Source organism: Salvelinus sp. IW2-2015, linkage group LG20, assembly GCF_002910315.2.
Source record: "Salvelinus sp. IW2-2015 linkage group LG20, ASM291031v2, whole genome shotgun sequence".
In the NCBI taxonomy this organism is placed as follows: domain Eukaryota; kingdom Metazoa; phylum Chordata; class Actinopteri; order Salmoniformes; family Salmonidae; genus Salvelinus; species Salvelinus sp. IW2-2015.
The window spans coordinates 48387737-48458687 of record NC_036860.1 but is presented as its reverse complement, the minus strand read 5'-3'; the positions used below and the strand labels follow the sequence as shown (position 1 = coordinate 48458687).

The window sequence follows — 70951 nt, the reverse complement described above, 5'->3', positions numbered from 1 at the left end:
TGCAACTTATCCAGAACGCTGCAGCCCACCTGGTGTTCAACCTTCCCATGTTCTCACGTCACCCCACTCCTCCACACACTCCACTGGCTTCCAGTTGAAGCTCGCATTGACTACAAGACCATGGTACTTGCCTACAGAGCAGCAAGATGAACTACCCCTCCCTACCTTAAGGCTATACTCAAACCTTACACCCCAACCTGAGCACTCCGTTCTGCCACCTCTGGTCTCTTGGCCCTCCCACCCCTACGGAGGGCAGCTCCTGCTCAGCCCAGTCCAAGCTCTTCTGTCCTGGCACCCCAATGGTGGAACCAGATTCCCCCTGAAGCTAGGACAGCAGACTCCCTGCCCATCTTCGAAAACATCTGAAACCCTACCTCTTCAAAGAGTATCTTAAATAATCCCACAGTGCCCCCACCTCCTCAAAAGAATAATACCTTTTGTGAACTAACACTCGCACTTGACTTTTTTCCCACCTTTACTAGCTCTAACTTTGCTAATAGCTACTTTGAGGAAAAATGTACTCACTATGACTGTATGTGGTTGTCCCACCTAGCTATCCTGAGATGAATGTTCTAACTAAATTGCTCTGGATAAGATCGTCTGGTAAATGACTCAAATGTAAAACACACACACTTCTTCTTTCTTAATGAGTCTGGTTTAATTAAGTGGACATAATCTTCTAGTTTATGCCCAATACAGCTATTACAGCAAACAAATAAATGGCCAGTGTATGTAATACTGACTGGCTATGTGCAGCATACACAGAACAGTCTCCCCTCATTACTTTGTGGTTAGAGATTGACGGACTATTTGCATGATGAGGATGATCAGAGCAGTCATGACTAATTTCTGCTGATTCTTTGTTTTTTTAAACTGAGTGGGTGTGCATTCTATTATCAAATGCTACCCTCATACCATTATATATATTAAAGATGTGAAAAGGATTTTAGCATATGCCAACAGCTATACAAAGCTTGAATTAACCGTTGAATTCCTGGACTGCCTCCGATTATGACATGTAGGAGACATCTATCATGGTGCCTTAATCCAGGTCAACTCTCTGCTCCGTTTGGTGTTCTTTGTTTGTCTAGCGGATGCAGAGAGCTACACAGTGCACACCCACCTCAGGCAGTCCATCTCCCAGGGCTGTGATTCACAGCCAGAAGAAAGAGTCATAGGCTGGTTTAAAACACTCTGTTAACAGACCAGCTTCCCAATGCCACATATAACACAGCCTAGCAGTTATTCAATAAGACTCCTAACACACTACTGCCGTGACTCTCATAGATATTCTAAAGACTCCTACTGCTGTGACTTTCAGGAAATATTCAAAAATATCATTACTGCAGTGATGCTCAGATATTCAATAACAGCTATTTCCCCAGACTCCTGGTACATTATCTCTCAGAGGTGACATACAATAACATTGACTATCATAACTATTCTAAATACTCCTACTTCTATTACTTTCAGAAATATTCAATAATATCATTACCGCAGTGACGCTCAGATATTCAACAACATCAATTTCCTATACTCCTGCTAGAGATACAATAACAGTTTCCAGTGGTGTAAAGTACTTAAGTAAAAATACTTTAAAGCACTACTTAAGTAGTTTTTGGGGGTATATGTACTTTACTGTACAATTTATATTTTTGCCTACTTTTACTTCACTACATTCTTAAAGACAATAATGTACTTTTTACTCCATACATTTTCCCTGACACCCAAAAGTACTCGTTACATTTTGACAGGAAAATTGTCCAATTCACACACATTCATCAAAAGAACATCCCTGGTCATCCCTACTGCCTCTGATCTGGCGGACTCACTAAACACACATGCTTCGTTTGTAAATAGTGTTGGAGTGTGCGCCTGGATAACCGTCAATAAAAAAAAATTATTWAAAAAATCAAATTGTGCCTTCTTGTTTGCTTAATATACGGAATTTGAAATGGTTTATGCTTTTACTTTTGATACTTAAGTACATTTTAGCAGTTCCATTTACTTTTGATACTTAAGTACATTTAAATCCAAATACTTAGACTTTTACTCAAATAGTATTTTACTGGGTGACATTTACTTGCGCCATTTTCTATTAAGGTATATTTACCTTTACTCAAGTATGACAATTGAGTATTTTTTTCACCACTGATCGTTTCTACTGTGACTCTTACAGATAATACACTCTACAGTAGTGTCATTCATACACACATGTATACTTGGTGATATTCAATAAGGGAGCACTTCGGGCCAACACAAATGGTCTCAAAGTTCTCATCTTGATTTTTTTTCTTCCCGCAAGTAGTCTTGATTCCCAAAATACCCTTCTGTCTCCTGTCCTCCATGCTTGATTTAAGGCACATCTGGAGAGTTCTTTTCAAGTCTGCTAGTGCCTAAATGAATCAAAACACAGAAGGCCTGAGCAGTGTAGAGTCAGTTACAGTAGGAGCACATATATCCTTCATCACATTCAGTTTCAGAGGAGAGGTCAAACAGAACCTCACAAGCACGCACACACACATCATATTGGGTTAGAGCAGATGAGCACCCCTGTAGAACTCAGTAGTCTGTTACTACTGCTGTTAAAATAGTCCTTGCTTACTTAAAGGAGAAGTTAACTTTATTTGAACGAAATGTCTATTATCAATATAAATGGCATGTTTATAGAAGTGCCCAGACAGTTGTTTTTGAGAAACGTACCCCATCAGCAATATACTTCATGCTTGTTCAGCGGTTGAAGGGGCACAGAAAAACACGAAAAAAGGCTCTAAAAACACCCACATACATCATTTTAAGAAATGACAACGCTCTCAGTATAGTGATGCAGGTCTTTATTAAATGTTGTACACATGAACTTGTGTAATGCTAACTTTATCAGCAACGTTATATTCCATTTTGTGCGGGAAAAGTATTGTGGGCTACACAGAGAAGTATCGATCGAGTTGCACAAAATGGAATATAACTTACATTTACATCGCAAATAGATTTGGTTAAAATAAAGTCAACTTCTCCTTTAACCTCACTATCTCTCTCCTGTAAGATCTTCCACTGACTGTAAATGAGATCACCACAGTGATCTGGGGAAAGGGTGGTCGAGGTAGGATGGAGAAGGGGTGGGTGGGGAGGGGATTCTTGTGCTGCTGCCAGCATTGAAGAATGTCCACAGAAGAGCACAGGCCAGCACTTTTCAGAGAGCTGCTGTAGTGTAGATTGGTGATCTCTCCCTCCCCCATCAGCACCAAATCATGGGCTTCCCATGGGAAGCGCCTCCTCTCCGCTCACATACAGAGCAGGACGACCAGGCTGAGCTCAGCTCCCATGCTAATTATCCATATGTTCATCTGCAGCAGCAGTTCATCTTTGGCACGGCCACATGCTGCTGTGCTGTGCTGAACTTAACCCTGCTACCTCCAACATCTCTACACWGTACACATGCCTTTCCATGGGCCACTAGCTGGTTGAAATTAATTTACTTTGCCATTTTTTCTAAACCCTTTCTCTCCAATCACTAAAACCATCCCCCCCACACCAGAGGAGGCTGGTGGGAGGAGCTATAGGAGGACATACTCATTGTAATGGCTGAACAGAAGGACCTGCATGCCAGGTTATGGCAGTGGTTGGTCCTCTTTCTTTTTCAGACTGACATAATGTCCGTCAGACCATGTCATTTTTCTCTCTATCACTTCTTTCACCTCTGTTGGATGGTGATACTGGAGGTGAGAATTCATTAAGGTGTTATGATTTGAGTGTCTCTCTCATTCATTCATATACACACACACACACACGCACGCCGCATCGACGCACGCACGCAACGCACAGCACGCACGCACGCACACGCACACACACACACACACACACACACACACACACACAACACACACACACACACACACACACACACACACACACACACAACAACACACACACACACACACACACACACCTTACTCACCTTCAAACAACCCTCTGCATTCTCTGACACTCAGGTATTCCTTTTCACACAAAATTAACCATGAAATACCATAATCATGTCTTGTAGCATCTTTCTTTGCTGAATTTTCTTATTTTCCTTTTGGCCTTTTTCTGAAATTGAATATTTCATACCGTTATTGCATTCAACAAATTAGTTGCAATTAGTAATGAATCCTGAGAAATGATCTGCTTACAGATAAAACAGAGGAATTAAAACGGTGTTTTCGTGTACACCTCTGGCGCCATCCTGTGGATGTGGATACGATACCCTCCTAAAATCCATCTGACTTTTAGTGTTTTTTAAATTTTTTCCTCCAGATCTTTGTTCATTCAGTGATTATAACAGTTAATACAATCACATGAATTGATGGTGGTATCAAGGATCAAGATCATTTGGACTATTATGCGCTTAAGAAGACACACACATATGCAATATAAAGCAGGCTTTCAGGGCAAACCCAGCAATTGTCTGTAAAGTAATATATTTATTGAGATGAATGAAGCGAAAAATGAAATGAATAATTTATTATCTGACTATCTCACTGTACATATGAAAAGGCCATGTACAGTATTTAGAGCTCTGCTGGTAACTAACCAGGTTTCCCTTTTTGTCTGTGGCAGTACAGTAATAAAGGACCAATCGGATATGCAATTACACGCATGCGCGCAGAACCTACTTTCACTGTATTTTGATCCTTCTAACATTAGCCTGGAGAGGCTTGGGAATTCCCCAGGACAACTATTTTAGCAAGACGCCTTGACTTGAAAACAGCTTAAGACGGTAACATTTATTTTACTCCTTAAATAACCTTTTAAAAGATTAACTTTATCAGTTAGAGCTTAGGTGCAGCGCCCTGCGCTGTTTTCTTAGCCTGGTCCTAGCACTTTAGCTTGCAAGCTAGCCAACTGCTACTGTCAAGCTGCCAGCTTGACAGCACAGCTAACGTTAGGTTGTTACTTTTCTTTAGACAGTTTGCTATCAGGCTAGCTACTAAAAGTAAATATAGACCAATTTTAACCAGCTGTTATTGCCATTATTGCAGAGGAATCTATATAAAAAAAAAAAAAAGTGCATAGCTAGCTAGCAACGGTATTCGTAATGGCTGGTATTCAGCCCAGGTGCGATTCTGGAAAGCTGCCTACACGGCCTGAACTTCACTTCGGGCTTGAAAAACACGACGCTCTGTGTACTTCTACACCGGAGGATTGGTGCGACAGTGGGCTAGATTGTCTGAGTGGAGCAGCGCTGAGTCTGGATGACCCCTTCAGCAACGAGACATCCCAAACATGGGTGCCCGGGTCCCCTCCGTACACGACCTCCTACCCATCACTGGATGACACTGACAAGCGCCCCATGGACTGTAGTTCACCGGGGGGTGAAGAGAGGTTGGACTCGGCTATAGGGGACTCAATTACAGATGAGACTATGGGGAGTATATCACAGGGGCTGGGGACCATGCACCTGAATGAACCAGTTATCAGTGACACAGTGGATGACAGTGGGAGGCAAGCGGCACTGATCCCAGAGGAGGAAAAACGGAGAAGAGAGATGTTCAACACACTGAACTTTGTGTCTGAGGATGGAGACACGTGAGAAGCCTCTCCTTACTATTCACATGGTGAACAGCAATTTGTTGGCTATTTGTACTTATCTCAAACACCTCCTTTGCTCATAGGGCTCTTCACCTGGCTCTTATTCACGAGCACTGGGCCTTTGTACAGTACCTTCTGGGGGTGATAGCGCTGGACAGGAGCTGGGTGCCTTACCTGGACATCCAGAACCACTTGGGACAGGTAAGCACAAGGACACATAGCTGCATTAGCAACACTGGAGTATTTACGGGGAAATTTGAGACAAAATATCTAAAGAAATGTATTATTAAAGACTTTCCAAATGTAGGTCTGTTGTAGACCCACTTCTTCTCTGCTAACCTCATGTCAAAATAAAAGTCCTGCAAGTGTGCCATATGTGGAAAAAAATCGAATACAATTGTATTGGTCACATACACATGGTAAGCAGATGTTAATGCAAGTGTAGCGAAATGCTTGTGCTTCTAGTTCCGACAGTGCAGCAATATCAACAAGTAATCAAACAATTCCACAACAACTACCTTATACACACTTCTAAGTAAAGTGATGGATTAAGAATATATAAATATATGGATGAGCAATGACTTAGCAGGCATAGGCAAGATGGTATAAAATACAGTATATACATATGGGATGAGTAATGCAAGATATGTAAACATCATTATTAAAGTGACTAGTGATCCATTTATTAAAGTGGCCAATGATTTCAAGTCTGCATGTAGGCAGCAGCCTCTGTGTTAGTGATGGCTGTTTAAGTCTGATGGCCTTGAGAGAGAAGCTATTTTTCAGTCTCTCAGTCCCAGCTTTGATGCACCTATACTGACCTCACCTTCTGGATGGTAGCGGGGTGAACAGGCAGTGGCTCGGGTGGTTGTTGTCCTTGATTATCTTTTTTTTTGCCTTCCTGTGACATCGGGTGCTGTGTGTGTGTCCTGGAGGGCAGGTAGTTTGCCCGTGGTGATGCGTTGTGCAGACCGCACCACCCTCTGGAGAGCCCTACGGTTGTAGGCAGTGCAGTTGCCGTACCAGGCGGTGATACAGCCGACAGGATGCTCTCAATTGTGCATCTGTAAAAGTTTGATAGGGTCTTAGGTGACAAGCCAAATTTCTTCAGTCTCCTGAGGTTGAAGAGGCCTTCTTCACCACACTGTCTGTGTGCATGGACCATTTCCGTTTGTCTGTGACGTGTACGCCAAGGAACTTAACTTTCCACCTTCTCCACTGCTGTCCCGTCGACGTGGATAGGGGGGTGCTCCCTCTGCTGTTTCCTGAAGTCCACGATCAATGAATATCTTGTGGGGGACTTATTTTGACATGATGTAAGCAGAGAGGACGTGGGTCTAGAACAGACACACATTTGGAAAGTCTGTTAAGTAATATGTTCCTTTCAGATATTTTAACAAATTCCCCGGGCTTTTAATGACCAACCGTCCTGCCCACTGGCACAGTAAGTTGAAATGGAATTTTATTTAACTTCTGGCTTCCCGAAGACTGTTATTGTGCAACTCAATACAATAGGGAGCAACGCTGTAGGTTAAATCTATTTTAATTCAATCACTTGACAGCACCCCTTTTGATTTGAACAAAACCTTCTATACATATTTGCCCATTGTAGAAGTGCTCAGAACACTGACTTTTTGGACCTGAATGTCAAAACAGTCAAGAGACAAAGGTGGTTGAAGTTGACCCATTTTGCATACCATGAAACATCCAGGTCTTCACCACTGTAATGGATAAACGGTTGAGATTCATATCATTTGAAAGCTTACAAACAGGGTTGTCAAATAGTTTTTATAATTTCTTACAAAAAAAAAATATACACACACTACCGGTCAAAAGTTTTAGAACACCTACTCAAGGGTTTTTATTTTTACTATTTAATACATTGTAGAACAATAGTGAAGACATCAAAACTATGAAATAACACACATGGAATCATGTAGTAACCAAAGAAGTATTAAACAAATCAAAATATATTTGAGATTCTTCAAATAGCCACCCTTTGCCTTGATGATAGCTTTGCACACTGTTGGCATTCTCTTGACCAGCTTCATGAGGTAGTCACCTGGAATGCATTTCAATTAACAGGTGTGCCTTGTTAATTTGTGGAATTTCTTTGCTTAATGCGTTTGATCCAATCAGTTGTTGTGACAAGGTGGTGGTGGGGGGGTATACAGAAGATAGCCCTATTTGGTAAAAAAKCAAGTCCGTATTATAGCAAGAACAACTCAAATAAGCAAAGAGGAATGACAGTGCATTACTTTAAGACATGAAGGTCAGTCAATACAGAACATTTTTACAACTTTTAAAGTTGCAGTCGCAAAAACCATCAAGAAACTGGCTCTCATGAGGACCGCCACAGGAATGGAAGACCCAGAGTTACCTCTGCTGCAGAGGATAAGTTCATTAGCCCTAATAAATGCTTAATAGAATTCAAGTAACAGACACATCTCAACATCAACTGTTCAGAGGAGGCTGTGTGAATCAGGCCTTCATGGTCYAATTGCTGTGACGAAACCACAACTAAAAGGACACCAATGAGAAGAAGAGACTTGCTTGGGCCAAGAAACACGAGCAATGGACATTAGACCGGTGGAAATTTGTCTGGTCTGGAGTCCAAATGGGAGATTTTTGCTTCCAACAGCTGTGTCTTTGTGAGATGCTGTGTGGGTGAACGGATGATCTCTGCATGTGTATTTCCCACCATGAAGCATGGAGGAGGTGGTGTTGGGGTGCTTTGCTGGTGACACTCAGTGATTTATTTAGAATTCAAGGCACACTTAACCAGCATGGCTACCACAGCATTCTGCAGCGATACGCCATCCCATCTGGTTTGCGCTTAGTCCCACTATCATTTGTTTTTCAACAGGACAATGACTCAACACACCTCCAGGCTGTGTAAGGGCTATTTTACCAAGAAGGAGAGGGATGGAGTGCTGCATCAGATGACTTGGCCTCCACAATCCCCCAACCTCAACCAAATTGAGATGGTTTGGGATGAGTCGGAGCGCAGAGTGAAGGAAATGCATCCAACAAGTGCTCAGCATATGTGGGAACTCCTTCAAGACTGTTGGAAAAGCATTCCAGGTGAAGCTGGTTGAGAGAATGCCAAGAGTGTGCAAAGCTGCCATCAAGGCAAAAGGTGGCTACTTTGAAGAATCTCCAATATATATTTTGATTTGTTTAACACTTTGTTACTTCATGATTCCATATGTTATTTTATAGTTTTGTCTTCACTATTATTCTAAAATGTAAAAATAAAGAAAAACCTTTGAATGAGTAGGTGTTCTAAAACTTTTGACAGGTAGTGTGTCTGTATACACGCACACACACAGTACATTCAGAAAGGATTCAGACCCCTTGACTTTTTCCACATTTTGTTACATTACAGCCTTGTTCGAAAATTGATTAAATCGTTTTTTTCCCAACCTCAATCTACATTGAGCAAATGTATAAAAAATAAAACTCACATTTACATAAGTGTTCAGACACTTTACTCAGTACTTTGTTGAAGCACCTTCGGCAGCAATTACAGCCTAGAGTTTTCTTGGGTATGACACTACCAAATTGGCACATCTGTATTTGGGGAGTTTCTCCCATTCTTCTCTGCAGATCCTCTCAAGCTCTGTCAGGTTGGATGGGGAGCGTTGCTGCACGTCTATTTTTCAGGTCTCTCCAGAGTTGTTCGATCGGGCTCAAGGACATTGAGACTTGTCCCGAAGCCACTCCTGCGTTGTCTTGGCTGTGTGCTTAGGGTTGTTGTCCTGTTGGAAGGTGAACCTTCACCCCAGTCTGGGATCTTGAGCACTTTGGAGCAGGTTTTTATCAAGGATCTCTCTGTACTTCTTTGCCTCGACCCTGACTAGTCTCCCAGTCCCTGACGCTGAAAAACATCCAACAGCAGGATGCTGCCACCACCATGCTTCACCGTAGGGATAGTGCAAGGTTTACTCCAGGTGTGACGCTTGGCATTCAGGCCAAAGAGTTCAATTTTGCTTTCATCAGTCCTTTAGGTGCTTTTCGGCCACTCCAAGCGAGCTGTCATGTGCCTTTTTTACTGAGGAGTGGCTTCCGTCTGGCCACTACCTTAAAGGCCTGACTGGTGGAGTGCTGCAGAGATGGTTGTCCTTCTGGAAGGTTCTCCCATCTCCACAGAGGAACACTAGAGCTCTGTCAGAGTGACCATTGGCTTCTTGGTCACCTCCCTGACCAAGGCCCTTCTCCCCCGATTGCTCAGTTTGGCTGGGCGGCCAGCTCTAGGAAGAGTTTTGGTGGTTCCAAACTTCTTCCATTTTAAGAATGATGGAGGCCACTGTGTTCTTGGAGACCTTCAATGCTGCAGAAATGTTTTGGTACCCTTCCCCAGATCTGTGACTCGACACAATCCTGTCTCGGATCTCTACGGACAATTCCTTCGARCTCATGGCTTGGTCTGACATGCACTGTCAACTGTGGGACTGTCCAATCAAGTGAATTTACCACAGGTGGACTCCCAAGTTGTAGAAAAATCTCATGGAAAATCAATGGAAACGGGATGCATCTGAGCTCAATATCGAGTCTCATAGCAAAGGGCCTGAATGCATATGTAAATAAGATATTTKTGTTTTATTTTTMATAAATTTGCTAAAATTTCAAAACAGTTTTTGCTTTGTCATTATGGAGTATTGTCAAGGGGTCTGAATACTTTTCGAAAGCACTGTATATTTTTGTAAAGTACATTATTTCACCCACCCTGTATTCAAGAGTATGTTCTGTCACAACTGATGGCGGTTACAACACAACCTCAGATGATGTAACACAACCAACCTCAGGGTCTAAGTAAGCTAAAACATATGGGTGAAAATCGGAGTTTACAAATTTTGGGACAATTGATGTTAAAGGTTACATTTTTATTACAAAACATTTTCCAACCCTGTTTGATATCTAAATGCTTACAATCTCAACTGTTTATCTTTTCCAGTGATGAAGAGATGGATGTTTCATGGTATGGTGGGGTATGCAATTGGGTCAACTTTGAGCACCTCTATCTCCTGAATACTTTGGCAATCAGGTCCAAAAAGTCKATTTCTGAACATTTCTTCCATGGGCAAACGCATATGGAAAGTTTTGTTTAAATCAAAAAGGATGCTGTGAAAAAGTGATTGAATAAATACACCAGCATTGCTAATAGCTAAGGGTTACACTGCTCTACTGAACCTAGATCTGCCACGCCAGCATATGGGGATTTCACAATGGGGGATTTATTACTGCTAAATAGCTAACAAAATGGCTACACGGACTATCTGCATTGATCCTGACACTCCAACACACACACACTCGCGTGCACACACTTCATTTGTTCACACACAACACTCCACACATTCATACCTACTCTACACACACACACTCGCATACAATCATCATACTCTGCTGCTACTCTGTTGATCTTATATCCTGACGCCAAGTCACCTTACCCCTATACCAGCGGAGGCTTCTGAGGGGAGGATGGTTCATAATAAATGCTGAAACAATGTGTTTGATGTATTTGATACCATTCKACTAATTCCTCTCCAGCCATTACCATGAGCCCGTCCTCCCCAATTAAGGTGCCACCAACCTCTTGTGCCCTCTCCATATCTAGCCCTACCACGCCAGTATTCCTGCACATTGTAAATATGGTATTGGTACTGACCCTGTATATACAAAAGTATGTGGACACCCCTTCAAATTTGTGGATTTGGCTATTTCAACCACACCCATTGTTGACAGGTGTATAAAATAGAGAACACAGCCGTGCAATCTCCATAGACAAACATTGGCCTTACTGAAGAGTTCAGTTACTTTCAATGTGGCACCGTCATAGGATGCCACCTTTCCAACAAGTCAATTCGTCAAGTTTCTGCCCTGCTAGAACTGCCCTGATCAACTGTAAGTGTTGTTGTTGTGAAGTGGAAACGTCTAGGAGCAACCGGCTCAGCCACGAAGTGGTAGGCCACACAAGCTCACAAAACGGGACCGCCGAGTGCTATAGTGCGTAAACATTCTGTCCTCGGTTGCAAAACTCACTACCGTGTTCCAAACTGCCTCTGGAAGCAACGTCAGCATAAGAATTGTTTGTTGGGATCTTCATGAAATGGGTTTCCATGGCCGAGCAGCTGCACACAAGCCTAAGATCAACATGCGCAATGCCAAGCGTCGGCTGGAGTGGTGTAAAGCTCGCCGCTATTGGACTCTGGCGCAGTGGAAACGCGTTCTCTGCACTGATGAATCACACTTCACCATCTGGCAGTCTGACGGATGACTCTGGGTTTGGCGGATGCCAGGAAAACGTTACCTGCCCCAATACATAGTGCCAACTGTAAAGTTTGGAGGAGGAATCATGGTCTGGGGCTGTTTTTTCATGGTTCCGGCTAGGCCACTTTGTTCTGGTGAAGGGAAATCTTAACGCTACAGCAAACATTGACATTCTAGACGATTCTGTGAATCCAACTTTGGCAACAGTTTGGGGAAGGCCCTTTCCTGTTTTCAGCATGACAATGCCCCCGTGCAGAAAGCGAGGTCCATACAGAAATGGTTTGTTGAGATTGGTGTGGAAGAACTTTGACTGGCCTGCACAGAGCCCTGACCTCAACCCCATCGAACACCTTTGGGATGAATTGGAACGCTGACTGCGAGTCAGGCCTAATCGCCCAACATCCGTGCCCACAGCAATGTTCCAACATCTAGTGGAAAGCCTTCCCAGAAGAGTGGAGGTTGTTTTTAGCAGAAAAGGGGCGACCAACTTCATATTAATGTTCTTATTTCTCATGTTCTTATTTATGTTTCTCGTGTGTTCTTGTTCTACTTTGTTTTATAGTATTTTTTTTCTTTTACTACTGATATTGATTACTGCATTGTTGGGAAAGAGCTTGCGCACCAGACAATAAAACTTGAAACTAACATGTAATTAACACGTCACCTTCCATTTTCTTGTCCCTCTCAAATCTCCTCCTTTGGTTACTATTTGTCCACTTTTCTTCCTCTGTCAGACTGCCCTTCACCTGGCTGTCATAGTGGACCAGTCCCAGTTTGTGCGAGGGCTGCTGTGGGGTGCTGCGAGCGCTGAGCTCCAGGAGAGGGGAGGGAACACACCGCTGCACCTGGCTGTCAGGGAGCTGAGGCAGGACTGTGTACGAGAGATCACCTCCAACTGCCAGAGCACTGACTACCTGCATGTCACCAACTACTCAGGTACACGGATCACCCCGAGGACATGGAGCCAGTTATTTTAACGTTAGAAACTCTGCATCCCTGCTTACCTTTGTTTCTCTATTTGTAATGTCACCCTCCCTTCCGCTCTCTCTTCTCTTTCAGGGGTGAGTGCACTGCATTTGGCAGTACAGAGGGGCAAAGAGGACATAATCAGCATGCTGATTGATGCAGGAGCCAATGTTAACCAGAGGGTGAGTAGCCCACATTAGTTACTGTATCAGACTGATGAAGACAGAGTGGGTCCTCTATGCCCGCTAGGTTCCAACATGCCTCAGTACTTCATCCATCAAACTCATTATTAAAGGTCCCCTTACCTAATGAGCAAGATAATTACACTTAAAGGTTATGATGATGCCTCTCTCCCCTCCTACCCCCCCAGGACKTGGGCTCAGGCCGCTCCCCTTTACACTGGGCCGTTGAGTCCCAGAGCCCCAGGCTGGTGCAGCTGCTGCTGCAGGGGGGGGCCAATGTAGACCAGCCCTCCTATGCAGGCCACACGGCCCTCTACTGCGCCCTGCACAGGCCCAACAAGGAGGTACAGGCCCTGCTCAAGGCTAGAGGGGCCTCTGACACACAGGTCCAGGATGAAGAGGATGAGGAAGCAGAGGAGAGGGAGAGCGAAGATGTGAGGGGGGTCTGGGGCAGTTACAGTTAGCATTGTACATGTTTGAGCACACATTGTCTATCATGGCTGTAAGTGTTATTATTGGGTTTATGACTCCATGACGATTAACTCTGCTCTTCTGTTTTCCTCCTGTAGGAAGAGTTTGATGACGTTGTTATCAATGGACAACGAGTGCACTAACCATGAACATGGACACTAAGCCACATGGAGTCATGGCGCTGCTGTTGGGCTAAGCTATAGATGTAGATTGTGTGGTTCGTGTATGTATGTGTGCCTGTAAATTGTATATATCAAGGCTGCTGGGGAACTCCAGTTCTCAACCCAGTCAGGAACTAAGTTGTTCGAATTAGCTTATCACAGTTGTTCCTGCTTCAAATTAGTTCCCTTAAATTGTGCAGAGGGCAAGCTAATATTAGTTGGATCACATGGGTTTTAGTGTCTATCTGGAGCTAAGCTTGCCAAGACTAGTGTTGCCTACTCTAAGCATGGGAGAATGATCCAACCATGGACTCAGCTGTGTGCTGTCAAACTCAAATCATGGCCCCGCCCACTAGTGGCCACATCTCTTGTACATGTCCCACCCCACCGTTGGCTCACATGCAACTCCACTGCTCAGATGGGCTGCTGATACCCATCTTCAGGGTAATCTATGGTGCAAAGTCAGAAAAGGTTTTGATGTCTAAATACCCAGTAACACATTGATACTGCAGTGTGCTGTAACACAGACCAGTTGGATTAGATTTGTCTATTATTATTTTTTAAATATGTCTCTATAAGCTAAAAAATTGCAGCTCGATTAAGTTCTCAAATAACCCATACTGTATGTTTTAAGTTCAAGCTATTGCTAAGGGGCAGATATAGCTGGCATTTGGGGACTTCCCCCCCCCCCCCCCCCCTGTTTAAATAACCACTTGATGATTATTTTATTGCCTCTGATGGTGATCTTTAGCTGCATGGATTTATATAAAAAAATTCTCAATGCTAATTGTGAAATTAGGCTATAGATAAGAGATGTGGGTTTGGGATTAAAGTAGTTGGATTATCTGAGATGTTTGCATTATTAACGGTTCAGGGTTAGGGGAAGATGTGAATGTACATCAGGTAGAGGTTAATGCATGCCAAGGTAAGTAGTTCATTTGGGATGGAAAGAGAAAGGAGGGGCAAACTCAACACATTGGTACTAAATCATCTTTGCTTCCAGTTGAAAAATAAATTATAATTTCACTTATTCGAGAACCTCTGCAAGTCTACATGAATTGATATTTGACCTATCGCATGGGTGAAGTGATCCAACTATTTCAGTAATGGATCAATCCCTGAACAGGAGTGCTCTAACCAGGGCCTGATTGTCCCTGGAGTGATGTTGTCATTCAGTCCATTTTATGTACAGTTCACCAATTAAAGACGGAACTACAAGAAGCAAACACAGGGACCCACCCAGAACAAGGGTTGGAGATCCCTGGTCTAAAAGAATCTGGTGTATATTCGCTTTGTGCATTTTGCCGTTTTTGTATTATTTTGAAGGATTGACTGGTGATTTGACAGGCTAGGACGCCTCTGTGTTTGCTCGTCAGCAGGAGCATGGTGTCTACATGATTATTGTAATTAAAACTAAAATAAATACAGTATTAAGAGGCTGTGCAGTGTCTGCTGTTTATTCTCACTGAACACGCAAAAGTATAGATTCTGATTCAGTTGTAGTTTAACTTTACTTCCATGCGCTACTTTGATACAGTTACAGCATCCGGAACCCGAGGCTATGTTATGCATACTTTCATGGTTTAACTTGCAAAGAGTTTGACACAGCTCTTAGAGACTTACCCAGAAAAACTGCTTCTATGAAGCATTGACTCAGATGTGTGAATACTTATGTAAATTAGATATTTCTGCATTTATTTGCAAACATTTCTAAAAACATATTTTCACTTTGTCATTATGGGGTATTGTCTGTAGACAATATGTCGGGGTTGTACTGGAGATGAATATGAATGAAGGTCGACAATTTCGAAAAGTCCCTTTTTAAACAGATTTTTTTTTAAATTTTGGAACAGATGAAAACGTATTATATAGTTACAAAATATGGAATACTCTGAGTAGGCTGGGCAAACCCAATTTGTTGATTTCTTGCATATCATCAAAATTAATCAATTGCAGCACGTTTTTTGACTCATTCAGCAGTTTTTACCTGCTTAAGTACAATACCATTGGAAATTAATGTTGAAAGTTCTATTAATATTCCTAAAACGTAAATAGAAAATTATGCTTTCGCTGCTTCCCGTTGACAAGACATTTTGATAAATAGACCAATGTCAAAACACAGCTTTAAAAACCTCTTAGATGGGGACTTGCATAGTTCTGGTACCGGTTCCGTTCAACATTTTCACTTATAAATCGACCTGTGAACACCATTGAGCAATAGCCCTTGTTCCCACGGACACAGTAGTACCGTATATTTTATGTGCCTGTGTGAAATCTGAAACAACTTGACGCTGGGATGTCCTTCCTACCGTTTCATTCGCTCTTCCGACTCCTTCAACTCCTGGCTGAACCCTATGTCACAGCCACTGACAAAGCACATGCCTGCAATCCTTTATTGCATTAATAAAAAATAATTCATAGATTTTAAGACCCCAAAAATACGTTCTGTTTGTCATAGATGGACAAGATTAATATGATATGAAAGGAAAGTTCATAACGAATTCAGGAAGCCAAGCTAGAGCTCTGTGTGACATTCACAGTGGTGGGGGCAGATGTTTTGATCAAGAGAGACCTTTAGAAATATGTACATTTTCTCAAACAGTAAACATATATGTATTTTACAGTTATAAGGATGGTGAAATCTTATAGTTTGGAGTTTTATAATTGTATTATACTATATTTAGAATGTCATTTTAAGCCTTATTCATACTGTTTTGTTGAAAAGAAAACGCGTCATACAATATTTCACATTTTCATCATATTTGTACTGTGTACTTGAGCTTGTGTCCTCAAAAGTCACTGCACGTCAGCAATTTATAACTATTTTTTTACCAGAAAGGTGAGATTTTAACCTCTCTTGGAGTATGCAGCATTACTAGTTATTGTTCATAGTCCTCTCATTATAAGTAATTACTTTCGGGGGTAACGTAGATTACATTTTAAATTACATGTAGTTACAATTAAAAGGTTTTAACGTGTCCAAATCAATAACAAATATGCAGAAATGGTTTGTGATTATATTGAAAACCTAAACTGTACTATCTACACATACTGTACATGTGCGAAAGTAGTACTCTTGACCAATCACCGATGAAGGGGCATAGACTTTGGCTACCGAACTTCGACTTGCCTCAAGAAAAACGGTTGTGTGCTCGAACAGCCAGAAAAAAACCCTGCCGAAGACCAAAACGAAACTAAAATAAATACATGCTCAAACTGTTTAGAGTAGGATGCACACGGTAAAGTTTACTGTATGCCTACCAWGCTCAAACTGTTTTGACTGGGAAGCATACGGTATGCTTCCCAGTCAAAATAGTTTGCGCAGATATTATGACAACATTTTGTGATGTTTTTGTTTGTTTTGGTCTTCAGCAGTTTTTTTTTTTACAACTGTTCGTGAATTATTTTTGAGGCAAATCGAAGTTCGGTAGTCGAAGTTCGGTAGCCGAAGTCTACGTCCCTTGGTCGTTATTGGTCAACAGTACTACTCATAGCAGGAGTGGAAACATAATGAAGTGTTTGTTGTCATTCAACGAGAGACAACTAGTTTTCATGCATTTTTTCATGCTAGTAGATACCATAGACTTCCAGTCATTGCGCTAACTTTAGTTAGCATTGGCTCGCGAAACTACCTCTAACTCATGGATACATACAAATGGTATCCATGAGTTCATCTGACTGGAAAAGTAGATAAAGTGCTTCATTGACAAAATCCTGTAGAGTCCCTTTAATTAAAGGATGACAGTAAATGAAGCAAACACGTCTGTGTTTTCAATAATCACATATTTCTTAGTTTAACCATTTTTGAGATTTAAAAAATGATCTTTTGCACAATCTAACTGGGCGCTCTACAAAGAGCTCCCATAGTGACTGTGCATCTGCCCATTCATTCGACTTTCCTACTCTGAGGGTGGTACTGACTTTCTTTGCAACCAATTATTTTAACTAGATGGTAACTTTAGATTAAGTAAAGTTGTGGGACTTGTTTTAGCTCTTTAAAGGTATTTTTGTGGAATTTGAAGATTTTTTACTATTTAAAGCAAAGCAGTTACATATAGTCAAAGTTATATTTAGTAAAATAATTGGTCAGAATACTTCGATAGACTACTACAGTATATCAACCTTATAACTTGGGGTTGTGGGACAGTTAAATCACCCAAATGTCTGAGCTACAGTTATTGCGTGTGAAAATGGAAAGAAGACAAAGCTGTTGGACAAAGTTGGACAAAGCAAGCTTCTGTCAGAAGATGGGCAGCAATAAAAGGCAGGATCATGTGGACCACAGAAATATAATTAATTCCATTTCTATAACACTTAGGAAAGCAAAGCAACTCTGAATCATTCATGCTGTGGGTCTCATCTAAATATATGCATGCTTCACTTTTTTTTTAAATGTTCTAGGTAAATGAAGTTTGATTTTATTTGAATGATGATGTAATGATCAAACAGTTTTGTTGGAAATTCATAGGTCTGCTGCTCAAGGTCAGATAGAAACTAACATTTTATTATAGTTTTTCAAGTTAAGTTTTTAATGTAACATGCACAAGTACAGTGAAATGCATTTATTGCAAGCTCTAAACCCAACAATGCAGTAATCAATATCAATGTAGCACTAAAAATAACATAAGGTAGAACAGAAAGACACAAATAAAAATAAGAACATGAGAAAGTAAGAAGCTAGATACAGGGTTAGTTCCAATACCATATTTACAATGTGCAGGAATACTGGASTGATAGAGGTAGATACACTATATATACAAAAGTTTGTGGACACCCCTTCAAATTAGTGGATTCGGCTATTTCAGCCACACCTGTTGCTGACAGGTGTATAAAATCGAGCACATGCCATGTAATCTCCATAGACAAACATTGGCAGTAGAATGGCCTACAGAAGAGCTCAGTGACATTCAACGTGGCACCGTCATAGGATGCCACCTTTCCAACAGGTCAGTTTGTCAAATTTCTACCCTTCTAGAGCTGCCCCGGTCAACTGTAAGTGCTGTAATTATGAAGTGGAAACGTCTAGGAGCAACAACAGCTCAGCCGCGAAGTGGTAGGCCACACAAGCTTACAGAATGGGATCGCCGAGTGCTGAAGTGCGTAAAAATTGTCTGTCCTCGGTTGCAACACTCACAACCGTGTTACAAACTGCCTCTAGAAGCAACATCAGCACAATAACTGTTCGTCTGGAGCTTCATGAAATGGGTGTCCATGGCCGAGCAGCCGCACACAAGCCTAAGTTCACCATGCGCAATGCCAAGCGTCGGCTGGAGTGGTGTAAAGCTCGCCGCCATTGGACTATGGAGCAGTGGAAACGCGTTCTGTGGAGTGATGAATCACGGTTCACCATCTGGCACTCCACCGAACAAATCTGGGTTTGGCGGATGCCAGGAGAACGCTACCTGCCTGAATTCCTAGTACCAACTGTAAAGTTTGATGGAGGAGGAATAATGGTCTCGGGCTGTTTTTCATGGCCACTTAGTTCCAGTGAAGGGAAATCTTAACGCTACAGCATACAATAACATTCTAGACGATTGTGTGCTTCCAACTTGGGGAAGGCCCTTTCCTGTTTCAGCATGACAATGTCTCTGTGCACAAAGCGAAATCCTTACAGAAATGGTTTGTTGAGATCGGTGTGGAAGAACTTGACTAGCCTGCACAGAGCCCTAACCTCAACTCCATTGAACACCTTTGGGATGAATTGGAACGCCGACTGCGAGCCAGGCCTAATCGCCCAACATCAGTGCCCGACCTCACTAATGCTCGTGGCTGAATGGAAGCAAGTCCCCGCAGCAATGTTCCAGCATCTAGTGGAAAGCCTTTCCAGAAGAGTGGAGACTGTTATAGAAACAAAGGGGGACCAACTCCATATTAATGCCTATGATTATAGAATGAGATGTTCGCTGAGCAGGTGTCCACCAGTGGTGTAAAGTACTTAAGTAAAAATACTGTTGAGTACTACATAAGTAGTTTTTTGGGGTATCTGTACTTTACTTTTTTTTATWACAACTTTTACTTCACTACATTACTAAAGAAAACAATGTACTTTTTACTCCATACATTTTCCCTGACACCCAAAAGTATTTGTTACATTTCGAATGCTTGGCAGGAAAGGAAAATGGTCCAATTCACACATTTATCAAGAGAACAAACCTGGTCATCCCTACTGCCTCTGATCTGGCCGACTCACTAAACACACATGCTTCGTTTGTAAATTATGTCTGAGTGTTGGAGTGTGCCCTTGGCTATCCGTAAATAAAAAAACAAGAAAAATGTGGCATCTGGTTTGCTTAATATAAGGAATATGAAATGATTTATACTTGTACTTGTACGTTTGAAACTTAAGTATATTTTAGCAATTACATTTACTTTTGATACTTAAGTATATTTAAAACCAAATACTTTTAGACTTTAACTCAAGTAGTACTTTACTGGGTGATTTTCACTTGAGTCATTTTCTATTAAGGTATCTTTACTTTTACTCAAGTATGACAAATGGGTACTTTTTCCACCACAAAAGTGTACTTTTGGTCCTATATAGAGTATGTATCGGGTAAGGTGACTAGGCATCAGGATATATGATAAACAGAGTAGTATCAGCATAAATTATGATTGTATGGGAGTGCGTGTGTGTGTAGCGTCAGTATACATGTGTGTGCATGTTATGTTTTGTATTGGACTGTCAGTGTGCATAACTGTGTAGAATCCTGTGAGTGTGTAAAGATGACAAAAATAAAATACAAGGGTCAACTCAGATAGTCCGTGTAACAATTCTGAAAGGTATTTAGCAGTCTTATGGTTTCGGGATAGAAGCTGTTCAGGAGCCTGTTGGTGTTGGACTTAATTAACCGGTACCACTTGCCGTGCAGAAGCAGAGCACAGTCTATGGCTTGGGTGGCTGGAGTCTTTGACGACTTTCCGGGCCTTCCTTTCACACCGCCTGATATACAGGTCCTGGATGGCAGGGGGCTCGGCTCCAGTGAAGTACTGGGCTGTTGTAAGAAATGCTGTCTTCATTGACCTTAACACATAGCTATAATACTGTTATAATGCCTTCCTTATTAAAGCAGACTTTGTTGCAAACATCTGGCTACACCCCACAGTTAAACACGTTCTGCCCGTAACAGATACTAACCTCACTCCCACACGCAGGGGGAGGATGGCTGACTCAGCCTTTTATGACCACTGATAAGGCAGGAATGCCATTATACGAGCAGCACACGCACATGCAACACACACACAACACCCTTGTTTCAGGCTGGGTTTCCAAGAACAAAGAACAGTGCCAAGAACCAATGAGGCATTGATGCCAGCGTGGAGGGGACGGGCCTCCACTTACAACGACCAATCAGGAGCACGAACTACAGAACTCCTACGTCATTCACTGTATAAAATATACTGCACAATATGTTTCGGGACTCGCTCCTGATAGTTCCTTCTGAGCTAAAATGAACGAGTCCGTGCACGTTTTGCTCAGATATCTTTACATCCGAATAAACTGTCTTACTATATACCGATCCACCCTGTCCAGCGTCTTGACTTGGTCTCATTTCTCTAGTAACGAATCATCAACACTGTCCACACCACTCTCTGCAGCACCATTCGATCGAGGGTGGTGTTGTTGCCATTGCCATCTCAGACAAAACATTTTGCTCATTAAAATTCCTAGAATGTCTCTTTATAATAATATGTAAACTACCTAAATATTGCTCACACATTATTATAAAGATACATTTTAGGAATTTMAATGAGCACATTTTTTCTGAGCTGGGGTTGAGTGACTTGGGGATTGTGTCAAATATCACTGATGTGGATCAGGCCCCTAACCCTTCATTTTTTTATTTCCCTGTTTAAAGGGTAAAAGACTGATGTAATCCTTGGTTTACGCATGAATTGTCGGAGAAATTACAGGAAAGAAATGTAGCTTGGGCTAAGGTTAGACGGACTGATTCTACATCTGATTGGCAGTCCTTCAGAGATTTGAGAAACAGATGTCTATCCCTGGTTTCAAAAGCAAAATCATTATATTTCTTGAATTATTTTTCAGAGTGGTGGTAATCCAGCCAACTTTTGGAAAGTGGTCAAATCCTTTAAACAAAACTCCACCCCCTCGTTGCCCCAGCAGGTTGACAGCCTCTGGTCTGATGTACTTTGCTAAAAAACATAGGGGCTGATTCACTTGATTCCTTCTTATTGCAGCTCTCTGCCCCACTTATTGCAGAACCACTGACCTATATGTTTTACTTGAAAATTGTTTCTGGTGTTATCTCGAAGATATGGCAAGCGGCAAATGTCCTCCCACTACATAAAGGAGGAGATCCTTCTGACTTAGTTAACTCCCGTCCAATTTCCAAATTATGTTGCCTTTCCAAAGTTTTAGAATCCCATATACTAACTTTCAGCAAAAACTTTAACTTCTCCCTCTATTTTTAATGTGCACCAATCCTGTTTTAGATCTGGACATTAACAAGTGTAGCAGCTGAAACTGTGCTATGATGATGTGTTAAATTGTTAAATCATTGTGCTGCCTTATTTATAGACCTTTCCAAGTCCTTCAATACTGTTGACCATCACATTGTTATTCAAAGGTTGACTGAAATAGGCCTGGATCAAGCTTCTTGCAAGTGGTTTGAAAACTATCTGTCAGACAGGACTCAATGTGTGATCTCTGGTGGTGTTAAGTCTAGTTTTCTGGATATCACACAAGGTGTACCTCAGGGGTCGGTACTAAGACCTGTTCTCTTTACTATTTATTTAAATAATAGTCTATCTGTTAAAACTTGTGATATTCATCTGTACGCAGATGACACTGTTATGTATGCCATTGCCCCAACTGTTGAACAGGCTATATTAGAATCTGCAATCTGACCTTGTTACCATTCAGAAAGCCCTGGTTGGTTTAAAACTTGTACTTAATGCGATCAAGACGAAATACATGTTGTTCTCTAGTTCTCGCAAGAATGTTTCAGATGGACTACATATTTATAATTGGATTGTTTCTCCCATTGATCGGGTTCCCGCCTACAAATATCTGGACATCTGGATTGACAAAGACTTAATGTTTAAAAAACATACGGATGACCTAGTTAAAAAGCTAAGATTTAATGTGGGCTACTTTTTTATAAATAGATTGGCTGGTCCTCATTAAAGTCACGTAGATCAATGTATTACTCCCTTTTTGTTCACAAAGCCCTACTACACAAGCTTCCAATTTACCTAACTTCGTTGCTAACGTATAAAAGAATGAGATAGCAAACCCATTTACAGGGTTGGTTAACTCTTCAGAATCCTCAGATCTTCACGGAATTAGGTGAATCTGCTTTAAGTTTTCACGCTCCACATTTTTGGAATCATTTACAAAATTCATTACATTTGGATTCCCTGGTGCCACTAGGGCATTTTAAAACCCGGATGATAAATGGGTTCGAGGTGTGCAATTGTTTTGATTGATTGATATAGTAACCTGCTTATGATGGCTGTGATGTTAGTGATGTTCTGGTGTAGTGTACTTGTAATTTGCAATACTTTTTTGCTTTGTGGTCTCAGGGCACCATTGAAAATGAAACCCTGGTCTCAATTGGGCTCCACTGATTAAATAAAAGTTTACAGTAAAATAACAAGCAGTGATACAGCCTGTCAAGATGCTCTCAATGGTGCAGCTGTAGAACTTTTTGATGATTTGATGCCAAACCTTTTCAACTTCCTGAGGGGGAAGAGGCGCTGTCGTGCTTCCTTCACGACTGTGCGTGTGAGTGGACCATTTTAAGTCTTTAGTGATTTGGACACAGAAGAACTTGAAGCTCTTGACCAGCTCCACTGCAGCCCCGTTTCCTGTAGTCCACGATCAGCTCATTCGTCTTACTGACGTTGAGGGAGAGGTTGTTGTCCCGGCACCACACTGCCAGGTCACAGACCTGGCTGTGTGTAGGTCGTGTTGTCAGAAGACCCCCGATGTTGACTACCCTCACCACCTGGGGCTGGCCGATCAGGAAGTCCAGGTTCCAGTTGCAGAGGGAGGTGTTCAGTCCCAGGGTCCTAAGCTTGGTGATGAGCTTGGAGGGAACAATAGTGTTGAACGCTGAGACGTAGTCAATGATCAGTATTCTCACATAGGCATTCCTCTTATCTAGGTGGGTAAGGGTAGTGTGGAGCGCAATTGAGATTGCATCATCTATGGATCTGTTGGGGCAGTATGTCTGGTGTCTGGGATGAATAACCTTTCAAAGCACTTCATGATTACAGATGTGAGTGCTACAGGGCGGTAGTCATTGTGGCATAAAGCTTTAGAGTTCTTGGAAACAGGAATAATGGTAGTTATCTTAAGACATGTGGGGATTACAGACTGGGACAAGGAGAGGTTGAAAATTACAGTGAATATGCTTGCAAGCTGATCTGTGCATGCTCTGAGAACAGGCCCGTAGCCCTGCGAGTGTTGACCTGAATAAAGACCTTCCTCACGTAAGCCTCGGAGAGCGAGATCACCCAGCCCTCTGGGTTGGTGGGGGCCCTCAGGCACAGTGTTGTTATTGTCAAAGCATGCATAAAATCCATGGAGTTTGTCTGCAAGAGAGGCATCGTTGTGCAGATCATGGCTGGGTTTTCCTTTGTAATCCGTAATGGACTGTAGCCCTGCCACCTGCGGTGGGCGTCGGAGCCTGTGTAGTATGATTCCACCTTATTACTATATCATTGCGGGACTTGAACTTGTTCCTGTCCTTAGCCGTAGCCTCAGGGTTGTCTGTGATAGCTCTGTGTGTGGTAGCCCTGTCCTTAAGTTTAGCATCAGTGTTAATCCAGGGCTTTTGATTGGGGAAGAATATTCACTGTGGGGACAACGTCACCGATGCATTTCCTTATGAAGCTAGTGACGGCGGTGCTTAGCTCGATGTTATTGGCGGAGTCTGGGAACATATTAGAATAGCAGTGAAGTAGAGGAAGATGTCATACACTAAGTTTCTGTCTAGCCTGATGGGAAAGTGGTTAGAAGTTTGAAAGAAAAAAAAGCAGAAACCTACCCATGGCATCGACGTTCAGGCCCTAACCTACCCCGATTGCTCAACCCGAAATTAGAAATACAATAACTTTCTCCGCTAGTATCCAAAGCAGAATTGTCTCTGTCTGTCCTTTGCTCCCTGCGCTGCCCCATGTGCTCCTCTGCGTGTGTGAGTATCCTTAGCAACAAATGTCTAGCTTGAACGGTTCAAGAATTACTGTTGGTGGGTTATTTTATGCAAATGTATATAGTTACAAAAATMTTAAATTTAGGATAGCCTGAACATGTGAAAGTTGGTTTGTTCTCTCTAGCTTGAATGGCTCAATAGTTATTTTATGCAAATGAATAAAAATGTATGGAGTTAGACATTTCAAAGAATTTGAAGTTAGGATAGCCTGACTGTTTTAAAGTTGGTCTTGTAGCTTAATTGGCCAAAAGCGAAACCATTTMGAATATCTACCTCTGTATTCCTATGGTTCTCATTAAAACCCATGTAATTTATGCACATTTAATGGTTATAGTAAAAAAAAGTATGTATATAGTATAAAAAATATTTTGACAAGCAATCTAAGTATGGTCAGTCTGAACATCTCAACGTTGATTTGGAGTTGATAGCTTAAACAGTGAAAGAGGAGATAGACCTAGAATGTATTTTTTTCATTGTAGTCTATGGCCCCTTTTCAGCCATTGAAATGCATTGGTATCCATAGCAACGGCTCTGTTTGGGCTGCTCAACGATGAGACATGAGAGAGCTTTTAGCTGATGTTAGCTAGCTACTTTGTCACTAAACTCTGACAAACTGCAGTAACTCAGTAACTATTGATTGGTAGAAGATCGTTCTGTTCTGATTCCAGATTTAAATAGCTGAGCCCAAGATGTTATACTCTCTACGTTTTTGCGAGTATCCATAGCAATGTCTCCATTTGGGCTGCTACAGTTTTTGAATTTTACCTTTAGGGAGTCCCCAATGACCCCAGGGTCTCTTTCACAAGGGAGCCCTGCATATACAATTTGACGAGGCATGAGACAGCTGTTAGTTGGCGTTAACTAGCTACTGTTCGCCACTCAACTCAGACAAACAACTGTAACTTTTGATTGGTAGAAGATAATTCTGTTCTGCAAGTTTCCATTGCAATGGCTGTTTGGGCTGCTCAATGACGAAACAGAGAGCTGTTAGCTGGCGTTAGCTTGCTGCTTTTCATCACTCTAAACTCAGACAGCTGTAACTTTTGATTAGTAGTAAATAATTTTGTTCTGATTCCAGATTTGAATACCAAAGAAGTAGACAAAGATCTAATACGCTCTAACTTTTTGTCTAACTGATTGGGAAAGTGGTCCAAATTTAAGTTGTTTATAAAAAGTTCATAGAAATGTTATTGATGCAGTTAGTAAAACAGCTGTATTGTTTGATCGGTATGAGATTTTTGTTCCAATTTCAGTTTTGAATAGCAAAGAAGTAGAGGAAGAGTTCATATGCTCTAACTTTTTGTCAAAATGGTTGGGAAAGTGGTATCAGGTTTGTGTCAAAAGTTTCATTGTTCAAAGTAAATGGAATGCTAGAAGTCTGGGAGTTGATGTCACAATGGGACATTTAGAATGTTGAAGAAATCCCATGAAAGTGAAAAAGGACAAAAAGCTTAATAGTTTAAAAACAATATAATATATCAAAAAGTTGAATGCAAGCACACTGGTCCTGACTGTTCTGCACGTTTTAAAGTTTGAATGATGTTTCTAGCTTAAAACAATGTAAGAGAATGCTTCGCAAGCCCCACTAATAAGACTTATTATGACGAAGATTTAAAACTGGGACGTTTGCGTCGCAAGTCTCACCAATAAGAAGAAGTATGTTGAAAATTTTAAGTGGGGACTCTTTTAAATAGAGTCAATTCCAATAGGGCCTTGGTGAAATGTCTCCATTCTTATGAAAACTCTGATCTCCATTGAGGTACATGCTTTCATCATGCACCGTCCTCAGATGCCTTAGCAAGTCGTCATTTAGTTTAAAACTCTTTCCACAGCGAGTACAGAGGAAAGACTGCTGGGAGTGAAGAAGCTTATGTTTTGTTAGGGTGTGGCTGTGGTGGAAGACCTCCCCACACACACTGCAGCGGAATGGCCTTTCTTCTGTGTGGATGTTCCTGTGCTCCTGCAGCCCTTTCAGCTGAGCAAAGACATCCCCACAGTCTGTACAGGTATAAGGGGACTCACCTGTGTGGGTCCTCATGTGACATTTCAGATTATACTTGTCCCTAAACTGCTTTCCACACTCAGAGCAGCCTAGAGCCTTATTATGGCTCCTGCGGTGGTGGGTCAGGCATTTCTGAGAGGCAAAGACTTGGGCACAGTCAGGACAGATGAACTTAGGGAAGGCACTGCAACTGTGTTTGCTGAGAAAAGCAGCCCGTTTGTAGCTCTTACCACAGTCATGACAGCAGTGGCTTGGTCTATGGAAGGGATCTTCTTTGTTTTTCCGCTTCAGGCAGCAGGGTGTTTCTCCCTCTGTCTCGGCGGTGTTAGGGCTGGACGAGGAGATGACAGGGGCAGATACACCTCTCTTGGCCCTTCCAAAGACGGGCATCTGATTTGCTATGTTTCTAAGCTGACTTCTCTCAACATTCTCAGTATTTCTAGCCACATCAGCAGACTGTCCCATCTCAGAGGCTGACCTGATCTCATCCTCTACCTCAGCCTGGTTATTGTATTTTATCTCCTCCTTAATCCAGTCCTCATGTTCAGAAAAATTGTCTTCCTCAACCAAATCATCTTCCCCATCAAGTCTCCTCTCCTCACTATAAATGTCCTCCAGGTGTCTGGCATCTATATTGAAAGTACTGGACTGACAGACTTTAGAAAATTCTATCCTCTTCAGAAATAACCCTGGTCCTGTGACTTTCATCTTCTCACTGTTAACTTGATGTTCTGTAGGTCTGAAAATTAATGGAAATAGACAGCATATCAACAAATGCATTACAATAGACACACACTATTTGTAGTCAACATATTTAACACTTCCTTAATCTCTTTGGATGTGCAAGAAAGAAACACTCAAAACATGATCTGGCCCTACCCTGCTTCTTCCTCTCTCAGTTGTTCTGCAGGGTATCCCTCTCCATCAGTGTGGTTGTCCATCTCACTGCACTTATCCCCAGGTGTGTTGTTCAGGTACTCCTCAGCCATGTAGATAGCCTCCTCCATGTCCTGGGGGCACTGTTTCAGCACACAGTCTCCAACATGTGTGGGCAGGAGTGACACAAACCTCTGCAGGGCCACACACCTCACCACCTCCGCAGCCGTTCTCCTCTCAGGCCGAAGCCAGTGCTGGGCAGCACTTTCCAGTCCCTGCCCCAACTCCCTGGGCCCTCTCTCAGGGTCGTACCTCAGATAGCTGAAGTCCTCCTGCCGTCGGCTCTCTTCTGCCCTGACTTGGCTCTGCAGGCTGGCCCTCAGTGTCTCGTAGTTTGGCTCGCCTGACCTGAGGCACTCCCCGCCAAGGAGCCCCCACTTCACATTAGAAAGCCTGGAGTTGGAGTCTGCCTCCTCCAAAAGCAGCAGGTAGGCCTCAGGATCCTTCACCTCCTCCAGCTTCACATCTGGCTCCATTCTCCTGAGCTCCTCCTTCTCCAGTAACTGTGCCAGAGCCTCAGTCTGTATCTCCCCCTGTACAGCCAGGGCCTGTAGCTGCTGTCTGTGCACTGCTAGTAGGTTTGTAAATAACCGCACCACATCCATGATTCCACTCTTGGAGTCTCTAGCAACAGTCTGTGAAATATGAAATGATTATAAAAGTATGGTAATGACAGTACCACTGTGCAATGAAGATGGCTATTTGGGTGTATAATAAATCCTGTGAAAATAAAATATGTTGATAGCCAACTCTCAATGAGAGTTTCAAACACGTGATCCACGAGGTTGTGTTTAATGTGTTTATAAGGCTGTACATGTAGCTATGATCTAAGTTATAGCGTCTAGCTAGCTTGTTAATCTGTCTGGCACCACATTCAGATGTGTGCCTCATTTTCTCTCTGGATGAGGGCTAGCTGGCTAGCTAACGTTAGGTCAGTTAGGTGGGCTAGCTAGCCATGTTAGCTGACAATCCAGGCAAAATAGACAAATTCTACCATAAAATGTGATTATCAAGCTGACCAAAACCACATGTAGAAAGATAACGTTACTTACCGAGAGACTGGGCGTCTTTTTGTCTTTTACTCGTATTGTATTTCTTGCAAGTTAGCTAGCTAGCTACGTACGCCGTTTTTATTGTTGTTTCCAGGGGTACCATTTGATCGTGACAACGTATGCGTCTGCTGTGTGTAACATGATAAGCATTCCCGTCGTCTATTGTCCAAACATTATATGTAGCTAGCTAACGTTAGCTATTGAAACGTCCACGTCAAGTAATTAACCATCACAGGTAACTAGTAATTTATTAGTTATTTTCCATTCTTTTATAATCAATTTTGAGATAATATGTTCATTTTGATAGCGTTTTTTATTTTATATCGTCCACCCAGCTAACAACCAAGTCCTGGAACGTTTGTCCACCTTGCTAACGTTAGCTAGCTACTAGCTAAGTTTCAGTGATGGTACTGGAAATTTGACTAGTCTCAAATAATTAGCTAACAATTACTTTTCGGTGATATTAGATGCCTTTGTGATCGAGCTGGCAATTCCGACCCTTCCAGCTAGTGAAAAGTATTTTTTTACTGCCCTCACCATAGGCACCTGCAATCAATATGGATGTGGTTGAGTTCCTAGTGTCCCTGCTGGATGTGCATAAACAACAGCTGAAAGCGCTGACCAGACAGGGGGAGATCCAGGCCAAGGTCCTCAGCCAGCTTGTCAAGGATGGTTTGACCAGAACCCTTGACCGGCCTTCACCCCAGGATGTAGAGGAACAGAGAAGGCATAGGATGACACCAGGGAGAGATAAAGACCCGGAGGACTGGGGTGCTAGGCTTGATGGGCTGCTGCAAGAGGAGACACAGAAGAAGAATCAACTGATCAGACCCCAGGGGTTGTCTAATTCATTCCAGACCAGGGTACTGGGACAGATGTGGACTGTGGAGGACCAGAGCAGGCTGGACTTCTTGTCTCTGCGGTACGAACCCCAGAAGGGAGCCAGAGAGCTGGGGCAGAAGCTTGACTCAGCTGCTAAGCACTGGCTTAGGCCTGACCTAAGGACTGCTGCACAGGTAGAGCAGTGTGTTGCCATGGAGCAGTTTCTGTCCCTCTTGCCAAAGGAGGCTGGAGCCTGGGTGCAGAAGCAGCAGCCCAGGGATATGGAGGAAGCGATCAGCATGGCTGAGCAGCGGCTTGGGTCTGGTGTCTTCACCGTCTCCTCGCCTTCCCCTGACCGTACACAGAKAAACACAGCACAGGGCTCAACAGAGACACAAGAACAAGGGTAGGTAAATGTGTGGCATCTATTGAACTAATCATATCTGCAGTTATTCTATCATCCTCAGTGTCTTTAGTTTAATTGTTCAGTCACATGCAGATCCTAAGAACGATTCACTATGATTAATCTCATTTTTTGAATTTACAGGAGTGTCAAGATGCAGAGCACCAGTGATCACCCAGATGCTTTGACCAAGTCATTTCTCAACCAGCTGGAGACTCAAAAGTCTGCCCATTTCAGTCTAGAGATTCCAGACATGGGAGTAGCCAGCTACCAGGAGGAAAAGGATGAGCATAAGGTGGTCCCAGAGGAAGAGTCCATCTTTGTGTGTAAGCAGGAAGTGGAGGACCCTGACTGGCATCAGGAGAGTGCTCCGCCAGAGCCTATCCAAATGTATGGGAGCACAACAGGACATGAGAGCATGTCGGTGGACACACCTTACATCTCCCCTCCCAGACACAACTCTCTCTCCTCCACCATGTACACTCATCCAACACCCAGAGTGTCCAGTCAGATCCCCTCCCCACAGTCGCCTCCATCCCTTGCTCCTGATGTCTATCATCCACATGTTCAGGACAGCCCAGTGACAGACAGACTGCAGAGTAACAATCATTCTAGTGACGAGACGGAGCTTACTGCCAGGTACACAGGGCTTATCTCTGAAGATGGACAGCTGACCTGGGGGACCCTCCCGAGGGTTCCCTCACCCTCCTTCCACACTCGCCCACCCTCCCCCTCGCCCTCCCACCAGTGCCCAGACTGTGGCTGCTGCTTCACCCAGCAAAGGAGCCTGGAGGAGCACAGGAACATTCACACGGGGGCGAGGCCCTTCGTCTGTGGGGTGTGTGGCAAGGCCTTCTGCCACCGCCGCACTCTGAACAAACACACACGTATCCACTCCTGGGAGAGACCCTTTCAATGTACTGACTGTGGACAGACCTTCAAACTCAAAGACACCATGAAGAGGCACCAGGTGTCCCACAGCAGGCCAGGGACAGGGCCAGGGGCACGTCAGCTCTCTCACTCACCCTGATACTCTATCTAGCAGCTAGCTGCTCACTCAGCACTTCACCTCGCTGAGAGGAGGCCTCGTAGTAATCAGCACACAACAAGGACTTGAAGTAGGACTGGTCAGATGGCTTTCTCTGTAAATGTCCTAAATAGGCAGATTTGTGTGAGAAAGCTACCAGTGTTTTCTGTTGGCGTGTTCCATAAACAGAGGACACTGCTTTGGATTTCACAGGTGAACTGGTTGGTGGAACATCTCTCCCATGTTTCCATGTAAACAAGCTCAAATTACTTGTGCTTCATTGCTCCCTTTTTTTTGTAGAATGCCCTGCCATGGTCCAAGTTAGAGGTGTTTCATGCATTTGGATATTGTGATAGATACTCTTGAATAATTCTTTGTTATGCAGAATCGTTTTTTGTATTTAATTTAATTCTTCAGAAGAGCAGAGATCAGAACATTGTGTAACAATGTACTGTACTGCTTTATGTATTTGTTGTTTTATGCGTAGGATATATATATATACACAGTTGAAGTCGGAAGTTTACATACACTTAGGTTGGAGTCGTTAAAACTCGTTTTTCAACCACGCCAAAACTATAGTTTGTTCACAAGAAATTTGTGGAAAGTTGGTTAGGTCATCTACTTTGTGCATGACACAAGTCATTTTTCCAACAATTGTTTACAGACAGATTATTTCACTTATAATTCACTGTATCACAATTCCAGTGGGTCAGAAGTTTACATACACTAAGTTGACTGTGCCTTTAAACAGCTTGGAAAATGTCTTTATAAGCTTCTGATAGGCTAATTGACATCATTTGAGTCAATTGGAGGTGTACCTGTGGATGTATTTCAAGGCCTACCTTCAAACTCAGTGTATCTTTGCTTGACATCATGGGAAAATCAAAAGAAATCAGCCAAGACCTCAGGGAAGAAAAAAAAGAAATCCACAAGTCTGGTTCATCCTTCGGAGCAATTTCCAAACACCTGAAGGTACCACGTTCATCTGTACAAACAATATTATGCAGGTATGAACACCATGGGACCACGCAGCCGTCATACCGCTCAGGAAGGAGATGAGTTCTGTCTCCTAGAGATGAACGTACTTCGGTGCGAAAAGTGCAAATCAATCCCAGAACAACAGCAAAGGACCTTGTGAAGATGCTGGAGGAATCAGGTACAAAAGTATCTATATCCAAAGTAAAACGAGTCCTATATCGACATAACCTGAAAGGCCGATCAGCAAGGAAGAAGCCACTGCTCTAAAACTGCCATAAAAAAGCCAGACTATGGTTTGCAACTGCACATGGGGACAAATATCGTACTTTTTAGAGACATGTCCTCTGGTCTGATGAAACAAAAATAGAACTGTTTGGCCATAATGACCATCGTTATGTTTGGAGGAAAAAGGGGGAGGCTTGCAAGCCGAAGAGCACCATCCCAACCGTGAAGCACGGGGGTGGCAGTGTCATGTTGTGGGGGTGCTTTGCTGCAGGAGGGACTGGTGCATTTCACAAAATAAATGGCATCATGAGGAAGGAAAATTGTGGATATATTGAAGCAACATCTCAAGACATCAGTCAGGAAGTTAAAGCTTGGTCGCAAATGGGTCTTCCAAATGGACAATGACCCCAAGCATACTTCCAAAGTTGTGGCAAAATGGCTTAAGAACAACAAAGTCAAGGTATTGGAGTGGCCATCACAATGCCCTGACCTCAATCCCATAGAAAATATGTGGGCAGAACTGAAAAAGCGTATGTGAGCAAGGAGGCCTACAAACCTGACTCAGTTACACCAGCTCTGTCAGGAGGAATGGGCCAAAATTCACCCAACTCATTGTGGGAAGCTTGTGGATGGCTACCTGAAACGTTTGAGCCAAGTTGAACAATTTAAAGGCAATGCTACCAAATACTAATTGAGTGTATGTAAACTTCTGACCCACTGGGAATGTGATGAAAGAAATACAAGCTGAAATAAATAATTCTCTCTACTATTATTCTGACATTTCACATTCTTAAAATAAGGTGGTGATCCTAACTGACCTAAAAATGGAATTTTTACMKGGATTAAATGTCAGCAATTGTGAAAAACTGAGTTTAAATGTATTTGGCTAAGGTGTATGTAAACCTACGACTTCAACTGTGTATATATATATAGTTCAATAGTTTGGGGTCACTTAGACATTTCCTTGTTTTCCATGAAAACATACCTGAAATGAGTTGCAAAATGAATAGGAAATATAGTCAAGACGTTGACAAGGTTATAAATAATGATTTTTAATTGAAATAATAATTGTGTGCTTCAAACTTTGCCTTCGTCAAAGAATCCTCCATTTGCAGCAATTACAGCCTTGCAGACCTTTGGCATTCTAGTTGTCAATTTGTTGAGGTAATCTGAAGAGATTTCACCCCATGCTTCCTGAAGCACCTCCCACAAGTTGGAATGGCTTGATGGGCACTTCTTACGTACCATACGGGCAAGCTGCTCCCACAACAGCTCAATAGTGTTGAGATCCGGTGACTGTGCTGGCCACTGAATTATAGACAGAATACCAGCTTACTGTTTCTTCCCTAAATAGTTATTGCGCTGTGCTTTAATTTGGCTCTGTGCTTTAGGTCATTGTCCTGTTGTAGGAGGAAATTGGCTCCAATTAAGCGCCATCCACAGGGTATGGCGTTGCAAAATGGAGTGATAGCCTTCCTTCTTCAAGATCCCTTTTACCTTGTACAAAACTCCCACTTTACCGCCACCAAAGCACCCAKAGACCATCACATTGCCTCCACCATGCTTGACAGATGGCGTCAAGCACTCCTCCAGCATCTTTTCATTTTTTCGGTCTCTCACGTATGTTCTTCTTTGTGATCCGAACACCTCAAACTTGGATTCGTCTGTCCATAACACTTTTTTCCAATCTTCCTCTGTCCAGTGTCTGTGTTCTTTTGCCCATCTTAATCTTTTATTTTTATTGGTCAGTCTGAGATATGGCTTTTTCTTTACAACTCTGCCTAGAAGGCCAGCATCCCGGAATCGCCTCTTCACTGTTGACTTTGAGACTGGTGTTTTGAGGGGTACTATTTAATGAAGCTGCCAGTTGAGAACTTGAGTTTCTTAAACTAGACACTAATCTACTTGTCCTCTTGCTCAGTTGTGCACCGGGGCCTCCCACTCTTTCTATTCTGGTTAGAGTTATGGTTGCTGATAATGGGCCTCTGTACGCCTATGTAGATATTCCATAAAATATCAGCTGTTTCCGGCTACAGTAGTCATTTACAACATCAACCATGTCTACACTGTATTTCTGATCCATTTGATGTTATTTTAATGGACAAAAAATTTGCTTTTCTTTTAAAAACAAGGACATTTTTAAGGGATCCCAAACTTTTGAACAGTAGTGTATATAGRAGATACTATAGCTGGAGGATGTGCATATTTCTTAACTTGCACAGTTTTGAAAGAGAACCTTTGACAGATATTGTCTTGCAATGAACATGTCATGTTATAAAATTGTCTGGATAGATGGAAAATTCATCACAAATACTTATTTTTTCTCAGATTGGTCAAGATCATATCTTTGACACATTTCCAACATAGGTAAACATTTTTACAAAAATCACGTCACAGTATTGAAGTCATAGGCATATTCTCATTATGAATCATTACTAATTTCACTCATGCAGTTTTATATTTTTATTGAAATCTATTGAATTTAAATGATTCATAATGATTATGTGAAACATTAGCATTGTGTAGTTTACAGAGTCCTATTTACATTGAGTAGATTCCCCTCAGCCTGTTATCACTGTGCTCAGTAAGGTTGGAGGTTCTCCTTTAGTTGGCAGAGGGACACGGAAGAACCCACTCCAAAGCCTGCATACAGAGGCTCAGAGAACTGGGCCTTGAATTTGTGGATCAGCTCCATGGCCTCTGACACAGAGTAGAAGGCCACCGTGTTGGCAGCGTAGTCCAGGTACACTCCAATCCGTGTGGCCCGTGGGGCCTCTGGCAGGTCTTTGTCCATCTTGTTGTGCCATGCGGAGTAGCCCGAGTCAGAGCAGAGCAGGCTCCAGGACTTGTCGTTGTAGCCCAGCAGACTGTAAGAGTTCTTACCCTTGCGGCTGATGCTCTTGTAGGCCACTCCGATGGAGAACTCCCCGCTCCACTCTGCTTCCCAGTAGTACCTGAACCCACCCAGGCACTCCTTGCATAGAACCTGGGAGAAGCCATCGAAGCGTTCGGGGTGATCCGGGTAAAACTTGACTGTCTTCTTCCGCATCACTTTGTGGTTCCCCTCAGACAGAACCAGCTCTTTGTAGGCTGTGTTGGGGTCAAAGGTGAGCGGACAAGAATCTGAAAAAAATACATATTTATTGGCATTATCAGAAAATTATATGATTTGAGTTGGTATAACAGACAAGAACAGACAAGAACAGAGCACTCACATCTCAAGAAGTCTGCTCTAGTTTTGGGTTCCTGAAAATCTGCCCTGGTGGGAGCTGTATTAGAACAAAATATGGATTCTATCACCAGAGATATTCAGATTAAAAACTGATATTTTTTCACAGATAATAAACCAATGTAAACTTCATAAATATGTACCTTTGAATCGTTTGTCGCCACCTCTTGGTGAAAGTATGTATACAGGGATATCACTTACTGTAAATGTAAAATTACAGTTGGTTATCGCAAAATCTTGCTGTACACAAGCTTTGTTGTAGGCATTTTAGTCACATTAATAGACTAACCTAACTTGGAGATTTTGCTCAGCTCCTTCTTACAGATGTCATCTAGATGCTCCTTCATGTCGGTGGCAGTCTTCGTGATCTCTCCGAAGGAGAACTGGGGGTTGATTAGTACTTTGGGCACCGTGGGCTCAGGAGGAACACACAGCGTGGGGAAACTCTACGTAGTGCCGAAGTAAGATATGAAATACTGTTTCAGTGAGTCATTTTTCATTAAATAGACACAAGGAGAATAACATATTTGAATTGAATAGACTTGCTTTTCATTGTAATGCCAATGCTAGATTCATAATAATTAGTTGAATATTGTACTGATCCTTGTTCCGACAGCCCAGAGTCCCCCCTCCCTCTAGTCCACTACCTGTAGGAAGTGGATGTTGTCCTCTGTGTCCAGGATCTGGCGCAGCTCAACATCTTTGCGCTGCAGCTCCAGGATCTCCTGCTCCAGCCGCTCCACGTATCCCTCAGCCTGTGACATGGCCACCTGCATGTTGGCCTTGGTCAGCTGGCTCACCTCAACGTGCCATCGCTCCACTGCCTGCAACATCTCACTGAAGATCTTATCACTGTCCGATATCACCCGCTGGGCATTGCTCTGACGTTAGGGGAGGGAGATACTGCATATTACACAAATATCATTGTGTTATATATATTTATATATATATAATTAAAAACAAAACATTGCAAACACAATTGTAATGATTGATTTAGTGTCTCTATGGCAATATATGGTCCAACATGTATAATGAATGATACTATGGTGCTAAATTAAAGGGATGTAGTCTCATAAAAAGTACCAGAAATTGACCTAGGAAATGGAAATGGACCTAACCTTGAGAACGTCAACATTGTGTCTCAACTCCTGCAGTTCCTTCATCCGCTCCTGAATGATGTGCTGGACCTCAGACTGGGTCACCAACAGGTTTTTCTGTTAAAGGAAAGGAAGAGATGGTTAGTAAACTGAGGGGCCATAATACCCCATTGTCTTTAGAAGTTTCAAATGAGTTAAGCTGTATCATTGCAGTTGACATGTACTGTTAGAGCGATTAGTGAGGGTAGGTTGTTCCAGTGTGTAAGAGCAGTCTTGCCTGTTTCTCAGCGCGCTCCTCCTCAGCAGAGATGATGTTGTGGCTGCGGTGTTCCCTGACGGTACACAGCACACAGATACACATCTGGTCAGAGCGACAGAACAGCTCCAGGCCCTTCTCGTGCTGCGGACAGATCTTCCTGTCCAGGTGACCCGTCTCATCCACCAGCTTGTGCCTCTTGAAGGTGGCAGACTCGTAGTGGGGCTTGATGTGTGTCTCGCAGTAGTAGGCCAGGCACATCAGGCAGGACTTGACAGCCTTACTGCGGCGGCCCACACAGAAGTCACACAGCGAATCCCTCTGGAGGTAGGGGAAGGGCTGTAGCTCGGGCAGCTGCCGGCGCACCTGGGTCACGTTGGGCACGTTGCGCCTAAGGACGGGGCGAGGGGTGAAGGTGGCCCTGCATTGGGGGCAGTTGTACACCCCCAGGTGGTCATACTGGTCCCAGTAGACCTTGATGCACTCCAGGCAGTAGGTGTCTCCACAGGAGATGGTAACAGGGTCTCGCAGCACATCGGCACACAGAAGACAGGTGTAGCCATCTGGAGGCAGGGGAAAGTTCGGCTCAGCCATGGTCCTGCTGGGTCAGACTGAGACACAAGGAGATAACCAGTCAGTAGAAGTATAGAATGACACTCCACTGACCTGTATTAAACGGGAGTGAGACTAAAGCAAGAGTGCAGTCCCCTTCCACTGGTATTTAAAGGTGAGGCTGTGTTTTAGTGTAAACAGAAAAGACAACCTGCATGAAACTGGGAAGTGAATGTGACCATAGAGGAATGAGGCCACATACCACACAGCAACAGACACTCTTGGTTGGTTCTTTTGGCGAAATGTGTGATCATCATAGTCCTAGACTGTTCTCTCTGCTACCGCACGGCAAGCGGTACTGGAGCTCCAAGTCTATGTACAAGAGGCTTCTTAACAGCTTCTAACCTCAAGCCATAAGACTCCTGAACATCTAATCAAATGCCTACCTGGACTGTTTGCATTGCCCCCCCCCTCCCCCACGCTGCTGCTACTCTCTGTTATTATCTATGCATAGTCACTTTAATAAGACTACCTACATGTACATGTTACCTCAGTTATCTTGACTAACCAGTGCCTCCTGTATACAGCTTTGCTATTGTTATTTTACTGCTGTTCTCTAATTATTTATTTATTTTTACTTTTTTAGGAATTTTCTTAACTGCATTGTTGGTTAGGGGCTTGTAAGTAAGCATTTCACTGTAAGGTCTACACCAGTTGTATTCGGCGCATGTGACAAATATGATTTAATTTTGAGTTGATCATCATGATGAACTTGCCATTCATTGAAAGCATGTAATGGAACAGTGATTGTAAACAGGGTTACAACTTAATATTGCAGTATATTCAAAAGGCAAGTTGGAACAGCATTTTTGTTGACACAGCAGTAGTAGGTCTCATGATGGCTGATGATGTCGAAACAGCCTGCCCTGCTTCTTTTCCGTATAAGAGATAGGACACTACACCACCATGTGTACACCATATACAGTCATTGGTGTATACCCACACAACATGGGGACAGGGCCTTACAGTAAACATATCCTAAAGGACAAAGTCAAATCCCTGCAAGTTCATCTGGTGGGAAAACATGCCCTCTGTGTCACAATATCAGTTAAACACTCCGTGTGTGGTTATGCTGTAAATTCTCTAGAATAGAACATTATTGACACAATATTAGTGGTGCTAGTACCAGATTAGCCACTACTGTGTTTCCATCAACATCCTTTCTTATAGAACTGATGGGTTTCATTTCTTCAATGATAATGTCAATTTGTTTCTAAGATGTGTCAAACATGAGGTAAGGGTTATGAATGAGTGAGTAAAAAAAAAAGGTAATATGCTTCATATCAAAGACATGCACAGAATATTAGACAAAAAATACTGTGGTCGCAAATAGATATAAACATGAAATCCATATCATGGAAGTCTTTCAGATGTTAACTGTTCATGTATAATGCTGTCCTCATTTATAGGCTTTTCTTCGTGTTCGTTAATACAAAAAGCCTTTAGTCTCTGGACAGACAGAGGATAGGGCGTTGCAGCACCAGCTGTGAGCCAATCATAAAGGATGGAGGGGGAAGGAGCCAAGAAGGAGGAGAAAGGAAGGGGGTAGGGTTGAGAGAAAGSGGGGAGTAAACAAGAACGCATGCTCACGAGAGAGGCAGCAAATGATGTCATGGCTTGTGCTGGTCTGTGCTCGCTCTTTTCCTCCCCACCTTCTGCTCTCCATCTCCCTCTCTTCTCTGTACATCGCTATCATCATTGTGAAGGTGGTGTGAGTGGCAGGGCTAGGAGGAAGACACGCAGCATCAGCACAGACATCCCCAACATCATCGTCACTAAGAATTCCTTCACCTAACAGGTAAACATGTTTACACTTAAAGTTATCCTGTACTTTAGTCTATGTATGGACCAGTAAGAAAGAGGTCAAACCACAATACATGACACCAAATCATAGAAATGAGCTAAGCCATCTATTTGACATAATTTATTACGCTCACTGTCCTCTTTTTGGTGTACTTTTATTTTGTGCTGCATCATACTATATTTGAAATGTACTGTACATATATCATGGGGCAATATTGCATGATGTTTGTGTTTAACTTGTGGAATGTATGTTAAATATGAATTTACATATGTTAATGTTTCTTTACATTTTGAGTATCATATGCTGCATGGCCCAGTGTCTTTCTCTGGTCTGTTAATAATTAATGCAAGTGTGCTGAATTAATCTATTTGATCCAAGCCTTCATTACTTTATTGATCGATTACTTTACTTGATTAATCTCACAGCACCCCCCTCCCCCCACCCCCCTCTTAAAAAGCAATAACAACTAACACCCTTGCCTTTCTTGAACTTTTCGTACTAGCACTGACTTTGCTGATAGCTACTTTTTGAGGAAAAATGTACTGACTATGACTGATATATATGGTTGTCTCACCTAGCTACATTATACAGTGCATTCAAAAAGTATTCAGACCCCTTGACTTTTTCCAGCCTTATTCTAAAAATGTATTAAATAAAACAATTTACACATCAATCTACACACAGTACCCCATAAAGCCAAAGCAGAAACATGTTTTTAGAAAGTTATTTACAAATGTATTTAAAATTAAAAACAGGAATACCTTATTTACATAGGTATTCAGACCCTTTGCTATGACACTCGAAATTGAGCTCAGGTACATCCTGTTTCCATTGATCATTCTTGAGATGTTTCTACAACTTGAAGTCCACCTGTGGTAAATTCAATTGATTGGACATGATTTGGGAAGGCACACACCTGTCTATATACGGTCCTACAGTTGACAGTGCATGTCAGAGCAAAACCCAAGCCATGAGGTCGAAGGAATTGTCCGTAGAGCTCCGAGACAGGATTGTGTTGAGGCACAGATCTGGGGTAGGGTACCAAAATATTTCTGCAGCATTGAAGGTCCCCAAGAACACAGTGGCCTCCATCATTCTTAAATGGAAGAAGTTTGGAACCACCAAGACCCTTCCTAGAGCTGGCGGCCCAGCCAAACTGAACAATCAGGGGAGAAGGGCCTTGGTCAGGGAAATGACCAAGAACCCGATGGTCACTCTGACAGAGCTCCAGAGTTCCTCTGTGGACATGGGAGAACCTTCCAGAAGGGCAACCAGCTCTGCAGCACTCCACCAATCAGGTCTTTATGGTAGAGTGGCCAGACGGAAGCCACTCCTCAGTAAGGCACATGGCATCCAGCATGGAGGTTGCCAAAAGCCACCTAAAGAACTCTCAGACCATGAGAAACAAGATTCTGTGGTCTGATAAAACCAAGATTGAACTCTTTGGCCTGAATGCCAAACGTAACGTCTGGGGAAAACCTGGCACCATCCCTACGGTGAAGCATGATGGGGAAGTTTTTCAGCGGCAGGGACTGGGAGACTAGTCAGGATTGAGGGAAAGATGAACCGAGCAAAGTACAGAGAGATCCTTGATGAAAACCTGCACCTCAGACTGGGCCGAAGGTTCACCTTCCAACAGGACAACGACCCTAAGCACACAGCAAAGACGACGCACGAGTGGCTTTGGGACAAGTCTCTGAATGTCCTTGAGTGGCCCAGCCAGAGCCCAGATTTGAACCCGATCGAACATCTCTGGAGAGACCTGATTCTGTGCCTCCAACTTTGTGACAACAGTTTGGAGAAGGGCCTTTCCTTTTTCAGCATGACAATGGACCCGGCCACAAAGCAAGGTCCATACAGATATGGTTTGTCAAGATCGGTGTGGAAGAACTTGATTGGCCTGCACATAGCCCTGACCTCAACCCCATCGAAAATCTTTGGGATTAATTGGAACGCCGACTGCAAGCCAGGCCTAATTGCCCAACATCATTGCCCGACCTCACTAATGCTCTTGTGGCTGAATGGAAGCAAGTCCCTGCAGCATTGGTCCAACATCTAGTAGAAAGCCTTCCCAGGAGAGGGAAGGCTGTTATAGCAGCAAAGGGGAGACAAACTCCATATGAATGCCCATGATTTTGGAATGAGATGTTCGACGAGCAGGTGTCCACATACTTTTGGTCATGTAGTGTATCTTAAGATGAATGGATAATCTTAAAATGAATGGATAAGAGTCGATCTGGATAAGAGCATTAATTAAATTAATAAAATTTTAAAAATATATATATATTGAAAACAACCCACTATAAAAGAAAGTGAGATATTCCTACCATGGTCTCATTTACTTAATTGTGATATTTTTACCCAACAACAGGCTTGTCTCCAGTAATGATACATAATGGAACGTTATTTAATTAAGTAGCTCTCGGAGAGGAGCTGAACTAACTGTAACAGTTTGAGATGGATGAATATATGTGTGTGGGTATGGGTGTGTGTGTGTCCATCATAAATCAGCGGCCACAGCAGCCATTTCTTGTTTGGGCAGGGAATCATTCCAGCTAATGGAGTCTTTTCGAACGTGTGTGTGTGTGTGTGTGTATGTGTGTGTGTGTATATGTATATTATATAAAATGCCCAGAGGATGTGGTGTGCTGAATGTATCGGCTTAATGACCAAATCTCTCCCAATACCTCCTCATTTCCTGTCTCCGTGGACTCGGTGTCCTCCCAATGTTATTTCAACATTATGGCAGTGCACTTGCTGTTGCACTTGCTGTGAGAAACTACAGCAGTCTCTTGCATCCCATCCTTAATGTTTTACCTCTCTCTCTATCTCCATCTCTCTATCTATAGGGCAGAATGGCAGAGGGCTCCGTATCAGTAGCAGAGGTGGAGACGGCCTTCAAGAAGTTTGCCATTCATGGGGACACCAAGGCTACTGGGAAGGAGATTAACGGGAAGAACTTTGCCAAACTCTGCAAGGACTGCCGGGTCATCGACGGCAAGAACGTCACTGCCACCGATGTGGACATTGTCTTCACTAAAGTCAAGTGAGACTCGGTCCAGTTTCAAACCTCCACACTGACAGATACACAGTCATCTTTCTAGGAAAGAGGGAATATGGCCAGAGGCCCTCAGAATACCATATCATGAGTAAAGGTAAAACTCTCAAAATGTTTTCTGTGTATTTTAGGGCGAAGACAGCTCGTGTGATTGCCTTTGAGCAGTTCAGCCAGGCCCTGTCAGAGTTGGCCCCCAAGCGTTTTAAAGGGAAGGGCCAGGAGGAGGCGCTGCAGCAGCTCTACGGCCTCATAGCAGGGAAGGAGCCTGCCAACGCAGGCATCACCGTGAGTGTCTACCTGTCAGCAGCACACAGCCTGATAATATTACAGTCTCAAAGAGAGCTTGTGTGTGTGTGTCCGCTGTGTGTGTCCCCGCTGTGTGTGTGTCCGCTGTGTGTGTGCATATCTGTGTGGTGGGTAAGCTCTTACTTTGTATCCTCATCTCTCATTCTCCCTTTCCCTTTCTCTTTCCCTTTCTCTTTCCCTTTCCCTTTCTCTTTCCCTCGCTCTTTTCCCTCGCTCTTTTCCTGCTCATAGAAAGTGGCCAAGGCAGCGGCGGTGGACAGACTCACAGACACCACCAAATTCACAGGGGCACACAAGGAGCGGTTTGACGAGTCGGGCAAGGGGAAGGGCAAGGCCGGGCGAGTAGACATTCCAGATGCCAGTGGCTATGTGGGGGCCTACAAGGGCAAGGGCACCTATGAGGATAAGGTCAAGGAAGCATAAGCAGGACAGAGGGAGCGAGAGAGAGATATGCTCAGTCAGACCCCACTATTTACCCCAAAGACCCTCCCTAAATAGTGTAATTTAAGTGAGAACTTGTGTAAATGTATATTAATGCACATACTGCGCAGGTAGGATGGGCTGGTCAGTCACTGGGTGTCATAGTATTATATATCCTTTAAAGTTGCATGTTGGGGTGGTGGTTGTTATGATGGAGAGGGGCGGTGTAAGGGTGAGGAGTAAACCTGAATAGAAAACAAAACAGTGACCAATAAAAACGTGAATAATATTTAGATATATTCACCTTCCCAAGCGCTCCAACCCCTGACCCTCCAACCCCTGACCCTCCAACCCCTGACCCTCCAACCCCTGACCCTCCAACCCCTGACCCTCCAACCCCTGACCCTATCCCTCCCAGCTTCACTAGATGCCTCCGTATGAGTCATTTTGCCTTGTTTATGTGTTGTGTATAATATATATATATATATATATATATATATACATACAAAAATATAAACGCGTCATGCAACAATGTCAACAATTTTACTGAGTTACAGTTCATATAAGGACATCAGTCAATTGAAATAAATTCATTAGGACCTAATCTATAGGCAGGGGCGCAGCCATGCAGCATTTCTCCTTTGCCAAGATAATCCATACACCTGACAGGTGTGGCATATCAAGAAGCTTATTAAACAGCATGATCATTACAAACGTGGTCCTTGTACTGGGGACAGTAAAAGGCCACTCTAAAATGTGCAGTTTTGTCACACAACACAATGCCACAGATGTCTCAAGTTTTGAAAGAACATGCTCCAGAGCTGTAGCCAGAGAATTTAATGTTCATTTCTCTGCCATAAGCCACCTCCAATGTCGTTTTAGAGACGTTGGCAGTACATCCAACCGGCCTCACAACCGCATACCACGTGTATGGGGTCGTGTGGGCGAGCCATTTTCTGATGTCAACTTTGTGAACAGAGTGCCCCATGGCGGCGGGGGGGTTATAGTATGGTTAGGCATAAGTTACAGACAACAAACACAATTGCATTTTATCGATGTCAATTTGAATGCACAGAGATACCGTGATGAGATCCTGAGCCCCATTGTCGTGCCATTTATCCGCTGCCATCACCTCATGTTTCAGCATGATAATGCACGGCCCCATGTTGCAAGGATCGGTACACAGTTCTTGGAAGCTGAAAATGTCCCAGTTCTTCGATGGCCTGCATACTCACCAGACATGTCACCCATTGAGCATGTTTGAGATGCTCTGGATCGACGTGTACAACAGTGTGTTCCAGTTCCTGCCAATATCCAGCAACTTTGCACAGCCATTGAAGAGGAGTGGGACAACATTCCACAGGCCGCAATCAACAGCCTGATCAACTCTATGTGAAGGAGATGTGTCGCGCTGCATGAGGCAAATGGTGGTCATACCAGATACTGACAGGATTTCTGATCCACGCTCCTACTTTTTTTAAAGTTATCTGTGACCAACAGATGCATATCTATCAAATCAAATGTTATTTGTCACATGCGTCAAATACAACAGGTGTAGACCTTACCGTGAAATTATTAATTACAAGCCCTTAACCAACAATGCAGTTTTAAGAAAATAAGAGTTAAGAAAATATTTACAAAATAAACTAAAGTTTAAAAAAAAGTTACACAATAAAATAACGAGGCTATATATACAGGGGGTACCGGTACCGAGTCAATGTGTGGGGGTACAGGTTAGTCGAGGTAATTGAGGTATGTACATGTAGGTAGGTGTAAAGTATTCCCAATCATGTGAAATCCATAGATTAGGGCCTAATGAATTTATTTAAATGAACTGATTTCCTTATATTGTAACTCAGTAAAATCTTTGAAGTTGTTGCATGTTGTGTTTATATTTTTGTGACCAGTGACCCATGACCCAACATTTAGTGCCCTCTAGTGTACAAAACAAGTTAAAACATCTCTAGACAGAACATATACAACACACAAAATGGTATATAGGCAGGCCAAAACGCCTCCTACAGCCTCAGTCATCACTCCTATTACTGCAGGAACTCACTTCTCTACTACTACTACCACACATTTTGCCTTATCATTGAGGTTGCTACTAACACTAATACCCTGGTATTATGCACTGCTTTCACCCAGCCTTCTCTACTGATGTCCTTAGCTTTCATCTGCTCTGCTATAATAACTGTATATTGTAAATATAGATAGTTGCATGGATGAATGAATGAATAAACAAATGGATAGATGATGTAATAGATTAATGAATGGTGAATGAATGAGAAGAGAAAAGATTTACACTGTATCTGTACAGTGTAGCGCTTTGCCTGTGCTTTAGAAATGAAGAGAGAATAAGAGACCGATGAGGACATTCCTCCACTCCTCCAGTGAGGAATGACTAAATGAATTGTTCTGTTGGAGGACTGGGAGCCTCCTGACTGCACTGCATTGTCTCCTATTGGGTTGTTGTTCTGTCCCTACTGATCACTGTCTGTTGTGTTTTGTACAGTTTAGCTGTGTCTCCCTCAATTCTGAAAAGCTATAAGAGTATGTATATGTTCAAATAAATCACTGAGCAGCAATTCAGACCATGTGAAAGAGTATTTTTCCCACACGCATGCATGCGCACACACACACATACACACACACATACTTTATCAAATGATATCAACGTAGCAGGGATTAGTAAAATTCCATGGGGTACTGCACACCCCAAAACACAGTATCTGTCCCTAATACCCTTACAAAGCCAGTCTGCCTCCTCTGCTAAGTCCCATACAATGGCAGGTGGGGTGCAGTAAGGCTATAAAGTGAAGTATAAAGTTGCATGTGACATTCTCAGCCATGTTCAGTGGAAGTGGGAGTGTGCTTTGGTGAAGTTCAGAACAGTTCAATTCACTGTAACGCTCTGAAAGCACATGACAGTGCCTTCCTTGTATGTGAGGGTGTATCTGTGTTTTGCTTTGTCCTCTCTCCCAGGTATCGTGCTGCTGTGTGTTTAGGACGGCCCTGGGACAGGTGGGYCCGGGGAAGGGAACCTACTTCTGGAACGGCCCAGGACAACCCTGCACCACCAGAACACTGTGAGAGAGAGACAATACAGAGGAAGGGTCTATATCTCAGTGTTTGGAATAGTCTGTTTGAGTCTCAATGAGGATGTGTGTGTGTGTATGACAGACCCAGCACCCTGTGGCTGCTGTGTGATGCAGAGACCGGTAGGGCAGCTGCATAAATATTTTGACACTACTCTGACCCAACTAGAGAAACACCTGGATACAGCCCAGACTGCACTGATTGACATTAAAGGTTAGTCTTATCTATGACCTATCTGTGTGTTTTACTATCAGATTATTGACGATCCAAGTCCCTATATATGTGTCTAGACCCTATTGTAACTGTTCTAGTAGAAAGAATAACAACCCACTGGGCACAATTCAATGTCTATTTGACGTTGGTTCAACATAATTTAGTTGAAATGACATAGAAACAACGTTGATTCAACCACTGTGTGCCCAGTGGGAACGTAACTATTGAAATATGACCCTTTATAGCTTCTCTAGGTCCTACACAACTCATTCTTCCCTGTATATCTCTGACCATTTTTCTACCCTCCTTCCTCTCCCTCCCTCTCTCTCCTGTCTAGAGAGCCGTACAGTGTTCTTAGTGGCGTTGACACGCTGGCGTTGGTGCGTGGGTCCAGTGAGGAAGCAAATCACAGTAGCATACGAGCATGTGTTCATCAACCTGGGCCAGGCTTACGACGTGTCCTCAGGGGTGTTCACCGCACATCTCTCTGGGGTCTACAGTCTGGCCCCGATGGTGTGAAGCGATGCAGGCTTCCCGGGGGCCCTGCTGGCAGCCTGTAACACGATGGCCAGAGCCTGGCCACACTCCAGGAGAAGAACCACGAGGACCGGGAGGACACAGCCAGCACCGTGCTGGCCCTGCAGTTGCAGCCTGGGGACACCATGTCCGTCTGCCTGCCCCCTGGCTGCTTCCTCTGTGATGACCAGAGCCACCACAACAACTTCAGCAGCTTCCTGATCTACACCACAGACTGACTGCTAGGAGCTCACTCATCGTCATGACTACAGTCACTCTCTCTCTGTCTTTCCCTCTCTAAATTTGTTCTTGTCCCAGATTCTGCTTGTATTAGCTCTATCACCTGCTCAACAAGGCCTGTGTGATTCAAAATATTGTTAACGGCATATTACTCTAATAATGTTCACCAGACTTGGGGTTTCAACTAATCATTGGTAAAATACACTGAGTATACAAAACACCTGCTCTTTCTATGACATAGACTGACCAGGTGAATCCAGGTGAAAGCTACGATCACTTATTGATGCCATTTGTTAAATCCATTTCAATGATGGGGAGAAGACCGGTTAAAGAATACTTTTTTAGCCTTGAGATAATTGAGACGAATTGTGTGCCATTCAGAGGGTGAATGGGCAAGACAAAAACAGGGTATTGTAGTAGGTTCCAGGTGCACCGGTTTGTGTCAAGAACTGCAATGCTGCTGGGTTTTTCATGCTCAACAGTTTTTAGTGTGTGTCAAAAATGGTCTACCACCCAAAGGACATCCAGCCAACTTTACACAACTGTGGGAAGCATTGGAGTCAACATGGGCCAGCATCCCTGTGGAATGCTTTCGACACCTTGTAGAGTCCATGCCCTGTCGAATTGAGGCTGTTCTGAGGACAAAAGGGTGGGGTGCAACTCAATATTAGAAAGGTGTTCCTAATGTGTGGTATACTTACTCAGTGTATGTTGAATGGAAATGGTTTTGAATTAAAACATGTATGAACACAGCCCTTCCCTTATAGACCCACAGTGTAGAAGCACATACAGGTTGCTGGCTGACTGAAGAGAAAAGTAGATGTAACCATCTCAGGGTGGCTGCATACCCACCCACCCACAGTGGAACTGTAGACCTACTGTCATGTAAGTATAATGTGTGGCAATGGTTTCAACTTTCCAACAATACATTGCAGTGATGAGAAATATCAGACTGATTGCTCCATTATTGTCTCTGTTTCAGTTACAAACACTCATAATGACACACCCATGACCAGAGTGATTGATTATTATTCACAAAATCTTTAAGCGTTAATTGTTTTTGTTTATTTCAGATAGATGTCAATGATGGGACTTTTATATTGTTCTGGCAATATCATTAAATTATTTAAGGGGCAAGTGTTACATAAGTATACCTAAGATACTCAAAACTAGGCACAATATCCTGAAATTTAACCCTGAGTATGAACCAGAACAAGCCTACTTACAGACTCAAAAACACTTTCACTGCAGCCTTGTGTCCTCCATAACAACAGCAGCTGGCCAGGCACCAGGCCTATACAGTGTGTCACAACTTCACATTGTTGTTACACCTTGATGACCTATACAGTGTGTCACAACTTCACATTGTTGTTACACCTTGATGACCTATACAGTGTGTCACAACTTCACATTGTTGTTACACCTTGATGACCTATACAGTGTGTCACAACTTCACATTGTTGTTACACTTGATCGACCTATACAGTGTGTCACAACTTCACATTGTTGTTACACCTTGATGACCTATACAGTGTCACAACTTCACATTGTTGTTACACCTTGATGACATATACAGTGTGTCACAACTTCACATTGAACTATTTGACCTGTGGTCAGTGCCAGCAAGAAAGATCAGATATACAGATAAGTGATTGGAAAACCACAGACTAAACCATGTGATAGAGGAATATTAACAATATTTAGATGAAGCTGATATCAAAGCTGTGTTGGAGCTTTTGGTCTGGTGGTTATAGAAGACATCACCAACCTACCTCCTGTGACTCAACTCTTCTGTCTGTCCTGTGTTCTCAGTTAATGGTAAGGGGATTATAGCGCAGAGAGCTTGGTGTCCATAACTTTGGATTTGCCCCAGAACAAGCATTCTTGTACTAGCGCAGGCTGTGCCAGCTTTCAGAAGATCCCAATCTCAGAACAATGTGTCACTTAGAACCATTTTGATGTGAATCGGATGTTGTGACACTGATTACGACAATGGCCCATGAGAAAGGAGATGAAAAGTCAATGGAGAGATTACCTGATCACACACACCATGACACCTTCACTGTCAGGTTCACTACCTACCGTATGTCACCACACAATGAACGAGGAGGACAGGGAAGCGGGAAGGACAATCGCCCAAACTAGGCCTCCCATTGATCAGGTATTATCAGTCTCCTATTGAATTCCAAGAGCACTGGGGCAGAGACACCACCAGGAAGAATAAACAACCTCACTGATGCCATCAGTCCACCTGACACCAGTGACCTAATAATACACACGGATTGCTACAGTCGCTGTATGTACACATTACACACTTGGGTTGATAATCTGGGTGGACCCTGCAGGATCCTGCCTTCACACCTAGTGTGGGTGTCCTGCCCAGGGACCTGGAATTGGAATTGTGTGTGGGAGAGAGTTTGGGGAATTGTGCTGGCAGTGTCGGGGTGTGTCGGAGAAGATCCCCCCTCTCCCTCCCCCCATAGGGTAGTCCACCTACAATAAAACTCACCTGGAAGAAGCTGAGTGTTGGCTTTGCTGGTACTGTACATCCTGTCTCTCTGTGTGTCTGTTAGCGCTGGTTCCTGTTAGTGTTGGAGTGTTTGAGGACTGGAGTTTGCTGCTGCTGCCTATCTTTTACAGAGCTGAGGGCTAGAGGACTTGGGCGTGGACCAGAGGATTGGTTTGTTCTTGCTGACACAGTCAGTACAGTGATGACAGACATATGAGGTTGGGATCAAAACAGTATGTACAGTACTTAGAGCTGTTGTTTAGCTAGTTCATCTCTGTCACAGAGATATCTATCTGGACTACTGATGTGGAGTGAGGAGATGGACTATGATTGCACAATACAATTATTAATAGCCTTATGACACCAAACAAAAATGAACACTGGGTGAGTAAAATATATGAAATGATGGAAAGTAGTGCCCATAATCAAAAGTGGATAATGTATGGTATAAATGAAATGGACTTTTACCTGTCTCAATTGATTCATGATAATAAATGCCAACCTGAATTGAAATCACTGTAACGTTAACAAAGGAGTACAAATCAACACATTTGTTGACATGAATGAATCAGCTACGTTGCATCACTTTGCATGTCCTTAACCCTCCTCTCTCTACCCATGTCCCCCCACCTCTCTCTCCCTGCCTGTGGTTAGTAGCATGGGAGGGTGTGCTGCCGTGCGGCCGCTGGGACTGTGAGTGTGTGTTTAAGTACCAGCGGGGATGCTCCATGAACTGGAGGAGCAGGTGTCCACCAGGATGATGACCCTGTGGCACAGCCTGTCCCAGCTGGGCAATAGCATCCAGGAGGTCACAGGTACCAACATTATAGAAACATTATATCTGGTACACAGACAGACCAGGGAGGGGTGACCTCCTTCTAATTCTATGGATGACCTCTCTGCTAACAGAGGCCAGGGCTGCTAATAATATACGCCTCAAAACACGTACTTCCCACTGCACAGATGTCAGTTTAATGTCTAATTCTGATTTACATTTGATTGAGCTCACGTAGTTCAACGTGAACTCAATATGAAATTAACAAAACATTAACCATGTCAATGGAATTTAAAGTTGGGTGATAAAAAGACAAGCATTCCAGAAATTCCTTTCCACGTTGACTCAACATCATCACATTGACTTTTTTTTTAGATGGAGAATTAACGACCAGTTTGTGCCCAATGGGCTATCTCTATCTGACTGAAAAACGGACTCTCTCTCTCTCTTTCTCTCTCCAGGAGGAATGCGGGTGGCATTCACAGCCACCATGAGTCCCAAAAGCCACTGCTTCGGCCCCTTCACCAGTAACGTGCCGATTCCCTACACCGAGATCTCCCTCAACCACGGCAACTGCTACAACCCTGCCCTGGGTATGCATACACACCAACCTTAAACCCACTACACATATTCCACAGACAATACACTCAATAATAGTCCTATCCTGGACATGCATTCATCCATTTCAATAACTCCATCACTCTGCTTCCTCTCACTCCAAGTGTGCACGGCGGACCAGAGGCTGAACCACAAGCTGCAGCTGATGAGGAACGGGGAGATGGTGGTGTCCACGTGGGAGGATAACCGGGAGGACTCGGAAGACAGACCGTCCTGATCCTGCTAGACAGAGGCAGCCAGATGTACGTGGAGCTGCTCTCTGGAAGACAGCTGTGTGGAGGCTGAAACCCATAGACAGACATATTGTACATCCAATGAGACATACAACTGTACTGAACAGTTAAAAGCACATGTAAATTGTAGTCAACTCTGATCATTCACATCTATGTCTTTTTTTTCATAAAAAAGGTTTTCTCACTGAAGCAGAATCTAACTATTAATATTGTTTCGTTTCACAGTCATCACCAAAGCGACTGCTGTGTTTTTAGGCTAAAAGGTTGTGGTGATTTATTATGATATACTGTGTAAAATGTTCATCATTAAACTGAATCATTAACTTGCAGAAACCCTATTTTACCACCAGCTCAGAAGAACTGTGTGTGTGAAAGGACTGTTTACTATCTTCTCCCTGACTCAGGTCTCATACACACATTGGTGTGCTCTGGGACCACACACAGTTTCACAGGTTAGTTGGCCATGTTCACACAAACTGGTTTGCTTCTCTCCTCTAGCTGTGCATTTTCATTGGACCAATTCAGTTTAGGACATTAAACCATTTTGTGCTTTAGTGGAGACTAAACCCTGCAGATTCAATAGCTATGTGTGTCTAAGGTTTACTAGTTCAGTAGCCCAAGGTCTGGTGGGTAAAGAGATATCCTTGTTGCCAGGGGTAACGAGTCCAGTCTGGTGCCCTTGGATGGAGAACAACTGACAATAAAGACACAACGCACACCTGGCACCTATTAACAGAATAGCCTAGAGGCTAATATAACACTGATACAACATTACCCAATACCTTTCATTGGAATGACCTTTGGGGTCAGACAGTTACTTCATTCTAATGATGACTCCTCTCAGTGATGTCATCTGTGACGTCAATGTTTAACCTCGATGGCCTCTCAAGCTATGGCATGCCCCGCTTTTGCTGTCAATGTAATGATGTCATGTACCATTGGCATGGGTGCGAGGGGGTGTATGTTCTTTAGAGCCAAGAGGAAAATGTAAAAAAAAAAAAAAAAAAAACGATGAGGAATTTAACTGAACACCCAACAAAGCAAAACAAATCAGCATTACTTGCACTTTGGCTGACGCGCTTGCATTCTAGTTCCTCTCATTCACTCATGCCCTCACATACTTATCTTACTGTACTTATCTCATGGAACAAAAGTGATTCCATGGCTCCCAGACATTTTATTTTATCTTTTGTAAAAAAAAAACATAATAATTAACAAAAAACAGAAAATGAATATAGAGGCAATAAATTCAACCTCCCTATAGCAGTGCCTCCTTCCTTACCCTCTCTAATTACTGAAAGCACCTCCCTCCCCCTGGTCCCCCTGGTCCCCTTAAACCATCGTACTCTTTACTTTCGCCCTCCCTCTCTCCCTCTCCACAGAGCACACACTGGTTGAATCAACGTTCTTTCCACATAATTTCAGTGAAATTACATTGAACCAACATGGAATAGACGTTGAATTGACGTCTGCGCCCAGTGGGTCCCTCCTTATGTTCTCTAGACAAAGTGGTAGAGGGAGATATTTGGAGAATTCCTATAGCTGACCAAACCAAGCCCTTTGGCAGTGGGCCCTCATTCTCTCTGTCCTGCTCCCAAATAAGGAGGTACACTTACAGGGGGATAAAGAGAGAAAGAAAAAAAGGGTGTGTCATAGAATGAAATAAGAAGACTAGAATCTCATAGAAAAATCAAGAGGAAAAAGGCCCATATCCTTTTAAGGCTGTGGTTTCTTCCCTCCCCTTCTTTCCTTTCCTCTCCTCCCCTCTCTCTCTCTCACTTGCTTTTTCTCTTGCGGTGAAGTAATTTCAGAGAGCGTGTTTGTTCTTTTTAAGCTGGCACTCCCTGAGAGCAGACTCTGTACTCTGTTGTAAAGGGGAAGAGAGGAACTCTTTCACACCAGCTCACAGAAACACAGGTCCGAAGCCACCTGAACTCATCTCAACAACTACAGCTGCTCCCAACTAAACACTGTAAGTACATGCCTGGCTACTTCTTAACACCTTTATCTCTGTCGGAGTGCACTTTGTTACTATCAGGCTCTACCTGTTATTCATACTGTTGAATTTCCAGGGCAAAGTTTTTCAAAAGTTATCTATCTGGATTTCAACTATCGGTTAGGATGAAATGTATAGAAATATAATGGACAAATCATTGACTTGAATGGGGACTCTCGTTCTATTTATTTCTTTGCATTTAATCCTATCCAATAGTCGGTCCGAATAGATACTTTCTGAAAAACTGGGCCCTGGTGTGTCAAAATGGTGTCTAGTAGCTTCTCTGGCATGCCTGGTAAGTTGCTACTGACAGTGTTCTATTGTTTTGGAAAGTCTCTTTTAGGATAACATGGATGAGAGTGAGGGCGAAAAGGGTGTAGACAAACTGACATGGGGGAAAACCTGACCTAATCTATTTTACATTCAGTCTCTTAATTACACACACACACACAAAATACACACACACACACACACACACCTGTCCTCTCACACTCAGTCACTGCATGGCATGTAACTAATTTATTAATTTCATAAAATGTTAAGAAGCCTCAGTGAATGACGCTGTGGCTTTTAGGTTTTCCTAAAATTCTCTCTGTAAGACTCTGTTCTCTCTTCACTCTGCCCAGAGAGGCTCTATCAGATGGATCCTGTTCACTATCAGATCCTGCTTCTTATCAAGTCGTGCTCTCAGCACTCTCTCACACAAAAACTGGCTACACCCCTGTTTAAAACTGCTAGCTCCATGCAAGACAAATTCATTAAGTAATATAGGGGTACTTTCTTTCCCATGATGTATGTGCTGTATCTTTGAGATGGAGATAGAGGTATCTCAACATGCAGTCAGAGACTGTTGTGTAATGCAGGGTGCCTCCTCATTCCCTGTCCATCCTCTGGTATCAGTCTTCAGTGCAGCTATGGTGTCAAACMGTGTACATGTGAGGGATTATGTGAACTATGCTGGTATGTCCAGGGGTCAATATAACAGTGGATGTTTCAGTGGACGCCCTGATAACTGTGACATCACATTTACATGGACAAGTTGCTTTCAGAACACTGCATGATGGATCTTTTGTGAAGTAACCCCAGTAGCTTTCACACTCTGTTTCACATCTCTGTAATAATGTAATCTGTAACAGTAAACATTGAGAAATGTATTAGTGAGGACACAGAGCACATATTGGGTAAAAGGAAGTCAAGATGGCTTCACAGGCTGATTAAGGGAGATCTGGACTGGACCTGTAGCAGCAGGCCTGATCCTCAGAAGAGCAGCTGTCAGGAGCCAACAGGTATATCCTGCCCCACTCCTTCCCCTCCATGCACATCAAGCAGGTTCACTCCTATACATATCAGGGTTTTTGGATTGACAATAATTTGACATTTAAAAAACATACGGATGTGCTAGCTAAGAAACTGAGATTTAAAGTAGGCTTATTTTATAGAAATAGATAATGCCTCTTCCTAAACAGCAGGAAGCAGATTGTACAGTCAACTTTCCTACCAGTTCTTGACTATGGTGACACCATTTATCGGAATGCAGCAGCCACTACTCTTAAACCTTTGGATATCGTCTACCAAAGCGCRCTTTGCTTTATCACAGGTGACAGTTTTAATACGCATCACTGCCTCCTGTATCAAACAGTTGGCTGGTCCTCGTTGATGTCCCATAGATCCCTTCACTACTCCCTTTTTGTTTACAAAGTTCTACTACACAAGCTTCCGACCTTCCTCACTTCACTGTTAAAATACAAAAATATGACATACCAAACCCGTTCACATGGATGGTTAACTGCCTCTAGGGCAGTTTAGGACTTTAATGTTGAATGACATTTAAGGAGAATTGCAACTGTTCGGATTGAATAAAAATAATTGTATTTGTGGTATTTGAAGCTGAAGTGTTGATTCTGTAACTTGTAGTTTATTTTATTTGTATTCCTCAGGGCACCATTGTAAATGAGACCCTGGTCTCAGTGGGTTCCCCTGAATAAATACAAGCTTAATAAAACATTTAAATACGATAGTAGACTATGCTTATCCCCCTCCTCCTCTCCTTCCTCTGTTCCATTCCTGGGGAAAAGGGCAGTAAACAGATCTATAAACTCTCAATCACACATGGATGTATTCAGGTTCTGTGACGCAGCACACAGACAGGTTTATAACCCAAGGCTTTTCATAGTTCATTGAGCCTGTTAGACACTTGATATAAGGCTAGAGTGAGGTTTGGAAAGGTTAGTGTAATATATGTAGTGATCTTATGGCCCCTGTCCCTTGCTGACCCATAACAGTCCACATGAGCCAATCAAGAGCCTCCATGTTCAGATAAGGCCTGATCCAGCCAGTGATGTGCTTTGTACTGAGGGGGGATCCTCTCTGGGCATGCTAACACAGTGCTTGGAGGCAGATCCTCAGATTGTAAAACAGCCCTTCAGATTGGTTAGAGCAAAATCTGGTATTTATGATGGTATTTACAAGGGTTGTTGTTACAAACTGTTTCTGGTTGTGACATAGGGGAGAGTGGGGTAAGTTGAGCCATTTTTTTACATTCAGCATCACTCCTTCAAGGGAAATATAGTATTTTTTCTAACCAAGATATCTACATATATTTCAGGATGTTGTGTAGCCCTGGAAATAATGAGAATTCATGTAAACATTACAATTTTGAAAACATAGCTTGTCCCCAAAAAACTGGTCACTTGGCACAACTTACGGTGTAAGTTGAACCGCAGGACAGGGTAAGTTATGCCGCTTACAAATTTCTGTACTGAATTAAATATTATCGCTACCTTTTTAAAACCATGTATATCTTTATTTCCCAAAGACAATTCAACACAATCCCAATCGCTTTTTTTGTCAGTTTATCATTTTAAGCATATTTTAACACAGGCTTAACACCTAACAAACACTTTGTACTTTTTAAAACACTTTTCAAATAGGCTAGGCCCTGTTGTTACCACATATCACAGCGATAATGCCTTGCATTGCACCAGGGAAGAAAACACTTACATTTGATCAAATTGCCATTGGRTCAACCATTGCTCAACTTACCCCCACTGCCATTGTCTCAACTTATCCCAAGGCAAACATTTTGACTATATTAACCCATACAGCTACAAGGATTCACATTCATTCTAGGTTTAGTACCTTATATTGAAGCTTATAGAGACCCCAACTGATATATTGAACAATCTTAAAATTATCTACTTTGGTTTAGATACAAGCATCATGAAACCTTTTAACAGGATAAATTCATTTGACTTGGAAATCTGTTTTTTTGGACGTAACTTGCTTTTTCCATGTGGTTGCTTAGTTCAGACTCCATGAAATGATGACCTCTTCCTAAATATTTGGTCAAATTATTAATTTTGTGTTTGATTTCCTAGAAACACGGGGGCTCAACTTACCTCTTTGGCTCAACTTACCCCACTCTCCCCTACAATAACTTGGCTGGCAGATAGAGAACAACAGGTCCCTCCTCCACATTCCATATAACATATGTAGTAAGAAGCGTAGTCTGCTCTGCTGTGGGTGAGGAGAGATACTGACATGGAACTATGAGGTATTACAGTAGCTCTGGTCTAGGAGTCATTAACTACTGGATGACAGTTGATGTATTAGGTTTAGGAAGTAACGCTTTCTCTGTGTTAGAGCTGAACGACATTAACAAGTGCTAACAACTGACACAAACATAGCAGTGCACGCAACCATGCATATTGAGAATGATTGACAAAAACCCTCTGAGAAAGAATTGAAATACGTGTTGCCCGGCCAAAACAGAATTATAACACAATGGATCGCAAAAATACTATGCAAACATGGCAAATCTGAATCTCCATCTTAGATTGTGTCTAGAATAGAATCCATCTGTCTGTGTGTGTGTGTTGCAAGCGCAAGGTTGGGCAGTAACTGATTACATGTAATCTGATGCCATTTTTTAAATGTAATCAGTTACGTAACGTTACCAGCAAAATTATTGTAATCCGATACGAGACTTTTGAAAAACTCGATCATTATTACTTCTTGGATTACTTTTCGATTCAGAAAGGATATTTGTGAAAAAATACATTGAGACCTTTCTCTTTTCTCAATGACATTCAAAGCTTTTTAATTTTTTTAAATAATGTTTACCTTTATTTAACTAGGCAAGTCAGTTAAGAAGAAATTCTTATTTACAGTGACGGCCTACCAAAAGGCAAAAGGCCTCCTGCGGGGACGGGGGGCTGGGATTAAAAATWAAAAATAAATACAATGTAAATATAGGACAAAYCACACATCACAACAAGAGAGACAACACAACACTACATAAAGAGAGACCTAAGACAACAACATAGCAAGGCAGCAACATATGACAACACAGCATGGTAGCAACATAACAACAACATGGTAGCACACAACATGGTAGCAGCACAATACAGTGTACAAACATTATTGGGCACAGACAACAGCACAAAGGTCAAGAAGGTAGAGACAACAATACATAACATAAAGCAGCCACAACCATCAGTAAGAGTGTCCATAATTGAGTCTTTGAATGAAGAGATGGAGATAAAACTGTCCAGTTTGAGTGTTTTTTGCAGCTCGTTCCAGTCGCTAGCTGCAGTGAACTGAAAGAGGAGCGACCCAGGGATATGTGTACTTTGGGGATCTTTAACAGAATGTGACTGTTGTATGTGGAGAATGAGGGCTGCAGTAGATATCTCAGATAGGGGGGAGTGAGGCCTAAGAGGGTTTTATAAATAAGCATCAACCAGTGGGTCTTGTGACAAGTGTACAGAGATGACCGGTTTACAGAGGAGTATAGAGTGCAGTGATGTGTCCTATAAGGAGCATTGGTGGCAAATCTGATGMCTGAATGGTAAAGAACATCTAGCCGCTCGAGAGCACCCTTACTTGCCAATCTATAAATTATGTCTCCGTAATCTAGCATGGGTAGGATGGTCATCTGAATCAGGATTAGTTTGGCAGCTGGGGTGAAAGAGGAGCATTTACGATAGAGAAAACCAAGTCTAGATTTAACTTTAGCCTGCAGCTTTGATATGTGCTGAGAGAAGGACAGTGCACCGTCTAGCCATACTCCCAAGTGCTTGTATGAGGTGACTACCTCAAGCTCTAAACCCTCAGAGGTAGTAATCACACCTGTGGGAGGAGGGGCATTCTTCTTACCAAACCACATTACCTTTGTTTTGGAGGTGTTCAGAACAAGGTTAAGGGTAGAGAAAGCTTGTTGGACACTAAGAAAGCTTTGTTGTAGAGCATTTAACACAAKATCTGAGGGGCCAGCTGAGTATAAGAGTGTATCATCTGCATATAAATAGATGAGAGAGCTTCCTACTGCCTGAGCTATGTTGTTGATGTAAATTGAGAAGAGCGTGGGGCCTAGGATTGAGCCTTGGGGTACTCCCTTGGTGACAGGCAGTGGCTGAGACAGCAGATTTTCTGACTTTATACACTGCACTCTTTGAGAGAGGTAGTTAGCAAACCAGCCAAAAGACCCCTTAGAGACACCAATACTCCTTAGCCGGCCCACAAGAATGGAATGGTCTACCGTATCAAAAGCTTTGGCCAAGTCAATAAAAATAGCAGCACAATATTGCTTAGAATCAAGGGCAATGGTGACATCATTGAAGACCTTTAAGGTTGCAGTGACACATTCATAACCTAAGCGGAAACAAGATTGCATAACCGAGAGAATACTATAGAGATCAAGAAAGCCAGACAGTTGATTATTGACAAGTTTTTCCAACACTTTTGATTAACAGGGCAAAATAGAAATAGGCCTATAACAGTTAGGATCAGCTTAATCTCCCKTTTTAAATAAAGGACGAACCGTGGCTGCCTTCCAAGAAATGGGAACCTCCCCAGAAAGGAGAGACAGGCTTGGCYATGATAGGGGCAGCAACCTTAAAGAAGAAAGGGTCTAAGCCATCTCACCCAGATAGTTTTTTGGGGTCAGGTTTAAGGAGCTCCTTTCGCACCTCGGACTCAGTGACTGCCTGCAGGGAGAAACTTTGTAGCYGGGCTTGGGAAAAATAGGGAGAAACATTGGGGATAGTCACATTAGAAGGAGTGGGAGATGAGGAAATGTTGGACGGACAAGGAGGCATGGCTGAGTCAAATAGGAATCCTGACTTAATGAAGTGATGATTAAAGAGCTCAGCCATGTGCTTCTGGTCAGTAACAACCACATCATCAACATTAAGAGACATGGGCAGCTGTGAGGAAGAAGGTTTATTCTCCTGGTCTTTAACCGTTTTCCAGAATGTCTTGGGGTTAGACCCACAGAGAGAGAACTGCTCCTTAAAGTAACTAACTTTGGCCTTCCGGATAGCCTGAGTGCACTTATTTCTCATTTACCTGAACGATAGCCAGTCAGCCTGAGTATCCGTGTGCCGAGCCTTTCGTCAAATGCAATTCCTGAGGTGGAGTAACTCTGCAAGATCACGGTCGAACCAGGGGCTGAACCTGTTTTTAATTCTAATTTTCTTTATGGGGGCGTGTTTGTTAACAATACCACTGAAAATATCAAAAAAGAAGGTCCAAGCATRATCCTTTTTGTCTTCTTCTAATGCCTCTTAAGGGGAAAGTAACTGGAAGTAATCAGATTACATACTGAGTTTTGGTAGTCCAAAAATTACATTACTGATTACAACACAGACATTGGCACTGCACACTGCACACAAGCAGTGCCTCCTTTCCAAACACATTACTATTGCAATAGCATGAATCAATGTAGATTTTTAACTGATACCCGAATGTAGACTTTTGAGTCACGCGTAAAGAGGAGAGGAGCATGTTGCTGTTAATTCTAGCTCCTACTGATAATATTTTATCTTACTCACCATGCAGCAACATGGTATTTAGTATTTTATTAGGATCCCCATTAGCTGTTGCAAAAGCAGCAGCTACTCTTCCTGGGGTCCACACAAAACATGAAACATAATACTGAATGACATAATACAGAACATCAATAGACAAGAACAGCTCAAGGACAGAAATACATCATTTTTTTTTAAAGGCACAAGTAGATATATATGCATACACACAAACTATCTAGGTCAAATAGGGGAGAGGCGTTGTGCCGCGAGGTGTTGCTTTATCTGTTTTTTAAAACTGGGTTTGTTGTTTATTTGAGCAATATGAGATGGAAGGACGTTCCATGCAATAAGGGCTCTATAATACTGTAAGTTTTCTTGAATTTGTTCTAGATTTGGGGACTGTGAGATCCCTGGTGGCATGTCTGGCGGGATAAGTGTGTGTGTCAGAGCTGTGTGTAAGTTGACTTTTTAAACAATTTGGGATTTTCAACACAGGGTTTCTTATAAAAAGTAGAAGTGATGCAGTCAGTCTCTCCTCAACTCTTAGCCAAGAGAGACTGGCATGCAAAGTATTTATGTCAGCCCTCTGATTACAATTAAGAGCTAAATGTGCCGCTCTGTTCTAGGCCAGTTGCGGCTTAACTAGGTCTTTCCTTGCAGCACTGGACCACACGACTGGACAACAATCAAGATTAGACAAAACTAGAGCCTGCAGAACTTACTTTTTGGAGTGTGGTGTCAAAAAAGCAGAGCATCTCTTTATTACGGCCAGACCTCTCCCCATCTTTACAACCACTGAATCTATATGTTTTGACCATGACAGTTTACAATCTAAGGTAATGCCAAGTAATTTAGTCGCCTCAACTTGTTCAACAACCACACCATTCATTACCAGATTCAGCTGAGGTCTAGAACTTAAGGAATCATTTGTACCAAATTCAATGCTCTTAGTTTAAGAGATATTCAGGACCAGTTTATTACTGGCCACCCATTCTAAAACAGACTGCAGCTCTTTGTTAAGGGTTTCAGTGACTTCATTAGCTGTGGTTGCTGATGCGTATATGGTTGAATCATCAGCATACATGGACACACATGCTTTGTTTAATGCCAGTGGCAGGTCATTGGTCAGAATAGAAAAGAGTAGAGGGCCTAGAGAGCTGCCCTGAGGTACACCACACTTTACATGTTTGTCATTAGAGAAGCTTTCCATTAAAGAAAACCCTCTGAGTTCTATCAGATTGCCATATCGTGGATTCAGAGCTGAGGTTGAAAAACCATAACACGTTTTTTCAACGACCGGTTATGGTCAATAATATCAACGGCTGCACTGAAATCTAACAGTACAGCTCCCACAATCTTATTATAATTTTTTTTTAACCAATCATCAGTCATTTGTGTCAGTGCGGTACATGTTGAGTGCCTTCTGAGCAATGTCCTGTTAGGGGGAAATATTAACTATGCCACACTTTGACTCATACAGTAAGATCATAAGGTAATTTTGGATGTATACATTTATTCCAACAATCTCATCTAGCTAGCATAATTCCCTGTGCATTTACTTACATTGCATATTATACATTGGGCCATAGGGTTTTCCACTTGCAGGGGACTTTGATGGGCTCTAATACACAGAAGAGTGTGAGCAGGTCTATGAAAGTTTARTCTAACAGCTACCTTAGTGAGAGAGGAAGGACGTGACAGAGGAGAGCCAGCTGGGAGGACTAAGCCAAACAGGATGTAGACAGCAGAGTGTGGCTGTGGAGGAGGACAGGAAGCAGCTAGAAGTCAATGAGAGCAGCAGGCTCACAGAGAGATGACATCAACCTTTGACCCCCAGCTCTGAGAGGTTCTGTGATAGTTATGGTTCAAGATCGCAGCACAGGTGTTGAGACTTTTTGATTATACTGTCCAAGAATTGGGTCTAAATCTGAAGTCTCCATCTGGTGGTCCATTTGTCCATTTGCATGCTCGGATCTACATGTGCCCCCCTGGCAGTGGTGGAAAAATACTCAATTGTCATACTTGAGCAAAAGTAAAGATACCTTAATAGAAAATGACTCAAGTAAAAGTGAATGTCACCCAGTAAAATACTACTTGAGTAAAAGTCTAAAAGTATTTGGTTTTAAATATACATAAGTACAAAAGTAAAAGTATAAATCATTTCAAATTTCTCATATTATGCAAACCAAACAGTTTAACGGATAGCCAGGGGCACACTCCAACACTCAGACATAATTTACAAACAAAGCATTTGTGTTTAGTGAGTCCGCCAGATCAGAGCCAGTAGCAATGACCAGTGATGTTCTCTCGATAAGTGTGTGAATTYGACCATTTTCCTATCAAAATGTAACAAGTACTTTTGGGTGTCAGGGAAAATGTATGGAGTAAAAAGTACATTATTTTCTTTAGGAATGTTTTATTTATTTAACCATTATTTAACTAGGCAAGTCAGTCAAGAACAAATACTTATTGACAATGACGGCCTACCCCGGGCCAAACCCTATCCTGGACAAAAATATTAATAGTAAAGTAAAGTACAGATACCGCAAAAAACGACTTAAGTATTACTTAAAGTATTTTACTAAAAGTACTTTACACCACTGCCTCCTGGCATAGTATTCTTCAAGTTGGGAGGCATTTAGGCTCTCCATTATAAGTTCTGAACCCCGAACTCAAGATCAGATCAGAGTTCAGATCTATATAATAGGACTGCAGTCACATTTGCGGACCTACTGTACTTGTGTTGACGCATTGCCAGTTTTGGAGGGCTTGGACAGGCCAGGGACATGAATGTGAGCACTGTTCCGTCTATTAAGTGGGTCTGTTGAGCCAAGACAAAACGAGAAAGATTTAAGCTGCCGCTGTTACACATATAGACAACCTATCACAGTATTCATGGAATTTTCTATGTGAGGAAGAGGCTCCTCACCTACAGACATTCTCTTTCATCATATTAACTTAAAGTATGGATTTCTTTGTGTTTTGTGTATTTATTAATTCAATCATCCCAATTCTGATATTTTTTCCACTAAGGCTGCCCATAGGCAGCCCAATTTTGACCAATCACATCAGAACTTTTTCAGAGCTGATCTGATTTGAGCCCAATAAGTGAAAAACATCATAATTGAGCTGCCTGTGTAAATGCAGCCTAACTGGTCTTTTGACCAATCACATCAGATAATTTGAGTGACACAATTGAGCTCACAATTGAGCTGCCTGTGTAAACAAAGCCCAACGGTTCTACATTTACTTATACATAATCTCAAACCTCTACAGTAAATTGTGTTTATGTGGGGCGTATTCATTACGTCAATTCTGTTGCAAAATGTTTCTTAAACAGAAGCAAATTGAAKTAAGCTGGGCGGGACCTACCTGAATTTGTCCWTTAGAAACTCTTGGACTAATGATTACATCCGTGTTTAATTGTTTCTCTTAGCCAAACTCTAATTATGTGGCTAATTGACAGCTGATTTTTAACCCTGGTAATTAGGTTGCCTGCCATTTTAAATAGGTGTGCCCAAATTTTTGTCAGTAGGATGTCTTTTAACCTAGGTGAGCCACAGTTTTAAGCTGCCAATGTAGTTATGGGATAAAATAAATATYATGCCTTTTGAATTGTTTTTTAATATTTGTTTTTAAAGCCTTAAGGGTTAAGCCAGCTCTTTCACTGTTTTCTATACTTTGGTTAGCTTCTATGTAACTTAAGTGTATAGATGGTCAATACAATATGCAACAGAACAAACCAATGTCTGCTTGCCTTATCTGAAATGATATCTCTCTCCCTGTAGGAACAGCAATGGCAAACAAAGGTCCCTCCTATGGTCTGAGCCGTGAGGTACAGAGTAAGATCGATAAAAAGTATGACCAGGATCTGGAAGAGAGGTTGACTGAGTGGATCATTGCCCAGTGTGGCGCTGGAGTGGGCCAACCTGAGGCAGGCAAGACCGGCTGGCAGAACTGGCTCAAGGACGGATGTGTGAGTGCCTGTCCTTCTCATGTCTGTGTGAATGGGAGACAAATTCTAAGACACACAGTCTTGCACAGGTAGTACATTTCTCACACCTCTCCCTCTCTTCAGGTGCTGTGTGAACTGATCAACAGCCTGTCCAGTGGGAACAAGCCCATCAGGAAGATCCAGAGCTCTGGCATGGCATTCAAACAGATGGAGCAGATCTCACAATTCCTCAACGCGGCTGAGAAGTATGGCATCACCAAGACTGACATGTTTCAGACAGTTGACCTCTGGGAGGGTACGTCCAGCCAGCTGCGATCAGCTGTGCACACACACTACATGTCATACACATCACTTCTATTCTCAGCTCAACTAGCATGCTATACAGATGGATATGTTTAAAAATGCTATTGTTGCTTAGTCACCCTGTCTAGTCATGATGGCTACATTCACTGTTATGCTATACAGTAGCTGCACTTATTAAACATGTTTGATGTGCAATACTGTGTATTAATTGTCTGTAGGGAAAGACCTGGCTGCTGTCCAGAGGACCCTGATGYCCCTGGGAAGTCTGGCTGTCACCAGGGACGATGGGACTTACCGCGGCGACCCCAACTGGTTCCATAAGTAAGTTGGCGCCTCTGTCCTTTTCTCTGTAAAACAGTACTGTCGTTATGGAGCTCGTAGTTCTCTGCATATTCCCATTTAGGTAAAGGGTAACATTTGATTAAAATATGTAATGGTGGACATCACTTTGCCTGTGCAGGAAGTCAGTGGAGAACAAGCGCGAGTTCTCAGAGGACCAGCTGAATGAGGGAAGGAGTGTCATCGGCCTGCAGATGGGCACCAACAAGGGGGCATCTCAGGCTGGCATGACTGGATACGGGCGACCTAGGCAGATCCTGAACAACAACCCCTAAAACATGACAACGCTCAGTCACCCTACACCTGAGTACGCTCCCTTTCTCAGCCAGTCACTTAAGACTGAGAAGCTATGTCTTAACTTGAACAAACAGGAGCGACCTGAACTTCAACACCAAACTGGACCAAAGAGAACTCCTACTCACTGCACAGATGCACTCAATCATAACGAAACATGGTGACCAAAGTCTGTACAATCATGTGTTAAAAATGTTGAACAATGGACACGGTTACATAGCAATGGGAAACTGTCCATTTAGATACTGCTTAAACTGCACTCCGTTTGGTAATACGTTGGAGAAAGATGTTGCTAGAATATGCTGCGTTAATGGGAAAGATGCAGTAAGATGTCCTTTCCAGAGCTCAGTATTTTTGTATATTATATATTGATGATGAAATAAAGTTCAGTTTTAATTTTAAATTCTTCTGCTTTTAATGTCTTATTGATATTAAGTGCCTGTATAAGGTTAGTTTAACAGGCAGGGACAGAACAAGAAACCTCCCGAGGGATCCAGTGGAGGTGTGACCTCTTGCCTGCCAACGGTTTGTTCAGCTTGAGTGCCCACTGAACTGCTCAACATGAGGTTAGGCAGTAACTGGCTATGAGGTTACTTCTAGGGTGAGATGTAGGAGTGTGATAGTGCTCTCACCACTGTGGTACAGTGTCTGGAATCAGAACATTACCTGAAAAGGACTGCTCACAGCAGGGAGAGGGACCACTTCATTCTTAGATGGCATACAGACACAGTAACTCAAGTGAGGGGAATGGTCTCACCTACTCTGACCAGCTAAACAAGCGAGTCATCAACTCTGACATGGCTGGATACCCACAAAAAGTAACTGGATCAACTCGCAGCTAAAAATGGGGGAGCTGTCTGACTAAACTAATAATCCATTATTCACTGAATACAATAGTAAAGGATTTTTTTTTCACCTTTAACTAGGCAACTCAGTTAAGAACATTCTTATTTACAATGACAGCCTACCCACTAAAACCATGTAATCCCTGAATAGAATGATACTATGCCCTCGTAGACACCTTGTTTCAGCCAAAATATACACACTAACATGTTTACCAAAGGAACACGAGGCATAACCGTGTGACTGATTTCCCTCTAGCTGTGGTTGAATGTAATGTTTGTGTGAACTAACCTAACGTAGCAGGGGTAAAAAGACACCTGAGCGGAGCCCCCACTGTTTTTAATGGAAAACAAGTTAGGTTGAAAATACTGTATTCCTGAAAAACAAACATGTCCTGATGCTCTCTCTGACTGTGGCAAAGTTCTGAAGACTGTTTGGCTTCTCCTGGCTTTCTGTCACGTCAGCAACATTTACACTGGCCTCAAACGCTCCTGCCTCACAGCTCATACGGAGGGCACTATGGTGGGGGCCTGGGAAGATATTAGGAGAGGTGGGATGGAGGTGGGGTCCTGTACAGCTGTAAGGAGGAGTTAGGATTTTAAAAAGGTGGGAAGTGTATGTTGGTGAGTCTGTAATTGAAGAGGGAGGGGTCTGGGTGGGGTGTAGGCCGCTTATATTATGACCTAGTTAAGGACAGTATTTACGATATCAGCGTCTCTCTCACACCCTCGCAGCCATGACATCAGATATGGATTGGTCACCAGGGAAACAGCAAACAACAGAACGCAAAGCAGTCAGTGTCAGCTCCTCTACATCTCATCTCTTCCTTCCTTCCCTCSTTTCTCCTCTCTGGTGATCACTAAACAGCATTTATTTTAGCCTATCACAGCAGAGCACCTATGAACCCCCCCCATGTAATTTAAACCATTGTATTGAAGGGGTACTGTTTTCAAATGTTCAGGTCACATTTATGAACCAGCCGTCTCCTCCCTATTATGGTGTTGGTGTCTACCTACACAGTAAATTTGAAAGTGTTAAATCAACACTTTAAGTGTTAAATTTAACACTGTCAGCGAGTACATATGGTCCCACTACACAGAGTAAAAAGTACACTGATCAAAGTGTTACATTTCTAGTGTTGATTTAACACTGAGGAGTGAAAAAAGTAAACACTGCACTACACTGGTTGGTGTTGATCAAAATTAACACTGAGGTAATAAACACTTTAAGTGTTATAGTGACACTATTAGAGTATTAGAGTAAAAATGTGCTTACTCTATTCAGTATTAATGTATTTACTCTTCCCCCATGTAAATGGAAATTATATTTTGTAAAAGCACTAGGAATTTCACAATAAACTCAATCAAAGCTGTTTCAACATTCAAATATGTTCATTATGACCAAACCATAAGTCCCAGCCCTGGCTTAAACTGTTATCACGTGAGAGTAGAATGTAGTCAAAAGAATCCCTTGCTCCATATGACATGAGCAAATCAATAGGTTTGTTGGAAAATGCTGACATTTACATTAAAAACAAATATGTTTCTCACAACCTAACCATAAGTATCAGCCCTGGCTTAAACTGTTATCAAGTGACAGGTGGGGACAATGTAGTCAAAAAAAATCCCTTGCTCCATTTGACATGAGCAAATCAAAAGGTTTGTGGTACATGATGTCATTTCCATGAAATACCTTGCATGGTGGACTTCGCTTCAAAACAACTTCAAATGCATGCAAATGATCAACAAAACATAASGTTTCAAGAGCTGACCCAACCAAAAAAACATTTTCCTCTTTCAGAACAATAGCCTTAATTTGGTAAAATACTGGCACTTCAATGACTACTTCACCACATATGACCAAATCAAGACGATATTCTGTACCATGGTGCTTTACCCATTTAACTGACAAAACATTTGTGAGCACTGAGACATTCAACTTGGCAGCAAACTCATGGCTTTCATTCAGGTCATTGAGCCTTGACATCTTTCCTAGACTGATAGCTAGTCTATCCTGGCTGAACGTTTCCCAATTATATGCCATGTAATTTTGGTGTTTCTTGGCTAAGGTCATAGTGACATTCTTAAAACTCTTCAGTTGCTTTTTAAAGAAATTATGTTTTGCCTTGTAGTGCATACACCACGAATGAAGAATGGGCCCAATATTCCTTATACAACGAGGATAATGTATCATGAAGTGGGATTTCGGAAACAAATACATGAAAAGCCTATGATGTTCAGCAATTAAGTGCTTCAGATAGATAGTCATGCCCTCTGTTAGTATAGGAGAAAACACAATATTTACAATTTGTAGTAGTAACAGAAGCAGCTGCCAGTATTTATCATCTTTTTGTACCAGATCACCAAACATCAATGGCAAATTACAGAAAAGACACCAAGACTGAATTACATTTATACCCAAATCATTGCTCCCATCATCCAATTTGAGTGCAGGTGGACGATTCCTCCTCTCTGTGTAGCCATAGTTAAATGAATGAACTCTACCGTACACATCTTTASCAGTCACAAAGTTGGCTTGTATATACTGTAACACAAGTTACCTCAAATTATGCAACTCCTAAAATGTCATGCATTATATCAACAGAAAATTTGTCTGTAGTATTTGAAGTACTGCAGAGAGTTCAATAAGCAAGCATGCTTCACACCGTACACATGAGGTAGTGTTGGGTTTGACTGAATAGTTAGACAATGGTCTGAGTGCATGTGTTTTGTTCATAAAGTCACTCTTGGGTCATCCTCAGAAAACACAGTTTGAAAAGCCACTTTCTCAGTGAGGCAAAAACAGCAACAATAACGAGCACTAAATGATTCCACAAAACCAAACAGGCAACGTATACCAAGATTATCTCCAGTTACTTGGACTATACTGCCATGTATACGACCACTGAAGAAGGGAACTTCAATACCCTCAGTCTCAAGCACTTTCAAATCACTTACTATTGGCTCAAGAATGGAATCAAATCCATAAGTTTTAAGGTCCTGGGTGTGGAAGAGTGCACAAGTGAATATTTACCAAAATTGAATTAAACTTTGGGGTAACATTTCTCAAAGTAAAGTATATACCTCCCAACTTGTGAATACCCTTTTTTGATCCCAATGGATTAGCAGTCTCAAAGTCATCATAACAGTTGAATTTGCAATGCATTTTTCTCTTTAGAAAAGAGATGTCTCTTCATATATAGTCCAACTTCCAAATCAAAGTAAACTCCATCTTTAACAAAGCTCTGAGCTCAGCAACCCTTGGAGTTTCCTTAACCTTGCCAATGTCTATGTTGTACACAGTTGTCTGTATGAAGGTGTACATGTTGCACAGCATTGTATTGTAAGCAGTACCAAAAACAAAGTGAGTCTTGAAAAGCTCATCGAAAGCACCAAGAGTGCTCGTTGACTTGCACGGCAAGGCTCGCTTGTCCAGGATGATGAAGTAAGTATCYATGCTGCTCTTCCTGGTCCCGACTGCAAGAAGATYTGGTTGGCGGTTCTGGTCAATCGCATCAAGGTGCTCCTGGATACTMGTTCCTGCCGGAAGACGACAAAAACGAACACCATCATTAGRTCGTCATATCGGCTGCAGCACTGTCCATGAATAAGAATGCCAATACAAACCTTTTGGAATATCACAAGATGCTGTTCAGCTTGGGATGCAGACATCTTGCCTGGTCTTTTGCGGCCTTGTGATGAAGGAGGAGTCAAATGGAGCAGGGGAAGGATGGAGGAAAGGTCACCGTCCCATCCTAAACAAAGAGATCCTGATTAAAATGGTTATTCCATCAGTGACGTTAACATTTCAGAGTTATTTGAAAAATAAATGATAAATCATGATCATCTAACCATCAGCATTCGTGTCAGCTCCCTCATCCCCCTCAGCTCCCTCATCAACTGCAGATTCTGSCTTGCTTAGAAGGATGATATTTTGCTTGAATGTAGTTGGCCACCTCTCCAAAAACTTGACTGATGTTCCCTCTCCAAACAGCAGCACAAAATCCTTCTCAATCTGAAACAAATAAGACAAAAACATTCCACTTTAACCTCCAAAAACAGAGTTTGAGTAAATCACCAGCCTACACATTCATTGAACTACTATTACTGGCCAACCTGAATTGGCATCTGGACATTAAACTCAATTTATACAACTTAAAACTGTTTTTAAAAAAGTAATTCACATCAAGAACAACAAGCCCTTCACATCAAGAAAGCGTGGAAATTCAGTTAGGATGGTGGAGCATTTACTAGGGTCGTAGGTCATCTTCCTGTACTCAAAGGTCAATTTCATCTTCTGTTTGGCTGTTTTTTCATCAGAAGAATGCTTCATAAGAGAAATGGCCTCTCTGCACTYGTCTTCACTCAGGGTAGCCAAAGTGGATGGACTGAACTCCCTCTAAGCAGTTGGCCCTCCAGAGTATAGTTGAGTGGGCCGTTTCTCTGATGAAGCCAAATTCCTCTGAATGGTTTTGATTCTATACGAGAGGTACCCTTCTCCACTATTAGGGTCGTAATAATGTTCCTTAAGAAAATGAACATGGTTACTAATCTTGAAAAAACAAATAACCAAGTCCCATTTGCTCAGATACCGTACCAGTTGTAATGTATACTTACATATCCATTTGTGGTGTAGGGATCCTTCAGGTATGGGAACAAGGAGATGATGCCTTGTGCAAACGTTTCTCTCACGCAGTGGTGATGTCCTGACAAGAATATAATGTTATGTTTAGGCGGCAATTAGAATCTCCACAAGCAGCATTGGTCCCCAGTCAGCTAAATATTAGGAGTGATTTTTGAATCAGTATCATGCWCATTGAGTTTGATACAAGAAAAATCTTCTACCAATAGCAGTGGATGGTCAGCTGTAGCCTAACCAATTATGTGACTGAGACACTGATACAMAAGTCATTTTTAACATTCAGCAGATATAGGAGTAAGTAATGCTCAACAATTTTCATTATGAATCTTTCCTTTAAACTTACCCATGAGTCGCCGTCATCGCCGAAACAAGAATGTTGATCATCTTTAGTCTGGTGCAGTCAGTCAGGCTTTTAGTTTTGGAGTGTATTCCTTGATGACCTCTCCACCAGGCCTTTTCTTCAGTATGCTCTCTATTAGCTGTAAAAAAAAAAAACAGCAGTGAAAAATCCATTTGATGCCACTTTTACAAACGTAAATGTTT

General features: G+C 42.5%; 6 protein-coding genes, 1 long non-coding RNA gene and 1 pseudogene across 9 annotated transcripts; 5 read left to right on the top strand and 3 right to left on the bottom strand.

Moving 5' to 3' along the window:
- Window positions 1-4628: 4628 nt before the first annotated feature.
- On the top strand, window positions 4629-13988 carry LOC111981184 (NF-kappa-B inhibitor alpha). Its single transcript, XM_024012353.3, has 6 exons — window positions 4629-5565; window positions 5652-5769; window positions 12573-12774; window positions 12898-12986; window positions 13175-13420; window positions 13556-13988. Exons 1-6 carry the CDS (start codon window positions 5075-5077, stop codon window positions 13598-13600), a joined length of 1191 nt encoding a protein of 396 aa, XP_023868121.1. The 5' UTR covers window positions 4629-5074; the 3' UTR covers window positions 13601-13988.
- A 12265-nt stretch (window positions 13989-26253) lies between these two features.
- On the bottom strand, window positions 26254-28879 carry LOC111981638 (zinc finger and SCAN domain-containing protein 21-like). The gene is made up of 3 exons (XM_024013016.2): window positions 28789-28879; window positions 27680-28371; window positions 26254-27539 (listed from the first exon to the last, which is right to left on the bottom strand). Exons 2-3 carry the CDS (start codon window positions 28339-28341, stop codon window positions 26495-26497), a joined length of 1707 nt encoding a protein of 568 aa, XP_023868784.1. The 5' UTR covers window positions 28342-28371; window positions 28789-28879; the 3' UTR covers window positions 26254-26494.
- Window positions 28880-28942: 63 nt separating this feature from the next.
- On the top strand, window positions 28943-34543 carry LOC111981639 (zinc finger and SCAN domain-containing protein 31). Of its 2 annotated transcripts, none has more exons than XM_024013017.2 (3): window positions 28943-29023; window positions 29331-30016; window positions 30158-34543. In XM_024013017.2, exons 2-3 carry the CDS (start codon window positions 29346-29348, stop codon window positions 31041-31043), a joined length of 1557 nt encoding a protein of 518 aa, XP_023868785.1. In that variant the 5' UTR covers window positions 28943-29023; window positions 29331-29345; the 3' UTR covers window positions 31044-34543. The 2 variants fall into 2 exon arrangements, 1 of the variants encoding a protein (XP_023868785.1); XR_011481771.1 differs by having other exon boundaries at window positions 29010-30016; window positions 30158-34077; window positions 34204-34543.
- A 150-nt stretch (window positions 34544-34693) lies between these two features.
- Window positions 34694-37512, bottom strand: LOC111982052 (tripartite motif-containing protein 16). Of its 2 annotated transcripts, none has more exons than XM_024013583.2 (7): window positions 36847-37512; window positions 36591-36686; window positions 36120-36353; window positions 35762-35918; window positions 35616-35672; window positions 35459-35536; window positions 34694-35366 (listed from the first exon to the last, which is right to left on the bottom strand). In XM_024013583.2, exons 1-7 carry the CDS (start codon window positions 37417-37419, stop codon window positions 34825-34827), a joined length of 1737 nt encoding a protein of 578 aa, XP_023869351.1. In that variant the 5' UTR covers window positions 37420-37512; the 3' UTR covers window positions 34694-34824. The 2 variants fall into 2 exon arrangements, with proteins under 2 accessions (XP_023869351.1, XP_023869352.1); XM_024013584.2 differs by having other exon boundaries at window positions 35459-35512.
- A 1499-nt stretch (window positions 37513-39011) lies between these two features.
- Window positions 39012-45617, top strand: LOC111980225 (tubulin polymerization-promoting protein family member 3-like). The gene is made up of 4 exons (XM_024010910.2): window positions 39012-39235; window positions 42091-42287; window positions 42431-42584; window positions 42837-45617. The coding sequence occupies exons 2-4, from the start codon at window positions 42097-42099 to the stop codon at window positions 43026-43028; spliced, it is 537 nt and encodes a 178-aa protein (XP_023866678.1). The 5' UTR covers window positions 39012-39235; window positions 42091-42096; the 3' UTR covers window positions 43029-45617.
- Window positions 45618-45705: 88 nt separating this feature from the next.
- LOC111980226 (complement C1q-like protein 4) lies at window positions 45706-47962 on the top strand (annotated as a pseudogene).
- A 4918-nt stretch (window positions 47963-52880) lies between these two features.
- LOC111981820 (transgelin-2-like) lies at window positions 52881-65327 on the top strand. Its single transcript, XM_024013276.2, has 5 exons — window positions 52881-53200; window positions 63822-64009; window positions 64112-64283; window positions 64510-64612; window positions 64752-65327. Exons 2-5 carry the CDS (start codon window positions 63830-63832, stop codon window positions 64903-64905), a joined length of 609 nt encoding a protein of 202 aa, XP_023869044.1. The 5' UTR covers window positions 52881-53200; window positions 63822-63829; the 3' UTR covers window positions 64906-65327.
- A 1841-nt stretch (window positions 65328-67168) lies between these two features.
- LOC112081321 (uncharacterized) lies at window positions 67169-70886 on the bottom strand. Its single transcript, XR_002896463.2, has 5 exons — window positions 70752-70886; window positions 70384-70472; window positions 69619-69781; window positions 69394-69521; window positions 67169-69306 (listed from the first exon to the last, which is right to left on the bottom strand). It is a non-coding gene; the product is annotated as an uncharacterized lncRNA (long non-coding RNA).
- Window positions 70887-70951: the final 65 nt, after the last annotated feature.

Coding starts and splice junctions, on each gene's coding strand:
- LOC111981638 (XM_024013016.2), bottom strand. CDS start 28,341: ATGGATGTGGTGCGGTTATTTACAAACCTACTAGCAGTGCACAGACAG. Junction 27,540..27,679: donor CTGAGAGAGGAAGAAGCAGG/GTAGGGCCAGAT, acceptor ATTAATTTTCAG/ACCTACAGAACATCAAGTTA.
- LOC111980225 (XM_024010910.2), top strand. CDS start 42,097: ATGGCAGAGGGCTCCGTATCAGTAGCAGAGGTGGAGACGGCCTTCAAG. Junction 42,288..42,430: donor ATTGTCTTCACTAAAGTCAA/GTGAGACTCGGT, acceptor TGTGTATTTTAG/GGCGAAGACAGCTCGTGTGA. Junction 42,585..42,836: donor CTGCCAACGCAGGCATCACC/GTGAGTGTCTAC, acceptor TCCTGCTCATAG/AAAGTGGCCAAGGCAGCGGC.
- LOC111982052 (XM_024013583.2), bottom strand. CDS start 37,419: ATGGCTGAGCCGAACTTTCCCCTGCCTCCAGATGGCTACACCTGTCTT. Junction 36,354..36,590: donor ACAATGTTGACGTTCTCAAG/GTTAGGTCCATT, acceptor CCCTAACGTCAG/AGCAATGCCCAGCGGGTGAT. Junction 35,537..35,615: donor TGGCGACAAACGATTCAAAG/GTACATATTTAT, acceptor CTCTGGTGATAG/AATCCATATTTTGTTCTAAT.